At 38.3% G+C, this 60,948-nt stretch overlaps 1 protein-coding gene and 1 pseudogene across 1 annotated transcript; one reads left to right on the forward strand and one right to left on the reverse strand.

The window, feature by feature from the left end:
* Nucleotides 1-19,849: 19,849 nt before the first annotated feature.
* On the reverse strand, nt 19,850-36,561 carry KLF5 (KLF transcription factor 5). The gene is made up of 4 exons (XM_087813835.1): nt 35,992-36,561; nt 32,790-33,660; nt 31,708-31,767; nt 19,850-20,134 (listed from the first exon to the last, which is right to left on the reverse strand). Exons 1-4 carry the CDS (start codon nt 36,250-36,252, stop codon nt 19,956-19,958), a joined length of 1,371 nt encoding a protein of 456 aa, XP_087669961.1. The 5' UTR covers nt 36,253-36,561; the 3' UTR covers nt 19,850-19,955.
* A 5,877-nt stretch (nt 36,562-42,438) lies between these two features.
* Nucleotides 42,439-43,209, forward strand: LOC107539855 (small nuclear ribonucleoprotein-associated protein B' pseudogene; annotated as a pseudogene).
* The last annotated feature ends 17,739 nt before the right edge of the window (nt 43,210-60,948 follow it).

Raw genomic sequence — 60,948 nt, forward strand, 5'->3', positions numbered from 1 at the left:
GTGGATATAAAGGGAGAGATCAACAGTAATACAGTCATAGTGGGGGACTTTGACACCACACTGACATCAATGAATAGATCTCCCAGACAAAAAAGTCAACAAGGCAACACCAATTTTACACTACACACTAAACCCAATGAATTTAGTTGATATTTAGAGAACATTTCATCCCAAAGGAGCAGAATATACATTCTTTTCAAGTACACCTGGAATATTCTCTAGGATAGACCACATGTTAGGAAACAAAACAAGTCTTAGTAAATTGAAGAAGACTGAAATCATATCAAGCATCTTCTCTGACCAGAATGGTATGAAACTAGAAATCAATTACAATAAGAAACTGAGGAGAGAAAAAAACACTCAAACACATGGGGGCTAAACAGCATGTTATTAAACAATGAATGGGTCAACAATGGGATCAAGGAAAATTAAAAGTTACCTTGAAACAAATGAAAATAAACACGCAACAGCCCAAAATCTATGGGACACAATGAAAGCAGTCTTGAGAGGGAAGTTCATAGCATTACCAGCCTACCTCAAGAAGCAAGAACAATCTCAAATAAACAATCTGACTCACACCTAAACGAACTACAAAACTAACAACAAACAAAGCCCAGAGTAAGTAGAAGGAAAGAAATAATAAAGATTAGAGCAGAAGTAAATAACATAGATACAAAAAAAAGAAAAAAATACAAAAGAGCAATGAAACCAAGAGCTGGTTCTTTGAAAAGATAAACAAGATTGACGAATCTTTAACCAGACTCGTCAAGAATAAAAGAGGAAGGATCCAAATAAATAAAGTCAGAAATGTAAGAAGAAAAGAACTGACACAACAGAAATACAAAGAATGTAAGAAAATATTACAAACAACTATATGCAAACAAATTGGACAACCTGGATGACATGGATAAATTCCTAAAAACATGCAATCTTCCATAACTGAAGCAGGAAGAATCAAATATTATGAATAGACCAATTACAACTAATGAGTTCAAAGCAGTGGCCCTGGCCGGTGGGTCTTAGTTGGTTGGGTTACTGGTTTCATTCCTGGTCAGGATACATGTCCAGGTTGTGGGCTCAATCCCTGGTAGGGAGGCATGCAGGAGGCAGCCAATCAATGTTGACTCTCACATTAATGTTTCTTCTCCCTTCCTCTCTCTTTAAAAATCAATAAGCTATTAAGAAAGAAAAGAAAGAAAGAAAGAAAGAAAGAAAGAAAAAGAAAGAAAGAAAGAAAGAAAGAAAGAAAGAAAGAAAGAAAGAAAGAAAGAAAGAAAGAAAGAAGAGAGGAGGGAGGGAGGGAGGAGGGAGGGAGGGAGGGAGGGAGGGAGGGAGGGAGGGAGGGAGGAGGAAGGAAGGAAGGAAGGAAGGAAGGAAAGAAAGAAAGAAAGAAAGAAAGAAAGAAAGAAAGAAAGAAAGAAAGAAAGAAAGAAAGAAAGAAAGAAAGAAAGAAAGAAAGAAAGAAAGAAAGAAAGAAAGAAAGAAAGAAAGAAAGAAAGAAAGAAAGAAAGAAGAAGAAAGAAAGGAAGGAAGGAAGGAAGGAAGGAAGGAAGGAAGAAAGAAAGAAAGAAAGAAAGAAAGAAAGAAAGAAAGAAAGAAAGAAAGAAAGAAAGAAAGAAAGAAAGAAAGAAAGAAAGAAAGAAAGAAAGAAAGAAAGAAAGAAAGAAAGAAAGAAAGAAAGAAAGAAAGAAAGAAAGAGAAAGAAAGAAAGAAAGAAAGAAAGAAAGAAAGAAAGAAAGAAAGAAAGAAAGAAAGAGAAAGAAAGAAAGAAAGAAAGAGAAAGGAAGAAAGAAAGAAAGGAAAGAAAGAAAGAAAGAAAGAAAGAAAGAAAGAAAGAAAGAAAGAAAGAAAGAAAGAAAGAAAGAAAGAAAGAAAGAAAGAAAAGAAAGAAAGAAAGGAGAGAGAGAGAAAGGAAGGAGAGAGAGAGAGAGAGAGAGAAAGAAAGAAAGAAAGAAAGAAAAGAAAGAAAGAAAGAAAGAGAGAGAGAGAGTGAGAGAGAGAAAGGAAAGCTGTAATCAAAAAGCTCCCAGCAAACAAAAGTCCTGGACCAGATGGCTTCACAGCTGAATTTTACCAAACATTCAAAAAAGAACTAACACCTATCCTTCTTAAACTATTCCAAAAAGTTCAAGAGAAGGGAGACTCCCATTTTGTGAGGCCAGCATTATCCTAATTCCAAAACCAGATAAAGATACTACAAAGAAAGAAAACTATAAACCAATATCCCTGATGAACATAGATGCTAAAATCATCAATGAAATATTAGCAAACTCAATCCAGCAATACATTAAAAAGATCATACACCATGATGGACTGGAATTTATTCTGGGGACACAAGGTTGGTATAATATTCACAAATCAATAAATGTAGTACACCACATAAACAAAATAAAAGATAAAAACCACATGTTCATATCAATAGATGCAGAAAAGGAATTTGATAAAATACAGCACCCATTTGTGATAAAAACTCTCAGCAAAGTGGGAATATAGGAAGCATACCTCAACATAATAAAGGCTATATATGATAAACCTACAGCCAACATCATACTCAATAGGCAAAAACTAAAAGCATTTCCCTTAAGATGAGGAACAAGACAGGGATGTCCACTTTCACCACTCTTATTCAACATAATACTGGAAGTCCTAGCTGCAGCGATCAGACAAGAAGAAGAATAAATAAAAGGCATCCAAATTGGAAAGGAAGAAGTAAAACTGTCATTATTTGCAAATGACATGATACTGTATATAGAAAACCCTAAAGACTCCACCAAAAATCTACCAGAACTGATAAATGAATTCAGTCAAGTACCAGGATAGAAAATTAATATTTAAAAATCAGTGGCATTTTTATACACCAGTAATGAACTATCAGAAAGAGAAACTAAGAAAACAATCTCATTTGCAAATGCAACAAGAAAAATAAGGTACATAGGAATAAATTTAATCAAGGAGGTTAAGACCTGTACTTGGAAAATAGGATACTGAAGAAAGAAATTGCAGAAGATATAAATAAGTGGAAGCCTATACCATGTTAATGGATAGGAAGAATTAACATCATTAAAATGTCCACATTACCCAAAGCAATTTATAGATTCAATGCAATTCCTATTAAAATATCAATGGCATATCTCACAGAACTAGAACAAATATTCCAAAAATTTATATGTAACCACAAAAGACCCCAAATAGCCTCAGCAATCTGGAGAAAGAAAAACAAAGTTGAAGGTATTGTGGCACCTGATATCAAACTATACTGCAAGGCCATAGTAATCAAAACAGCATGGTACTGGCATAAAAACAGGCATATAGATCAATGGAACAGAATAAAGAGTTCAGAAATAAACCCACACCTTTATAATCAATTAATATTTGACAAAGGAGAGAAGAACATACAATGAGCTAAAGACAGCCTATTCAATAAATGGTTTTGGGAAAACTGGACAGATACAAGCAAAAAAATGAAACTAGACCACCTCCTTACACCATACACAATAATAAACTCAAAATGGATTAAAGACTTAAATGTTAGACTCAAAACCATAAAAATCCTAGAAAAAAACAGGCAGTAAAATGTCAGACATTTCTCACAGCTATATTTTTTCTGTTATATCTCCTCAGGCAAGAAAAACAAAAGAAAAAATAAATAAATGGAACTCCATCAAACTAAAAAGCTTTTGCACAGCAAAAAAAAAAAAAAAATCAACAAAATGAAAAAACAACCCACTGAATGGGAGAACATATTCACCAATGATACATCTGATAAGGGGTTAATAGCCAAAATTTATTAAGAACTTATAAAATTCAACACCAAAAAACAAATAATTCAATTTAAAAAATGAGCAAAGGACTTGAATAGACCCTTCTTCAAAGAGGACATACAGATAGCCAATAGACATATGAAAAGATGTTCAGTGTCACTAATCATCAGAGAAATGCAAATTAAAACCACAATAAGATATCAACCTTACACCTATCAGAGTAGCTATCATTAATACATTAACAAACAAGTGTTGGCAAGGATGTGGAGTAAAGGGAGCCCTCCTGCACTGTTGGTGGGAATGCAGATTGGTGCAGCCATTGTGGAAAACAGTATGGAGTTTTCTCAAAACATTAAAAGTGGAACTGCCTTATGACAGATCAATTCCACTTCTGAGGCTATATTTGAAGAAACCAGAAATACTAATTCGAAAGCATATATGCACTCCTATATTCATTGCAGTATTGTTTACAGTAGCCAAGATTTGGAAGCAGTCCAAGTGGCCATCAGTAGATGAGTGGATTAAAAAAAGCAAAGATATATTACACAATGAAATACTACTTGGCTGTAAAAAAGAAACCTTACCTTTTTTGACAAGATGGATAGACCTGGAGAATATTATGCTAAGTGAAAAGAGCCAATAGGAGAAAAACAGATACCATATGATTTCACTCATATGTGGAATCTAATGAACTAATAAGCAAAATAGAGACAGACTCTTAGATACAGAGAATCGACTGGTAGCTGTAAGAGGGGAGGTGGCTTGAGGGTCTGAGTGAAAAAGGTGAAGGGATTAGCAAAAAATAAAATAAAACAGACACATACAACATTATGGTGATTGCCAGAGGAAAAGGGAGGGGTGAGGAGGGGAAAAGAGCAAAGAGAGGATAACTGGTGATGGAAAGAGACTTGACTTTGGGTCGTGAGTGCACGATGCAGTACACAGATGAGGTGTTACTGAGTTGTACACTTGAAACCTGTATGGTTTTATTAGCCTATGTCACCCTAATAAATTCAATAAAAAAAGTGTGTAGTCCATGCAACTGTCACTGGCCTGTGATACTATCAATACAAATATTGAGATTAAACACTCAGAAATTTATATAACAATTTCACTGAGTAATTTTATATCTATCACATTTAATAGTAAAAAGTTTGGGCTAGTACTTGGTATACCTTTATTTCATTTTTCTATTAAATATTTAACATTTTCTTGAAAATAGATTTTTATTAATATTCCATTACTCTCATTTTTATCTTTTTTAAAAAATATCAGTCCACAATACAAGGTGGGGCAAAAGTAGGTTTACAGTTGCTCTTATAGAAAATAATACAATTATTAACAAATAATAATACAAGAATAAACTGTTTCACATACTTACAACTCTAAATCTACTTATTATTTATGAATATAAATATTAACTATTATTTATTAATATAATTATTTATTTTATTATTCATTAGTATAAATAATTATTTATATTAATTATTTATTGATATATAATTATATAATAAATTATTATATAATTACATTATTTATTATTATAAATAATAATACAAGAATAAACTGTTTCCCCAACTTACAGCTGTAAACCTACTTATTATTCTTTATTAATAATTGTATTATTTTCCATAAGAGCAACTGTAAACCTACTTTTGCCCCACCCTGTAGAAAGGAAAATTTTACAAGTGACCCATCATCCCAGATAAATCGAGAAGCTTTGGTCTCAAGTTGGTCTCCTCTTGCCTTCTCCTAAATATCCTCACACCCAAAATGTATGCTTGTGGGGAAAAGGTTAAAAATGCTGCTGTGAAGCTATTCTAATAAATTGTGGAAAATGGTTAATGACATGGAAAAATTATGACTTATGTAGAAAAAAGGCAGATTACAGAAGAGAATGTAAAGTATAACCCCTGAGTTTGCAAAATGGATTTTTGAATGGCAGGACAAAGTTTATCTCTGAGTGGTGCCAAGTTAATATCTGAAGAATAAATGTTGGAACTATGGGAATCTTTCTTTTCCTTCTTTCAGCTTAACTATATTTTCTACAATGAACATGTAATATTTTGAAATGTAAAAATGTAATGAATAGTATCACCTCTTTTTTCGGAAGGTGATAGACTGATCGCAAGGAGAAATTAAGACCATGTTTTGTTTTGTCCTTTGTCTTCATTGTTGCCTTCGGTTTAGATTGTAAGATAATCATTAACTTGTCCATAAAGGAAAGGAATAACACCTTCTAAAAATCAAGTTTAAGCTGTTTTCCTTCAACAGAACATTTTCCGATATTTTACAAACAAGACATCTGAAAAATTTGCAGCTGAACCTCCACTTCTGGATCCCAACTGGTGTTCACTGTACACAGGCAAATTCTAAATAATTAAGTAGCGTTGAACAATGAAAACAACAGAGAGAGCCTATACTTACGAGCGACAATGCTATCAGTCACATTTCCATAATAACTAACATCTTACTGCGGGCCTCGTGCAAATGATTCGAACATAACATTTATGTCTGAAATAAAACTCTTCAATTGTTTTTTACTGGAAAGGAAAAAAAAAAAGCTGGAGAAAGAAAATATCTCATTTTAACGTAACACTAAATCCAAAGGCAGTACAGCTGTTTGGTTGTGGTTGTTTAGCTCAGCTGTTTTATTCTGAGAAAAGCACAGCTGCCTTTTGATGTCTGTTATTCAAGACTGTGCTTCAGAGGAGTTCAATGGCTGGGCGCTCGGGCCGCTGCGGCTCAGCTTCCTCTTGCCTCAGTGCCACTGCTCCGTGCGGTTCTGTACGTTTCGACATCGGCTAATGCAAGTTCCTTCCCTTGTACCTTGCCTTTCCCTCCAGAATTCTACTCCCGAGAGCAGCACCGCTGGCGGAAGGGTAAATTTGTGGTGGTGTTTTTTTGCTCTGTTTTTTTTTTAAAGAACAATTTTCAAGAAGCTATTTTCAGATTTAAAATGATACCTGGGTAATATTAAGAAATCATTCATTTTGAGGTACAAGATGATGTTGTGCTTGGGCTTTTTAACTGTCTTTAAGTGCTGCATACTGAAATAGTTACAAAAGAAATGATGTGATGTCTCAGATTTACTTTAAAATAATCAAGGGGATTAGTCCCTCAAAGGGAGGAGGGCAGGGGAAAAGGCGGGCGCATAGGTAAATTAAGGCTGGTTGTGAGTTGATAACTGTGAAAACTAGAGGGTGAGGGAGTGTTCATTACCTAGTTCTCTCCACTTTTCTATTTGTTGGAAATCTTCCATAATAAAAAGATTTTCAACTTAATAAATTAGACAAAAATGTAAGGATTAAATTAAAATTAAATGACCCCTCAGTTCCACATCTACAGATCTGTCCTACAAGAAACACTCGTCCGCGTGCCCACATCACTCCGTTTCCTTTGACATTGTTCAGAGTAACAAATAATTGGAAACTGCATTCATGTTCAACAATGGGGAATGGTTAAAATTAACTGTAATTCATTCCACTGTCTATTTTTATGCCCTCTTCCCCCAAAGTAGAGTTAGTTAATATAGGGTTATGTTAAAAAAAAAAAAAAAACACTGCTTACAAGGAACCTTAAATGACATTCCAAGGATGAAATGCAGAACTGAATGAAGTCTCGCAGCTCCCTGAGTGAGAGCCTCTCAGCACAATGCTAAGCCCCTAAACGGAGAGTCAATTATCTACCTGGAAATCATATGGATAACTATGCCAACAATCTTGATGACTCAGATCAAGAGAGTGCTGACGAACACATGGTGATGTCACCACTTCCGGCCCCAGGAAGTCTCTTAAAGGACTAGGAGAGGACTGCAGCAGGTAGACAAGATCAAAGGCTGGGAACATCCCCCACCTTCCCGTTATTCTTGCCTCCTTTTAGATATAATCTCCAGGAATGTACTTGTCACTCTGTTCCTACAGTGACTCGTATTATTCGTCTTTCAAGTCAGTAGACAAAGCACTCCCTTAAGGCCCACCCAAGCTCTGGGGTCTGTCCCTCCCACTGTTTTTCCAAGGCACAGTCAGGATCCCTGCTTCTCTCTAAACAGATTAATCTGCTTTCCATCTCCTTATCAGGGCTCACTTGCTACTCTGAGCAGGCCCAGGCATGCTGCGCCCTGGAACAACTCCTGCCCCAAAGGGAGACTGAGAAGCCCCCTGGAAGAGCTGGAAGTTACCTCATGTCCAGTTTCCCTAACTCCCTGACTCTGATAGGCTACCCTATGCTTAGAGTGAGGCTCCTGACTTGAGACAAATATGCTATTGTGAAGTCAAGAAGCTGAAATCAGAGCACACGTCTCTGAGTCTTACTTGCCATGTTTCCATGAGGAAAAACAAGACAGTTAACCTTCCTGGGCATGATTTGCCTCATGTATAAAACTGGTATAACAATTAGCACACTATAGGATTATAGTGAGGCAGGTAATGTGTGTTGAAGAACCTAGGGCAGTGCCCTGGCACGTAATATATGTTGGCTACGTCTGACAAACCGCCTGGCCTTCAACACACTCCTTGGCTGTGACCACCAAACTTACAATATTGTGTCTAGTCACCTGACCCCAGATTCATCTTGGCCAACACTTTCCAAACACGGGCCCCTTCTTGTTTCAACAATTCTCAGTTCTCCCGGTCAGTTTACTGTGCTCTCTTTGATTCTCTACTGCCTAAAACCACAGCACTATGGCCTCACCTTACAAAGGACTTATCGAGATGGAGTTATGGGAAACAAACTTGAGATTTTCAAGGAAAAAAAAAACAGTACCATTTTCCTCTTTGTTAGTCCAATGTCCAGGGAGACCTTCATTTAGCTCTTGCTGGTCACCGATCCACATATATCTACACAGGGAATGAGCCCCCTGCCCAGGTCTAGTTGTCACCGGGCCAGGATTAGATTATTAATAATGGCCACATCTAAAATTTACCTCCAGCTCTGGCAGGTGTGGCGCGGTTGGTTGGAGGGTTGTCTCACACACCGAAGGGCTGCAGTTCCATGCCAGGGAGGCGACTGATGGATGTTTTTCTCATACATCGATGTTTCTGTTATTTTTTCTCTCTCTCTCTTTCTCTGTCTCTCTCTCTCCCTTCCTCTCTCTAAAATTAGTAAAACATATCCTCAGGTGAGGGTAAAAAAAAAAAGAAAAAAGAAAAAAAAAGGAAAATTTACCTCCAGAACAAGGGGCAGATCCTGGATTCCTTGATTTGCATCTATATCACGAAAGGGGCCATCCAGAGGGAGTTTTTCCAAAAATAAGAAACAATCAGCTCCAGAAATCAACTTAGGCCTTTAACTCTTAAAAGAAGAAAGTAGCTTGTTAGTCTGTTAACATTTGGTGTAAGAGTTGACATGGTAGGATTTAGATCCACCTTTTTACTATTTGTTTCTTGTTTGTCCCCACTGGTTTTTGTTTGTTTTGGTTTTTTGTTTGTTTTGTTGTTGTTGTGTCACTCTGTTTCTACTGTCCTGCCTTCTTTTTAATTACTTGAAAAAAATTTTTTAGAATTCTATTTTAATTTATCTGCTGTTTGTTTTTTAGCTATATCTCTATTTTCTTACTGGTCACTCTAAAGATTACAGTATATATCTTTAACTTTTCACAGTCTAGAGTTAATATTATACTACTTCATGTAAAATGCAGAAACCCTGCATTCATATAAGTTCATTTACCACCTCCTTGCTTTTTGCTATAATTGTCAAGTGTATTACATCTCTATTATAAGCCCCACAAGACGATGCCATCATTTTTGCTTTAAACACATGAAATGTAAAGAAATTAGCAGGGGGAAAACTACATTTTCAAAATACCTCTAATTTTCTTAAAGGAAAATCTTCTTAGTAAATTGCCTAGAAGATCTAAGCACTTTATACCTAACATATTATAATATTCAGTTGCTTCTTATTATCCCCAAGAAACTGGCTTTATTTATCATTTGGCTCATTTTTCATTTTTTAAACCTAGCTTATCTGAAGCCATTCCAGGATTATGAGCAGTTTTTAAAAACATAGCATTAAACAAAATCTCTCCACTTGTTTTACTTTGGGCCAAAATATTAGCATTGCCACCAATTTCATAAAAATCACATTTTCAAGGAAAGAAATTTATCACATCTTTCAACAAATAAATACCTCACATCCTGATAGGTAATGGAGACAATCTTTGAAGTTCTATTGGCCCTTTCAATTTTGTAATAATTTGTTCATTAGGTAGATATTTTTACAATGACCAAAACAGCATTTAAGATGTCCAGGTTGTATCTCCAAGGATGCTACAGTTATAAATGTAGATAATTAAAATTTCTATTTTATTTCTGTAAAATTTATGAAGTATTGTGGGGAATCAGGTTAGGGAGCTAGCAACCTTCCTGAGCCCCTGTTATAGTGATAACAGGTAATTTGGTCCAGCAATCCTGTGAAACCTCTGTCTCTCCACCACCTCCTGTAAGTCTTGTGAAAGGCGAAGCAAGACAAGCTGCTGAGACACTCCTTCTGCCTAATTTACCTGGAGAAGTGAGAAGTGCAAGTAAATTCAGAACCCAGATGCAATTAAAATTCAAAGAGGAATCACTGACATTTTCAACAAAACTCACATTTGCAAAGCCTTTTGTGTTTGACAGGAAATTATTATGGTTGTTTTAGTTTTTTATTTGTTGTTTTGTGTCATTTTTAAGGGAGATATGAGGAAAAACTTTATCGGAATAAAAAAAGAAATTTATCTTCTGGCATGTGGATCTTAGCTGTTGTCATCTTCAAACAAGTATTCTCAGGTTAAGTAAGACTAGATGGCCCTGCCCCCTTCACTCCCTACAAGCCTTAGAAAATAAAACAAAGACAGGTAAAATATACACCGCTCCCCCACTCCACCAGCCCAAGAATTTACAATATTAGTAATCATGCTATTATTTTTGTGAAAGTCACTTATTTTTTTTAAACCTTAAGGTTCAAATAGTGTTTTTAAATGAAAGGTAATTTTCTTTTTTGCAACACAATTGAGCATGCTTTTCTTTAAGAGCAAAGTTTCCTAGCCACATAGAAAATTAGCAGTACATATCGTGTTTTCATTTCAGTGTCTCCGCAGGTAGGCTTAGGACAAGATACTAATCTAATTCACAGTGGTGCAGTGATGATGAATTATTGATTATTTTCAAAGAGTTGTAACTTCTTAGATAAAATTTCCTATGTAAACACAGAATGTATTATTTTCTTTGCTCATTTTAGGGTCAAAAAGAAATAAATATCACTTGATATTTTTTTAAATTTGTATCTTTCAAGCACACAAGAAACTGATGTACTTAGCAAAGTAAGTTCATTTAGGCCCAAGAGATTTCAAAGGTGCCTTGAATTCTATTATGTAGATCCCAGTATATCCATTTTTTAGCAGAGCAATACTATCAAATATTGCAATTTATAATACTTAAACTTTAAAATGCTCTTATATTGATTTCAAGACATTTCCTACTGTAACACAGAACAACAGCTTTTTAATAATTTCTGGTAAGAACTCATGACCAGTGTCTTTATTTTTTAATTAGAGTTAGATCACTCTAACTTACTTAGTCTAACATACCTAAGAGTTCTTCTATCTTTATGAGGTATTTTTACATAGTTCTTTATTTAGTCAGCACATACTTATGGAGCATTTACTATGTGCCAAACCCAAAATTTAGAAACAGAGAAAAATGATTCTTCATCTGTGCCGTTTTTAAAGAGAACATGTTGTATATTTCCGTACTTTATAAACCATAGACCCCAATACAGCAGGCCCTCGAATAAAGTTGTTTTGTTTAATGTCGTTTCATTTTAACGTTGCTGGGGGGGAAATTGACCCCCGGGGCCAGGGCCATCGCCTATGTGGTTTGCTCATTCCCCTCCTGTCTATGTGGGTTTTATCCAGGTCCTTCAGTTTCCTCCCATATCCCAAAGATGTGCCCTGAGGTGAAACGGCACATCTAATTTCCCCCAGTCTGAGTGTGGGTGTGGGTGTGGGTGTGATGCACCCTGAGATGGAAGGGTATCCTGTCCATGGTGGGTGCCCACCTTTTGCCCTGAGTTGCTGGAATAGGCTTTGGCCACTCATGACACTGAACTGGAATAAGCAGGTTATAAAATAAGGATCTTACCTGTTCATAATCTTTCTTTAATGTCAACACATTTATGGAGCACTTAGTAGCTCACATTTATTTCAATGTCTCACATTAGAAGTGTTTGGGGTCCTTATTTAGAAGTTTGGTGATGTTCTTGTGACCAAAATACGCTGCAGGAACTTAACTCTTGTTTATATCAACTAGCCTAGGGTAAAAATTGGTTTCATTGTACCTCGTTTTGCTTAAAGTCTCAGTTTCAAAAAACCTATCCATGACATTGAGGACTTACTGAATTAGTGCCCAATGCAGATTGCTTTTATTTATTTTTTTGGGGGGGGGGTTGTTTTTTTTTAAATAAATATATCTTTATTGATTTCAGAGAAAGGAAAGGAGAGGGAGAGAGAGAGAGATGGAAACATCAATGATGAGAGAGTCATTGATCGGCTGCCTCCTGCACGCCCCCGACTGGGGATCGAGCCCGCAACCCGGGCCTGTGCCCTCACCAGGAATCGAACCCCGATCGCCTGGTTCCTAGGTCGACGCTCGACCACTGAGCCACGCCCAGCCGGGCCAGATTGCTTTTAACCAATTTGTATAAATAAAGAACCCTCAAATATTATTATACCTAACTCCTAAACCTACTTTTTCAGGTTTCTCTTGTATTGTTTGCTGATCTTCATGTTAGAAACAGAACCTGCTTTCACACAAATTACCTAAGGTGAGCAGATGCTGGGGGAGTAGAGTTGGCCATAGCAAACTATCCAGCAGTTTCCAAGAGAACTATGGGGTTTGCATTTAACTCTTTATGCACTTACTGTCCTCCTTCCCCTCCTCTTTCTCCTTCTGCTCTTGTTTATTTTTATCAAAATTATGCATGCATGTGGTTTAAAAGGGTAAATACCTCTACAAGGCTTTTTAATGTAAAATCAATAATCTCGCCTTCCTTCTGCTATTATCCTATCCCTAGAGACACCCACATTCAACTCTTTTAGCCGATCTTCAGTGTTTACCTCCATATTTCTACATAACACGTAACATCCTCCTCTCTTCAGTTGTCCTTTTTGTTTTACATGGAATGATTGTGCATTCGTGTGTGTGTGTGTGTGTGTGTGTGTCTGTGATTTTTTTGTTTGATTTCCTATGCATAAATCTCTAAAACCCCACATATTCACTAGTTGTCTAAATAGCGGTCAGAAACTTTTCTACAAAGAGAAAGATTGCTAACGTTTTAGGCTTTGTGGGTCACATACAGTTTCGGCTGCATATTTTTTCCAACCCTTTAAAAATGTAAAAAGCCCTCATAGCTCACAAGCAGGGAGATTTCAGGCCTGGGTTACTTCTGGGATACAGTTTGCCAACCCCAGTCTAAATCTTCTTGAAAAACATTCAGACGTATCAGGTATTCTATCAATTTCATAATCTTAAGGAGGATTCTTCTAGGGATTTTTAACTTGTCCTAACCTGATCGGATAGCCTGTGATGCCTAGTGCACGCTGGCTTCCTTTGCTCTGCTCTGACCATCATCCTGAAGATCCAGCTTCACCTCTCACCTGTCCAGGGTTCCAGCTCCATTATCCCATGTCTTTCTCCTTCCTTTCTTTTTTCTTTCTTTTCTTTCTTTCTTTCTTTCTTTCTTTCTTTCTTTCTTTCTTTCTTTCTTTCTTTCTTTCTTTCTTTCTTTCTTTCTTTTTCTTTCTTCTTTCCTTTCTTCCCTCTCTCTTCCCTCCCTCCCTCCCTCCCTCCCTCCCTCCCTCCCCCCCTCCCTCCCTCCCTCCCTCCCTCCCCCCCTCCCTCCCTCCCTCCCTCCCTCCCTCCCTCCCTCCCTCCCTCCCTCCCTCCCTCCCTCCCTCCCTCCCTTCCTTCCTTCCTTCCTTCCTTCCTTCCTTCCTTCCTTCCTTCCTTCCTTCCTTCCTTCCTTCCTTCCTTCTCTCCCTCATCCTGCTGAAGTGCAGACTTCAGACTTCAGTAGCTTTCCGAGAGGTAACAAAGTAAAAATTTTGACACCTTGCGTGTCAATAAAATGTCTTATTCTTTCCTCACACTTGGTTGATATACTGTGGCTGGGTACAATATTACAGATTAAAAATCATTTTTTCTTGAGAATCCTAAAGGCATTTCTCCACTGTCTTCTAGGTTTTGGTGTCACTGATGAAAAGCCTGAAGCAACTCAGCTTCCTTTATGAATGAGTATTTTTTCTCTCTGGGAATATTAGGAACTTTTCTTGGTCCCAGGGTTTGAAATTTCACACTGATGTGGATCTATTTACACTGGTTTGTTAGGGCATCCCAAAGTCTTTTACTTTTGAAAGTCATGTCCTTTGGTTTGAAGGAATTCTATAAATTATTTCCATAATTTCTCTTTATACCCTCATTTTTTCTATTCTCCTTTCTGAAACTCCTGTTTAAATAATGGACTTCTTTGACTAGAACTCTAATTAATTCTCTTCTCTTGCACTTCTCTGTTTACTTTTTATTCTTTCATTTCTGCTCTCATATTTTCTATTTTAATTTTTTTGTTTGCATGTTTAAAGCATCCTGTTTGTAATATCTTTCCTATATCTCTGAGCTATTAAACTTTTTAAAAAATATTTTATCCACCTTACATAGTCTTTTTCCCGCCAAGTTGCTCTTCTCAGTTTTCTCTGTTTCATTTTAGATGTTTCCTCAGATATCTGGTAATTCCTGATTATCTGTTACTATTTAATAGTAAGGAATCAAAGACTGGAAGCTCAGGACCTACGTGTGAGGCTAGTCATCTGTGGGTTTCTCTATGAGTATTCTGGCTGGGCCATATTATTGGAGAACTTGGGATTCCCAGTATATTCAGAGCTTTTCCTCTTGGAATGGTCCATTCTGAAGACTTTTCCAGCCTCCTGCCTAGAAGATAAAGGCTTGGTTCTATCATTCTGGGAACTAAATGGGGGAAATTAGAGGAATGGGTTCCAGCAATTAATATGCACATTCAATTTTCCTATTTCCTGTTTGCGTGCCAGCCCTCAATTGAACCTGTTATCTACTAAGTTAGAGACCCTCTGTCCCTACCCTTTCCAAAGAATAAGCATATCAATCTTTATTCTTGCGCCGAGGTGGGGACTTCTGATGATTCCCTATTCAGTGTGCACATACATGTTGGAGTGGGTTGGCGGGGCAGGGGCCGGGCAGGTGAAGAGGGGGGAAGAATAGGGAATTAAAAACTTCTTAGACAAACTGTTTTTAAAAATTGTAGTTTAGCTCTGTTTCTAGAAGTGCTTGATGCTACAAATTCCTGAGATCTTTGGGGATTTCTGTGGGAGTTGGAAATGTTAGTTCCTGGTTTTCTCCATTGCTTTTCTAGGATTCTGCTTTTTCAGTTCCACTGTTTGTTGCCCCTTCCATCTAGCTCTTTCCAGCTCCCACAAGTTGGTTGGTGTTTCTATTTTTCTGTTCTCACAGGTTTATGCCTTGGGGAGGTAAAACCCCTTCATTTCAGTTGGGTCTTAGGAGGCTACAGAATTAGATGCATGTAATCGACCATTTTTTACCTAGAAAATAGTTTTCCATTCAATTCCTTTCATATATATCCTAACTCAAATGTCTGTTATTTCCAAGTAGCATTAACCTTTTACATTTATATCCAAGAATATTACCATTTCTATAGCCCGAAGTGCTTTCATGAGGTGATATGCAGTGAGAGAAATATATAAAGGTAGCTGGTTTACAAAAAAAATTTTGAGTTTATATGTACAAACTCTTCCAATCACGCACAGCTCTCATAATATATATATATATATATATTAATAGTCGCTGGGAAAATAAGTATTAAATAATTGTCAGGTTTTGTCACCTGAACTCTGGTATGAGTTAAAAATTTTTTTTAAAGTCCCTATTGATTAGTTTAACAGTGCAGTGAAGAATCTAACCAAAGACAGAATTTGGTTGACTTCAAAGTAGAGACCAGATTTAGCAATGGAGAATAAAGCCCTTCTTTGTTATGTTATGGCCCACAAGTTAATCCAGAGAGCTCTGGTGGGCTTAGCTGCAGATAGGAAAAAGAATCTAACTAGATTTTGAGGAACATTTTTATGCAGGCAGGCCAGGTCATGCTTATCTAAGGATTCTCTAATTGAATGCCATGAAGAGATGCACTTACCACAAGCTGCAGCAGCAAGAATGAAAAAGAGAGAATGAAGCAAAACGAAAAACAAGGTAACTTGGGAGTGGGAATGAGAATGAAACAACTGAACAAAAACTCAGAGCATTGCTTGCGTGAAATCAGACCACGCGATTGCACTCTGGCCAACTGGAACCTGTTGTATTATCCATTTTTGTCTAATTGGAATAGCTTGTTTTCCACGAGACTGGTCAGAATACGTTTGAAACCAAATATTCATTTAATGGACGTGCTAATGATTAGCAATTAAGTTATTTACAGCTTTGAAGAGTATTAGTCAGAGTTGCCTAAAATAATTTTCCCTCAAAAACACCCTAATAATGTTTAAAAATTCACAAGACATTACCTGTTTGCTCACCTTATAACCAACCCGTTTCACAGTCGCACACCTTATCGACAATCCAACACCAACACTATACCAACAATGCAAGATAAAGAGGAAATTTGGCGATACTTAGATTGATTCAATTCCTGCAGGGCTTACGCCATTTCAGACAGCACCGTAAAGTTATTTTTTGACATCTGCTTTATCAGTAAGAGCAAGAAATACAAAGGCAATCTAAGAAGCGATGTTTCTCCTAAGGAGATGACAATCTGAGGAAGAAAAACACATACGGTAAAAGTCAGAAAATAATTCAAATGCTAAATTGTCGGGTCTCCAAATACAAAAGAAGTTCCAGTGAGTGTGATCAATTAAGACTAAGGGTCTGAAGTGAGCTTTAGCAGACAAGGATTTGAACAGGTAGCTGACAAGAGAGGAGAAAGGGCAGCCTTCAAAAGCGAGGGAAAGAGAACTGGAAGCATCTGTGCTCTGTCACCCGGGGTAAAATGGTATTTAAGTTTTAGGAAGCTGAATATAATTATGTTATGGGAGCCAAAGTAAGAGTGGAGGTTTCTAATCACAAGGAAATTCCTTAATTCATACAATTATCATATACAGCTGAATAATGATACATCCCTGATTTGTTACTGGAGAGATGGGAGTTGTTGCTTCTGAAAACCTATAGCCCCCCCATTTCAATTTCTAGAAAGTCATTTAAGCCAAAAAAAACTTTTCCCCCCGTGAGAAATTCTGGCTGGGTAATGATTTGTATTGTATTCGCGGCTAGATATAACTTGGATGGGAGAATGAAGACTCGGGTGAGAGGCTGGATAAACTTACGGCGCCGTATTATATAACTGAAATTTTCACTTTAGCTCCAACATCAGGTATTTTCCCATTTATCGAAAACATGTAATAGGGATACTGATTCTTTCCTTTGCTTTTCTAAAAACAAAGTTTTTATTCTAGAAGTTTTAGAGTTTACATTAGGACACACCTATCGTAATGAATAAACCAGTATTAACACATTAAACTCCACACTTCATTCAGGTTTCCTCAGTTCCTAAAGTACTTTTTCTGTTCCGGAACCCCCTTTAGGTTACATTACACTTAGTTGTCATGTTTCCTTAGGCTTCTCTTGGCTGGCTGCTTCTCAGATTTTCCTTGTGTTTCGTAACATTGACAGTTTTGAGTACTGAGTAGGTATGCTTTATTTTAGAGGAAGGGAGACAAACGATCGGCCACCTCCAGTATGTACCCCAACGGGATTGAACCCACAATCCGGGCACTTACCCTGACCAGGAATCAAACCCGTGACCTTTTGGTGCAAGGGACAGTGTTCCAACCAACTGAGCCACACGGGCCAGGACCTGGGTAGTTTTTTTTGTTTTGTTTTTAATATATCTTTATTGATTTCAGAGAGAGGAAAGGAGAGGGAGAGAGAGAGAAACATCAATGATGAGAGATTCATTGGTTGAGCCCGCAACCTGGGCATGTGCCCTGACCGGGAATCGAACCCTGATCGCCTAGATCCCAGGTCAATGCTCAATCGCTGAGCCTCGCCCAGCCGGGCCTGGGGAGGTATTTTGTAGACTATCCCTCAATTGAGATTTGTCTGATGTGTTTCTCATGATTTGTCTGGGATTAATGTTTTTAGGAGGAAGACAACAAAGCTCTGTGTTCATCACATCAAATTAAGGATACTAAATCAGACAAGAAAAAAAATCAGCATTCACGAATTATGCCTCCCTTTATACCTTTAATTATATTTTAAAAATGAATTCCTCTCTTTTGTCTTAAACCAAGGTAGGTATTGGTTCAATGTGGAAACTGGGTTGTTATTAACTGCCCTTATTAAACAGATCCTTTTAAATAGTTCTGGAAATGAATTTGCTACTATAGGTGAATAAAGAAGGCACAACATGAATCTTTTAGGCACTTTTTATTTTCCAAAAAAAAATTGTCAATATATAAACATCTCATTCTCTCAAAAAAATTCTACAACTATACAGCTGTTTGCTCCATTATTTGCATAGGAAATGACCACAATACAAAAATAAGAGGGGAAAAAGAAGCAAAACAGCAACCGATTTTAGCTTTTTATGTAGGTATGTTCCACGTATAAACATTTTGAAGCCTCTTACAAAATATTTACACCACTTGTCATCTATTTACACGTTTTAAGAGCAACTTTTCTAACAAACAAAACTATAATTTATCAAGATATGAAAATTTTCTAAAAAAACTTACTATATTACCACAAAATAAATAAAGATAAACAATATTTTAAAAACAAAATTAAAATTTCATTTCAATTAAGACCCCTTTTGGCATTTTGCTTATTTATTCTGCCCTTTGGTTAATAGCATCAGCATCACATTACTATTTTATATTGCATATATGTAGCACTTGCTTCCTTAAGTTTTCAACATGTCATCTGTAATTAAAGGTAGACACTGAGTCAGTATGAACAATAGATTAACTAAACTACACTGTAATTTAGGTAAAATTACTGTGTCACTGTATATTACATGCAAAATCCACACAAATTGGCATTTAACCAACAGTACTGCACGAGCAAATAATCTCAGTATATGAAAACTGCATCATAAATTCAACATTTTCATATATGAAAACTGCATCATAAATTCAACATTTTCATATATGAAAACTGCATCATAAATTCAACATTGCCGTGTGAAAACTACAGTAAGTCCTCCTTAAAAATGATACTGTTTAGCTTATTTTAAGAGGTTTAACTTTTGTATATTGTAACTATCTTTAAGCTCGAGTTCACAATTCATATAAAAATGTCTTTCATATTTAAAATAAACCACCCTATTTTAATCAGTGCATTAAATCTGCTTTTTACGTTCATTTGAATGATTATTTCTTTTCCCCTAAAGAAATGAATTTGGTAAGGTTTTTAGAGGTATCTTACCACAATTCTAACTGTAAATGTATTCATGGTTATTTTCAAATTACTTTTGATTTCTCCCCAAAAGAATCTTAAAAAACTTGTAATAAACCTATAGAGCTGATTTGCATATTTACAAAATTTTGAATAGCAAATATAGGCAACTCATATAAAAAACAAAACAAACACTTATTTGTTCAATGGCTATCTGTGAATTGCCAGGTATACTGCGCACCTCTAGGAATTATTCTGTTATCGAAAAACTACTTGATGTCAAGTAAAATCTTGACATACAATCCAGCCTTCTTCCTGTGCCTACCAACTGACTTGTTTACTAAACACAGTCACATTAAATGATGGTGCTTAGGTAAAAACACTGCAAACACACCTTTGACTCCCACCCCCCTCCCCAGGCTGAGATGCGGCTGCCTGTCATGAGATGAAATCTGCTTAAGTAAAGCCATACATTACAGCAAGCATTCCAGATTCTTAGAAGGACCAGACACTTTGGTATTGATACAATGTACTCCCTGTTTTCTCAAATATACAAAATATACATTTCCAGTTTTTCTTTCTTTCTTTCCTTTATATATATATATATATATATATATATATATATATATATATATATATATAGTTAAGTTTGTAGTTTAAAACTTTGCCAAGTGAACTGCAGACGGTCAATGTGAGCGGCACAGGCACGGCAGGCCCGTGGCAGCGGCTCTCAGTTCTGGTGCCTCTTCATGTGCAGGGCCAGGTGGTCGGAGCGGGAGAAGCTGCGGTTGCACACCCCGCACTGGAACGGCTTGGCCCCGGTGTGCTTCCTGTAGTGGCGCGTCAGCTCGTCCGAGCGGGCGAACCTCCAGTCGCAGCCTTCCCAGGTGCATTTGTACGGCTTCTCACCTGTGACAACAGACGAGGAGAAGAGATGAGGCTCGCAAGACAAACGTGGCAGGTACTTACTGCCTGAAAAGAAATTTAAAAAATAAGCATGGTCCAAGAGAAGGAAAGATCATGCATTTTGTTATGGACCCATTTCCCTCAAAGTCATCTAGTAAACAGTCACCGTCTCATAGAATGCTACTTCATTCACCTTTATTATACAAAGAAAATTATACAAAGAAAAAATATTCTGTGTACCACTGAAGAATGAAAAAACTGCAACTTGAAAAGTGCAAGTTGAATCAGTGCTCCTGTATATAAAAACCATAAAATGGCGAAATAGGTTGGGTGGCTTTATCATTACTGTGTGAATACAATGACTATACCAAGAAACCAAAATTAAACGAGTGTAGGACTAATGGCTATAAGATAGCCAAGAGAGGAAAAAATTAAGGGAGGTACATAAGAGGGAGCTTCTCAATCACCAATACAACGAATTTAAGGTCCCACAACTGCAATCCTTTACTTCAAACTGGTCCTAGACGTTTCCAAGTTAGCCAGACTAAAACTTACAGCACATCCAACAGTTCCCTTAACACACAGCCTCCAAAACGGAGTATCAGGGCACTTGCTCTTTGAAATTCACACTAGCACACACACATTCACACCCTTCCATTTTTCAGATGGAAGCAGAACAAAGGCAAGAAAATTTCAAGTTCAATGGTGTTAAAGCTTTATGCATTTGGATATTTAATAAATTCCTCAACCAGATCACAACATTTCATACAGATAAATTTCACTTTGGTAAAGAGTCATGAAACCATAATAATTCTAACATTTGCTGATTCGTGCATTCTTTTTTTCTTTGTAAAGCACTACCCATTTTTATAAATGATTTGCCAAGTTTCTACTATATGCTGGGCACTGAAGGTTTGTAATACAACAGTCAGCGAGACAAAAGTGCCTGGCCTCATGGAGCTTACATGTGTAACATATACTTTAAAAGTCCCCAATCATTCAATCTACCTATTTTTTCACAGCTTTCTTCACTCTAATAGTGAACTGATAACTGAGCTGCTGCCCCACTGCAATTTGCATTACTCCTAATGTTATCTCAAGTTTGCTAATCTCTTAAGACTACTTAATATTTATAATGCAGTCTTAACCCCCCAGTTTTAGAATTAATTAACTCCATTTGAGATCATGTAGTCCCCTAAATAAATCCCAAAACCTAAGAATCTCTCACTGAGCATTAACTAGTAGTTCCTATATGTATGCTTCATTGTTATAATTTTCTATGAATGTTAGTTTAAGATGAGAGTTTGTGAGATAAACTTGCGTATTAAAGTACTGTTTGCTTACGGCTGAGTTTCAAATGGATACCTTTTAAAACTCGGAATAGTCAAACTCTGAAATTCCTTTTAAAGTGTCTTCTTCTAAAAGAGAAGAACCTCAGAGTTGCCTTGAACACTGGTCTCCATGAAACTCGACCACCTTTCTGCCTGATTTAGCAGTGTCATATTCAGGAAGTTGTAAGATTACTCAACTGTGTCCAAATTTTAAGACACTGCCTACGTCAACTAAGATTTCTACAGCTTGTGCTTAATATAGTTTTGCTATATTGTCAATTAATATCCCATGAGACTTCTCTTTCAACTCCTTATGGTGTGCATCCTGAGCCACCTTTCCTCTGGCTCTGAACCAAGACACAATTATTTTTATTTTTTAAATTCCCTCTTTGGTTCCTACCACTCTGTTTGTAAAACAGACATCACAATTCCTGAATGGTTTTTTTCTTCTCATAGTAAATTCGAAGATTTTAAGCTAATACACTCAAACCTTTTAAGTAACCAAAGAAATAAAACACCTTCTTTCACTTTTATTCATTTAATCTGTTTAATATATAAATATGTCTTAACACTAGCAGTAAAGGTAGCTATCACTCTTGAAGATGTAAATCAAATAGAAAAAAATTAACTTTTTGCACGTGTGTTTTTGTTCCTCGTGAAAAATAAATTCACAAAAACAAACATGTTGTTTAAATACTTTACTGTCATTTAATGAAAAATTATTGCTGATGTCTGAGGCAAGGAAAAAAAATTCCTGAAGTGCCCCAATTTTAAAAACCATTCTAGTCTTTTGAACTTATTTAATAGCAAGAAAACTCAATTTCCAGATTTTAAGAAACAAGGGACACTAGACTCTTTTTGTTCACTATTTTTATTGGCTATAAAACAATAAACTGCACTAATATTTTTTAAAGTTTACTTTACTGATTGATTGGAAAACGGTAGCTATTAAACTTCCTAAAACATTTGGGGCTTTGCTCCCAATTTACGCACATCCCTATATAGGTTGTTCAGCCAAGAATACTAGCAGTGTCTGGGACATTAGTTATGAGGATCAAGTCTTTACTATAAAAGCAAGGACAACTGTTCCCCACTTGGGGCAGTTTCTATGGGATTTGTTCAAGTGTCAACACTGCTCAAGTAAAACACTGTAGAGGAAGCCGGTACCCAATTTCTGGCCCAATAGCCGATTCATGCCTTTATTCCTCAGCCAGAAACACTATGCACAGTACTTCTGGGAAACCAAACTGACTTCCTTTAAGTTATTTCAACAGGATAGAGCTTTCAAAAGTTTAATTGGATTTTTACAGAATCCTTTTCCAATACCACCAATTTAAAATATTTAGTTAAGCTCTTTCAACATCCACTGTATTTTTAAGTTCTCATGCTGTTAATGTGAAACTTTCCAAAGGCAAAAAAGAAAAAAGTGGTAAGTTTGTACAGCATAGAAAACAAGCTTCCACTTTATCTCTCAAATAAAGATGTATTTTCTCATTCTATTTTAAAATTACTAGGACTATTTTGCTAGGAATCCCTAGTCTTTAAAAAAAAAAATGTTCAAGTTAAACGTACACATTATCCATACTGATAAAGTCTATCAATATATTTTATAAAAATGTTAAGCAAAAACATTTCCAGTGAAAGGCAGGCACAGGCACAAACATCTGTCAAGCACATATTCCAGAGTCAGGCATTTCTCATTATTTCACTGAATCCTCACAGTAACTCCATGAGTTAGAAGCCAAATGATGAGCTCCACAGTAAGAATCCTACCCTGCCACTTATCCTTAATGTCCTACTTAAATCCTCCATTAGCAAACATAAATATGCTCTATATGAATGATTTAAGGAACACATAGATATTGTTCAAATTTAAAGATTCCAAAGCTACTTCTGAAGGTCAGTTAAGGAACAGCATAATGGACGCAGAACAGGCCTGGACCCAGACCATCTCCACAGGGTCCGCAGTGGACACCCACCCACCTTCCAGGGCCTGTGGGGTCCTGAAAACTGATCTGTGCTGGTGTTGAGAGCCCCCAAATATTATCTAATAATGGTTCCCGGGGCTAAGTGAATTTCAGTGAGTTAGCAGAACAATATATTTCTGAAGTATTCCAAAAATCTTTAGTGATGAACAAATTATCTTACTTTTCCTCCCTCTGATAAACAGAAAAAAAATGACTTCTGACCCTAGCACAATAGAATGGGAGGTTTCTCTGCTCTGCTGAACATATTCAATAGACTGATACACCAAGGCCTTTCCCTAGAATGTTCCACACAAATTCTTCTAACGAAAGAAAAGTATCATAGATGAAAACAGTTCTTAGTTATTTTATGTGACTTTTTAAGTTTATTACAGCATATTTACACATCTGGTTTCCTTTCTAAAGGCTAAAAGACGATCCAAATCAATGATCTGATAAAGGCTAAAAACAATCAGAATTAAAGCCAATATTTAGTTAACAACAGTGTAACCTGTACTAAATGACTTGCAAAATACAAGTAAGACTTGGTCTCTGGCTTCAAAGAACTTAAAATCCATATCCTATTCTGAGACCCAAAACAATGCAAACTGTTAAAGTGGAATAAAAACCATTTCAATAACTAGTACTTACTCTTAATTCTTAAAATGTAAGTCCTGAAACTCAAAATGAGCTCTTATTTCAGGAGGAAAATATTTTCATACAATTCAGTAATAATTTTTTCTATCATTAGAGACACAGAATTTAGAGTCTGAAACAGTCTCTATATATTTTAAATGGTAAAGAAATAAACATTAATCCCCAAATAAAAGAAACTCATGAATATTAGATATCTAAAAAAAGATTAAGTAGGATGATTTATTTGGGCTCATTAATTCATATTTTTATATATCATGCCAGTAATTTTCCATTTAAAAAGCCTTTTTACTAAAGCTTGCTGCAATACATCTACAGTTGGAACAGAAGGGTAGGCAGTTCATTTCAAAGATTAGTATTATTAATATTTATAAAACGCATCTAGTATTTACTAGATATATAATATCCCTGTCAATAATGTACCCATTTAAGCAAAAGGGTTACTTTAAAGGATATATTAAGAAAACCTTTTCTTCCTCCCTGGTTGGTCAATTTGTATTTATCTCTTTAAAATCTGATTGACCTTTTACCACTTCAGAACCTCTGAATAGTCCGGGGGAGATCACTTCTCTGTGGTGTCACCAGCATCACTTAAATTCCTTCTGAATGACTGATTTGCACTTGCATATATATTGTTGTATGAAGGCTTCAAATAGCTCTATTTTGCCTCCTTAATTGGCTTTCAAAGTTCCGCAAGGGAAGAGACTGTCTTCTATTCCAGCTGTAAATGCCACACTTCTCTAATACTTCTTTAGAACAATCACATATTTGGCCTAAATCTGACCAATTTGGTTATTTTCATTCATGAAAAGAAGGGAAAGTATGAGAGACAGGAAAGCATCTAGTGTGAGTCTATGGACTGTCCCTTTTTTATGGCCCCACCTGCAACAGGGCTTTGCCCGCTTCTATTCTGCCCAAGACCACTGAGGATATCTGACTAAATGTGCGTTTACATGAGAATCATGCTTTTTGCCCCTTCAGGAGGCCATGTTCAGAATCAGTTACTATTCATACTATAGTTGTACAGTGATAAACTCTATATAAACAAGTTTTCTTTTATAGTATCGGGCTGCATTTGATGAAAACGAAGAAGTTATGGAGGCCCTACTGCTGATCAGAGGCAGTGAGGTAACCTCTCCTAGGAACATCTGCCAGATCTAAAGGGGGATGGAGCCCGGCCCACGTGACTCAGCAGCTGAGTGTCAACCAAGGATCCAGGAGATCCCAGTTCAATTCCCGGGCACATGCTTGGGTTGTAGGCTCAATCCCCAGTCAGGGATGTGCAGGGGAAAGGCGATCAAAGACGATCAATGACAACTCTCTCATCATTGATGTTTCCATCTCTCTCTGAAATCAGTAAAGACATACTTTAAATAAATGGGGATGGATAGGTGGGGATACTCTGTCAAGGTTCACAGTCTATATTCCAGCAGAACGAACCTCTAGGCTCCTAAGCTACTGCTACTTCTCCTGAGGGTTCTCAACAAAAAAAATGGAAAACATCCTCTATCATTAACAGTGTTAATGAAATGAAATACCAATTGTTGAGTCTAAAGACAACACTCGGATTCACTTTCTCATAATAAGAGCCCAAACCAATTTTTTTAAAAAAGTATTGAAATATTTTACCTTTTCTTTAACAAAACAGAATTCCATTTTATCAGTTTTCCACTACTGAATGAGTACGAAATATCCTTTCTTTTTTCCATCACCATTTATCCCCATAACCCTCTTCCATTTTCCACCTACCCCTATCCCCATGGCAATTAGCAATCACCACACTGCTGTCCGTATCCACAAATTCTTTCTTTTTTGCTCAATCCCCCTCACCAGAGCTGTGTGCCTGCTCTCTGAGTCTGTCTCTATTTTGCTTGCTAGTTCAGTTTGTTCATTAAATTCCACAGATGAGTGAAATCATATGGTACTTGTCTTTCTTTGGCTGGCTTATTACTTTCTTTTAATTTGCATTTAATGTGGAAACCTTGACCAGGAGGATTCCTCCCAACTCAAAGGTTTGCATTCATAAAGTTAGTCAAAAAGAAATGTATTCTTGCCCGGCTGGGCGTGGCTCAGCGGTTGAGCGTCAACCCAGGATTCAGGTGATCAGGGTTTGATTCCCGGTCAGGGCACATGCCCGGGTTGCAGGCTCGATCCCCAGTCAGGATCGTGCAGGAGGCAGCCGATCAATGACTCTCTCATCACTGATGTTTCTATCTCTCTCCTTTCCTCTCTCTGAAATCAATAAAGATATATTTTTTTAAAAAAAGAAATGTATTCTTCTACCTAGATGTTTTCTAATGGAAGTTATCCACAGTGTACTTCTAAAACAGTAAGCTACCCTTAATTAGAATTGTTGGAGATCCTTGGAAATAAATAATACAGGCTGACAGAATAAGAATGCTGCTACAGAGATACTTTTACTAAAGTAGGACATTACTTTGTTCCTAATCTTTCACCAGAAAAGATGTAGGTCATCAAGTAAACAGCTACTACATTCTATAGAACTAAAAATATCTGCCAAAGTAAAAATCTTGGGTGATTAAATTGTTGCTCTAAAAAATTGTATTTTCTCTACCATTACAGCTGATTGTCTCTATTCTCAACTTCAGCAATTCTATTTCATCTACTTAGGAATTATCTTCTTCTCCCACTAGTTTATAAGAAAAGGGACGATATTATTCTCTTTGGATTCTCTACAAGATGAGTCAAAAAAAATGTTTGCTTAATCAAATTAAACTTCTTAACCTTTGACAAGCTTTATCATCGCAGAACAAAAATTTCCTATCTAAATGTTTTTTGGATGAAAGAACAAGTCACAAAGCAAAGTTTAATCTTCCCAATGAGAGTCATTAGAAAGAAATTGTATCTAAGCTTTCAAACTCATAAATACCTTTCCAGAGGTCTGAAATCAGCAAGTCTCTTAAACCACTACTTTTTTCACATAAGCTTGAAATTGTGAATACATAAAATAAAGCTATAAATGAAAGTAAGTTAAGAAGGTTTAACTAGTAACATCTAACACTACAGGCTAAATATGGTACTTTCTCCTGCATAGTTTTGAAATACAGTCTCAAAAAATCATTGGGCACTAAATTCCATCCTACAAAACTTTTAACCTCTACCAGTAACACACAGGTTACACATTTAGCCAACACTGATCCCTAGATCCAAATTGTATCATTCATCTCCATTAAGCCCATATGTAATTTTATGTGTGTGTGGGTGTGTGTGTGGGTGTGGGTGTGGGTGTGGGTGTGTGTATTCTCATGCTGGTTTTAGCTCTAAATAATTTTCTAATGAAGTTAAATCCTTTATATTTTTAAGTCTTTCCCTCTTTCCACAGTTCCATAAGAAAAAGAAATAACTCATTTTCAGAACATTTTCAATATTTCTTTTAGTGGGGAAGTGCAAGGAATAAAAACCTTTATTGTCAATACTGTCAATATTTTTAAATAAAAAGTTATACCTAGTATATTTAACACATAATAATGCAGAGCAAAGAATTATACAGAAAGTTATACCTAAGGATTTTTTAATACCCAAACTGAAACAAATCAATACTTACCAACAAATCTCGAGCAGAGATTATGTATTATAAAGCATACATAGTAATATCTTACTATAAATGTCATTAGGAAGTAGTGTCCTACATAACCGGGTAAGGCAGAACATGGGAATACACCCCCTTACCAATCAGGCTTGGGCTAAAAATCTTTCTAAGACTCACTGTAGAATCCAGAACACAACTCACTGTGAAATGCAAAACTAACTGTATAGTGCTTTCCTCAAAGAGTCCATTTTGTGTTCCCATCCTATTTGTAGATTTCCATTTTCTTTTGTGGGGTTGTTTCCAAATGTCCTTTTTGTGTCAACCCTTGGCAGGCCATTTTGGGATCATTTAGTGCACCCTTAACACAGCTCATGCAGAGTCTGGGTCTAAAGGATACTTGAGCCAAGTGTATGTACTGCTCAAAGACTTCTCTGTACAACTCAACTACTCATTTTCTGCCCCGTTCCAGAGAGCTGAGACTGATAAATGATCTAAAAATGTTACTATACCCCAATTTCCCAACTGCTTTAGCATATTCTCTAGGGTTAAGTGCACATTCACATATGTGACTACAACCACTAGATTTCAAACAGCTGTAGTGAGTTCACTATTTACTTTTTCAGAACTTTTTCTTTGGAAAGTACTTTTTACTAACATGTAAACACAAGTTTCAAAGAAATTTCCACATTCAATGTAAAAGAAATATTTTAACTTATGGTACTCATAGGAATACCCAAAAACCAGTACCAGCAGAAGAAAAATTTTCAATTTCTTGCAAATTTTTCTTTGTGTATAGTCTGGGTTATTTTAAATCTTCATTATGAAATTAAAGGTAGTCAGGTATATGAACAGAAATGACTATAATGCTGGTTGCAGTAGATTTTTCTGTTTTATTCATATATCGGTTTAACAGGTATGTTGATTTGTAAGGGCAAAATGGTATGTGAGGTTTTTTTAAAGGGTGCTTGGGAGCAACTTTTAAATAGTGGCAATCAGTATACATCACGAGGCACACACAAGTTTCAGTAATATTCACATTTAAGTGCTGTTAAAAGTACAAATATTTAGATTTGGAAATTTACCACTTCTTGACACTGCTGCCTAAAAGCAGCCACAATTATGTCTAACCAGAGGCATGGCATGACATTACAAGTAACACACACACACCCCAATAAGGGGTACCTTTATAAGCACTATATCATGTATATAAAGATACAACACATTTTTAAATGAAATACAATTATTTCCTAGAATGGAATCAGACATTTTGTCTAACCATACAAAGATAGAACTTTGTATTATTTGTACACTTTCTGAATAAAAAAAAAAAGGATATGAACTTAGAAAAACCTGAATGCTATGAGACTTCTGGTTCAGGAAAGTATCTTCTACTCTTTCATCCAAAATTGTTTTTAAAAGGTCTTGTTTTGAAAAGACTATTTCCTTATGTTCAATTTGCAAGTCAAGTTAAGAAGCATCTACAGTCTAAAAATTCAGAATAAGCAATTAAATAGAACTCAGATGTAGGTTGTTTTAATTGCTTAAGTCATTTTTAAAGCATACGGTAACCTGACATTTTAAAGTATTTACAATTACATTCCAAAGAAATGCTAAAGTGCTTCACATTCTGCCTGCAAAATGGCAATCATTTAAAAAATAACTTTTATATCATCAAATAGAAGATCAACATTCCCATATAAATTGTTTTTTAAATTCCCTAAGTTGGGCAGGGGAAACAGAAAGAAAACGAAAAAAGATATTAAATGAGAGAAGTACTTTAGAAATGCCTGGGCCTTAAAAGGAAGAAGGAAAAATAAAAAAAACCCAAGCCTTTCCTGGCTTCAGATACTTTCATTAGAAAAACAACAGGCAGGGTGGGGAGGGCGCAATGAGAGAGGAAATTTTAAAAGGCATTGTCTAGAAACTAGAAATGAGGAGAAAACAACCTCAATGCTCTATGATTACCCAAGAACGGGTTTAGCCAGATGAACAAGTCTGTTACAAACCCTCCCCAAGGCATCTGAAAGACTATCAAACAAAACTTTATTAAACTGGATTAAATGGTCTCACTCATTAGATGTTGATGACCACACGTTTATGGTCAGGTGAAAAAAGTTGATGCATGGGACCCAAACTAGGCCTAGGTCCTCTTTTTAGTTTGTTTTTATTAGTACAAGCATTGTTAAGACAACCTACTATTAAATTTCTTTGCCAGCAGGTCAAGTTCCAGAATTGCAGGTATAAGCATTCAGAGCACTAAACCCTGACTTGCAGGGGTTGCAAAGGCCATTTAGATATGCTCTGACTACATCCCTGCAATAGCCCTTGATTACATCTCTATATGCAATTGCACCCCTCTTTTATTAGGAGACTTTAACCTCATGAAAAACATGTTCCCTCCTATCTCTCCTTTCAAGGACTTTCAAAGAAGAAAAACAATAGTCTGAACATTTCAAAGTTACTTTACTTCCCCTTAATCAAAAGTCAGGTAAAAAGCTGTTTCCAATGTTTTCTTCCTTAACATATATTCTACAAAAGGATATTTTAGCATTTCTACATGTAATGTGTTCTTGGCCTTGTCATTTGTATTTTGAAAACTTTAGACTGAGTTTATTCTACTCTTAGTAGGTGTTTGTTGAACTATATGAACTATAAATATAATTTCTACTTTGGGCTTCTTGCATAGGATCTTTCACTTGTTATAATCAACTTGTCTACATCTAAAAACAGCAGGCAAAAACAACCCATTTCATTGATAAATACAGGCGATGTTTTTTCTTTAAAAGCAGTTTTTCAGAAAGCCCTGGAATCGACCATGTTGTTGCCAACACTATTTAGGTTTTAATAAGTAGTGTTGATCACTGGGATAGCAAGCAACACTGCACAGGCATACAAAATGTCTGCAGCCTTATTTCTCTTAGTGCTGTGTCTCAGCACTGACCTTGGTTCAAAGCCTTTTGCTTTTTAATGCAGCAGTTAGAGATAACTACTTCATTTATCAAAACTCAATTTCCATAGTAACATCTAGCCTGGGGAGATTTAAGTCCTCACACTAATCCAACAACCCATTCAAAGGAACTGTTGAATACTCTGGTTTCCATAGTAATGATGGAATAAAACATTTTGCTAGGTCATTGCTTTTATTAGCAAACTTATTCTTTGAACTTTAGGTAAGGCTGTGTTTAATGAGAGAAAATAAAACATAATCACTTCGTATAAGTTCTTTCCTTTAAAGCTGCCTTTTAACCAAAATCATAAATAGTAACCATCTATATGTTTGAAAATGTTCTGGGTATTTGGAGGTTTCGAAAGTACACCACCTAGTTTCATCCTAAAATGGGTTCTGATACAAAGTTTTCAAATTAAAAAGCGTTTAAAGGTGATTATATACATGACATAATAAATACTTTATAACATTTTTATTTTATTTTATTTTATAAAATTAAAGGGGCTACATTTAAAAGCACACTTTGAAAAAGAATGAAATATAAGCTAGAATAAAGTCTCTCAAACGCATCAAATGTGGGCTGGGGCAGGGTGTAGAAAAACTTTTAAACCATGACCCCTCATCTGTCTGATTTTAATACTGTGCAATTTCAGCTCTTTCATCACGCACAGAAAACATGCTAAACATTGATATTTTAGGTAAAGGTAACGTATTAAGCAGTTATGCTTTACATGCTAAATGGAAAAGTTTTTAGTGTTTAATATAGCTTTACAGAAGCCAACTGATTTGTTAAAGAAAAAATGAGTTACATTTTTTCCCTTCATGATAAGAAATAGCAGTGCCATTACAAGTTTTAAAATCCATTAGTAAACATCGTTGTTTACATTTTTGGGTAATTAATTCTATGTAAGGTGACAGGGCAAGGCCTTAGTGAGGGAACATAAGCCATCCTGGAACCAGACTTTTTCACTGAACTGAATTTTGAGCCAAGCCAGGGCTGAAAAGGTAGGCCATTAAAAAATAAAAGTTGACAGAAGAAAGAAGAGATCAAACAAGTGTTGGCTTTTAAAAGGATGAATACCACTTACGCTATTTACACAACTCGCAGAATTAACAAGAAAATTACATACCAGTATGAGTCCTCAGGTGAGCTTTTAAATGAGAAGACTTCGTATAAACTTTTGTGCAGCCTAAAAATAAAGCAGGAGAGAAACAGCTTGTCATTTTGGAGATCCTTTGAAACCTTTACATTTGATGATTCAGAGTTTAAAATCTGGCTTTAAAGAAGAAATCTCTCATGCTAGGTATCTGAAGCTTCAGTTTCAAAAAAGCACTCCCCTATTACCTTATTAAGGGTATTAAAGTGATTTGCTTTATGTATGTTATCACTTTAGCAGAAAGAGGATAATTAAGCCAAGCTACAAATGGGAAATGTGTTTATATTCCAGTAGGTGCTTTATAGCAGTAACACATACTTCAGCAATATAAAATTTTTAATGGCTCCAGAGCTGACAATGTTAACCATTATCCAAGATGACTGCCATTTTCTGTTCTCCATTTCTTGTTTTTTGTTTTTTTTTTTTTTCATTTAGTATGTCATGTCATATCATGTACCATAGTCAATAAATTATACCCTGTATTATTCATAAACTAGCTTATGCCAGCAACTTGCAGATATATTCATTACCGTCATCAGTTAATATTTTGGGCCACATATCTCATTCAAGAATGAGCACATGGCTCATATGCTATCAGAACTACCCTTAAATCTATTCTGTAGACAGTTTCATCTTATAGCAGCCCACTAAATCCCCACTTCATTACCACACCATATTTTCTCCTACCTTACTTAAGTAATCTCTTTTCAGGGTACTTAATTTAGAATTAAAAGCTCCAATTTATGATTAGAGATTGTTATGGGAAACAAAATAACTCAAAATTCTAATTTTTATTTACTATTAAAGAGAAAATATCTAAGTAACTTTTTCCCAGAATATTCTAGCCTTTTTCTTTTTTAACATCAAACAAGCACCAGACAAACGGTACATACTGTTTACGGCACTGAGACTGGGATATGAAAAGAACAAAGGTGATTTTTATTGTCAAGCACTACTTTCCTATGTAAACTTTGTAAATTTAAAACTTGAGTTTGGAAAAAGGCACACACACAAACATGAAATGCATGATGCTTCAACCAGGTAGGATCACATACCAGGGTAATCGCAGTAGTGGATGCGTCGTTTCTCCAAATCGGGGTTACTCCTTCTGTTGTATCTGACAGGTTGGATGTTTTGCGAATTAACTGGCAGGGTAGCAGGTAAATTTGGATTGTGAATTGCCAGTTTAGAAGCAATTGTAGCAGCATAGGATGGAGGTGGTGTTAAATTCTGGAGCATCTCTGCTTGTCTATCTGGACTTCCAGGCTCTGAGCTTGGTGGTGACGGGGGAAAGTAAGTGGCCTGTTGTGGAAGGAACTGACTTGGCATTGTGTATGTGCAAGGGGGCATGCCCTGGAATTGTTTCATCGTAGTCTGCGGAACAGCAGAGGTGTGTGTGTTAAGGCCTGCCATGGCGGCTGACATAGAAACATTGAGAGTGTCCATTACTGCTGTCTGGTTTGTAGAACTGGGCATATCTAGATCCGGTGTATTCAGTAGCTGGTACAGATGGCCCTGGGGGGGGACAGAAAGATGAAGATCTGGTGTAGGAAGTTCTTGTTTGATGAAAATATTGTTCACCTCTGGAGCTGCGGTCTGGTGTGAGCTGAATATACTGGTGAACTCAGGGAGGGCCTGGGTTGGGGCCGGAGGAGGGGCAGTCGTTTCACTCTGGTGGCTGAAAATGGTAACAGGTTCTGTCTTGATGTGTGTTACACACGGTCTCTGGGATTTGTAGAGGCCAGTTCTCAGGTGAGTGATGTCAGGGAGGAAGACGTTCATGTTGATACTGTAAGGTAACCCTTCACTGTCAGTGAAGAACTGGTCTACGACTGAGGCACTGTCTCGTCTATACTTTTTATGCTCTGGAATTATAGAAACTGGAGGAAGCTGAGGTGTCAGATACTTCTCCATTTCACATCTTGTCTAAAAAAAAAAAGAGAGAGAGACAAACATGCATAATCCACCTAATTCATCATTTCAAGGACAAACAAAAGGTGCTTACTAAAAATTCCCCAGTGATCCCTGTGAAAAGTACTTGGGCAAACTCGTAAGTGTTGCTTATAAACACGTATCAGGTTTGTCAATTGTGTAATAACTGGTTCACCAAAACCTTACGAAACTCTGTAAAACATGTACTTGGTAAAATCGCTCCCACAATCAACCGGACAAAAAGTGAATGAGGCAAATCAAGAAAAAAGGAAGCAAACAGAAAACACACTCCTTTCTGACTCAAGAATATAGCACACCTTCTTGTCACTCATATACAAGCAGGATTCCCTGCCCCATGGCACAGTTAAGTTTGCACCTGAAGTCCAGTATTATAATATTGCCAAGCTACCTCAATTCTGTTCATGTCATACAGGTTTTTAGTGTGCGTGTGTTTTAACTAAGGAAACCTTAAATATGATATTGCAAAGTTGTGAGGTGGTGTTTTTTTTTCTTGGATAGATATTGCTGAAATATCTAATATAAAACATATTCCTTGGCTATTTCCGTGTCTTTTTCCGTTTGCAGTTCAATGGAAACCTACATACAATGTTTTGATCAAAACATAGTATCTACTGAAAGAACAAGCTCACGCTCAACATTTGATCTAAACGTTGATTTTAATCAGCAGATTCTGTAATTGGTTAATATGATAATGAAACGTTCCTATTCATATCCCTATCTAAAACAGATCTTTAATTACCTAGGGGAAAATCACTCCCTTGGTAGAGTGGTGCTAAGGAGCCTGTGGGTGGGGAGAAGCTGCCCTATGGCTAGCACAGTCATCAGCAAAACATTTATCATGTACTCCTCAGTGGGACAGTGCTACATTCCCCCTTACTCTGTAAAAAGCTCAGTCATACCTTATACTCTTGGTGTCTCCGAAGCAAAAAATTGATAAACTGAAATAACCAAATAGTTTCCAAGTGGTGATTTTTTTAAAGAACATAATCCAGCTTATAGCAAGTCTTAGTCTTTTTACAACTATCTTCTCTCCCAGTATAACAGAAACTTAACTCCTCTTTTAGCACCGAAAAGGAAAATTATAAAGAAAAAAAAAAAAAAAATACACCCTAACTAGATGGCTCATTGAACGATTAACCGTGACATCTTAATCGGTGAATAATACAGTCATTTTTTGCTACTACTTAATTCCAGAAGTATTTCAAATCGGACCTCGTATCATTCTGTGAGGATGCAGACGCGGTTTACCGGATAAACACGATTTAAAAATAAAAATTAACACTCTGATCATGTGAGTCATCTCTCTGACAAATGCCACTGTGTCCTTTCCTAACACGGCGACACTCGCAGACCCCCCGGCGTAGGAGCAGAGTAGCAAATATTCCGTATACCGAGGGGCTATTAAATGAAGCGTCTTGAAATAAACCGAACTAAACCCTCTCGTGCACTTCGCTCCCGTGATGGTTAGTGGTTTCTGATTTTAGCTCTTCCAGCTGTTTGTGTGTGGGTATGTTTCCAATTTTTTTTTCTCCTTGGGACAGGCTAAAAGTCCCGGGAAGTTTTTTCTGGGCTATATGACTCCCCTGCGTGGGCGAAAGAAACAGGCGGTTGCTCTAATTCGGCTGCCGGGCAAGTGTAAAAGCCAACTGCCAGCTTTCAACGCGGCTCCCCGAGGAAATTTACGCGCACATGAAGAAAACAACACCCGGCTTTCTTTTTAAGTAAAAAAAACAAGCACTCCAATACAACCTCTGCTTTTCAGGCCTCCCAAAGGCAGCCCCACGATCGCGCCTAAAGCAGGGTGAGCCAACAGGTAAGAAAATAGGACTCCGGGGGGGGGGGGGGCAGACCCCTCCCGGCACCCCGATTTGCCTTTCCACTTAGCGCCAGACGACGTGGGACCGGGAGGGGGGACCACCAAAGCCGCTGCGCTCAGAAGCGTGGGGAATTAAGGCGAAAGGCAGAATTTAAGTTGGGCGTGAGGTACGAGGTCTGATCCTCCAAACGTAAGAAAAAAAAAACAAAGGTGCGGGGGAGCACCCAGTTTTCTCTTTAACCTTTCCCGGACGGACCCGCCAGGGTCCCCTAGGACCCCTACCCCCCCTCCACATCGGCCCACTTTCTCCCTGCGAAATGCGGGCGCCCGGCTAAGAGCCCAGGAGGGCAGGGTGGGGCTGCTCACCCCAGCTCGGGCTCCGGGTGAGCCCCGACGCGCGCCCCAGCCTGGAGCGGCCCCTGTCGCCCGCGCGTCGCAGCGGCGGGACACGCCCGAGCCCCGGGACGGAGGGAAGCGGCTCTTCCTACCTGGACCAGCTCCTCGGGAGGCAGCCGAGGGCCCGCGGCGGGCGGCGGCGCTGGCTGCGGAGGCTGCGGGGGCGCGGGCTGCGCCTGCGGGTGGTGGTGCGGGTGCTTCAGCTCCTCGCCAGAGAAGAGCGCCGCATCGCGGGCCGGGTTCGCGGGGCCCAGCACGGGCTTGAGCTGCGCGAACACCGGCTCGTCCTGCGGGGCCGGCGGCTGGGGCACGGGTCCCAGGCGGGCGCTCATGGATAACACCCGCGTAGCCATGGGCACTCGGGGGGCGGCTCCGGTCGCTGGGCGCGAGTCGAGCGCGCTTCCCACTTCGCGCACGCTGGCTCAGGCCGGCGAGCTCCACGCGGGGCCGCGGGCGGAGGAGGGGAGGCTCCGGGCGAAGGAGGGGAGGCTCCGGACGGACCCCTCAGCGGACGGTAGGCGCGGTTTTCGAAGGCGCGCACGAAAAGCCAAACTCTTCCGCTCCGCCACGCGTAAACGCCGACGTCCTCCGGGCGGCCACTTTCTCCCGCCCCGCCCCGCCTCGCTCTCGCACTTGCCGGAGCCCGCTCCCGCCACCGCCGGTCTGCGCGAGCGAGCTGCGAACGCGCGTACCTGCCCCGCGACTGCTGACACTTGACGCCCGCGTCTATTTTACCCAACTCCGGGTGGGCGTGGCCCGCCAGCCTGACTGGCAGCGCCGCGGCGAATCCTGACGCCCAGAGGCCGACCTGCCCGGAGCAGCTAGCCTATGAGAAGGAAGAAGCTCTCCCAGAGCGCCGCCTCCGCCGCGCTGACCGCGCCCCTCTCGGGCCACGAGCTTCGCGCTCAGGGCGGCCTCGCAGTTTGTACACAACTCCTCCGACCGAGGGGGCCGGCGGAGCCCGGGAGGAGGGACGGAGAGGAGCCCGCGGAGTCTGCGGAGAGGGAATTAGGGTGGAGACGCGGGGAGAGATCCCTTCGGACTGTTCTCTGCCAGGAATAGGAAGGAGAATTTTGCACGTCTTAGGTGTTGTGAAAGGACCTGAAACTCAAAAGTTGAAACCCAGAAGGCAGCTGGGAGGGGACGCTGAGGTTTTGAAAGACTTGTTTAAGGAGTGTATATTTTTAAATATACAAAATTTTCTTTAGCGGAAAACTAGGGACGGTATGGTAAATTAAAAAGCAGATCTTGTCCCTCTGTTTCTTTATCAGTGAATTATGTCCATTTAGCAAAGCAAATTCTGAATGCCCTGAATAAAAGGTTTAACGACAGGTATTTTTTTAAAAGCCCATGCATAAAAGCTTGTTTTATCCCACAGTTTTAAGCAGAAGTTTTCACGCACATTCCTACCTCGTATCCGTACATGGAGGGGAAGATGGATCATATGAATTTTGAAGTTTTTAATACACAGTTGATTCAAACTGAAGCATGGAATCTAATTTAAGCACTAACCAGATCAAATGTGTTTAAATAGACATTACATCTTTGACTTATTTTTGCTAGCACTGTATGTTCAAAAATGGAGTTTAATATTTACAAAGAAACGTAGTACATTTACCCAACCACCGTGGCACCTTTTCCTACGAAAAGACAACCAAAGAAGCCACAAACATTAGACACGCAGCAGCTCTGAAAACTGGGAATCCAAATTTGTAGGAAAGTAATAGCCAAATATATTACTGGCCATTTACTGTTATAATAGGAAGGTGAATTTTTGCCATCAATCACCTAAGGAAACCACTTCCCTTAATCCTTAATGTTCTTGTACATGATTTTATCTGGTTTATTTGGAAGCCAGAACAATAAACTGCAATAAAAATGCCTGGAATATTACTACCTATGCGTATATGTTGACAACACAGTGTACCAACAGACAGATTTACATATACCAACAGCCTACTCATCACTTCACAGCAAAAGAGCTTAAAAAAAGCAAGTTGTAGAAGAACGTTCACTTCAAAGAGTAGATCTATCAAAGGTATGGATCTCATTTCAGTGTGTAGATTTTAAAAATTAATATCCACATTATTAGAGGTATTTATTATTAGAAAACAAAATTATGCTGCGAAATTTTTTTCTTTTCATTCCCTTTTGTTATAGCTGTGATCACTGCTTTCAGAGAATGCTTGACGACTACGTTCATGTTACCAAAGTATTTAAGTGTTTTTGCCAAATCTTTTCTAAGAAGGCAATCCCATATTATTCACCTTCACCTCTGATTTTCTCTAATGTTGATTCCAATTATGTAATTAAATAACTCAGAAACAGTTTGTTTAATTGGTATGGGATTTAATAAAACTTTTTAAAAAATTGATCTTTGAAAGGTTTTCAGTTATCTAATGGTGGTGACATGATCAAACCTGAGTGTAATATAGGTAACTCTTAATAGAACTTCTGTATTCTTCTTAACTTTAAATCAAACTTACAATTAATACACTTTGGTACCCATTTATATTTTAATTTGCATGTAAGCCTATCTAGACCTATCCATTTGTCTTTCTTTTTACCAATGTCAGTGGCCTGTTATTTCAACCCAAGTTTTCACTGCAATAAAATCCAGTTATTTTACTGGAAATGTTTCTATATTTTACACCATTTTAAAACATGCTTTTATTTACAAGAGCTTTCCCAATGCAAACAAAAACAAAAAAAAAAACCAGCTATTTGATAAATATTTAATAAGATATTTTTATAGTCCTGTTTATTTTTTTCACATTTCCACTTTTATTAATGAATAGATATGAGCCTAGCTATGGTTGGGCTTGTAGCACATTTACAATAGAAAAGCTAACTACGATTCTTTTTCTTAAATACAGTAGCATTTATTGAAATTTCATTTCTGACATAAGGATTCATGAAATAGGGCTGCCACTTTTAAGTAATGGTTTCTCTGAAATGCCCAGCTCTGCAATCTCACAGAAAATAACTAGCTTACACTGTACAATAGTACGGAAATTGGAAAGTAATCCTATTTTGAGACATTTGCCATGTGATTCTGAACATACAAAGAACATGTTCAACCAAGCTGACTTGCTGTTGCTGTTCACACAAATGCTACAGCTGCAAACCTGCCTCATAGACTTAGCAAAAAGGGTTAAAACTTGATAAATATTTTTCAAATGTTCAGGTTCTGCACTGGCCTTACGCCAGACAGTGTGAATGGACAGATCCTCAATTACTTTGAACTTTCTAGTTCTTTGCATTCCTTCCTGCTTAGTAGTGCTGTACCATTAGGGAAGATAGGAGAACACAAAAAACAAATGTCAGGTTTCAGAAATCAATTAGTGGTCTGGCTGTGGTGTGTTAACTGTGCCAAAACAGAGAATTCTGAGGGAAAGAAAGAAAAAAGTGGAGTCGTGAAGTTAGGTAGGAGGGTAAGCGTAGAAGCAGTGCGCATACTTAAGCCCTTAGTCACTGGGCAACGCAGATTTAGGCTTAGAATAACCGTAAGTGTCACTATCTTTACGGGAATAAATACGCCTGAATGTGTGGGGGCTGACCAGGCATTCGCGGTGGGGGAGGGGGGTCGAAGGAGGCAGTGGGGGGAAAATGGGTAAATAGCTTCTGAATGATGAGATGAGAGAAATCTGGAGCTAGCACTAGGGCAGTGCTCGCAGGACAACTGCACAAGAAATAGCTGTGTTCAGTTGTTTGGCCAAAACGTCAGGGAGAACTTGAAATTAAGGAATCTCGCGCGTTCTAGATAACATGTTATTCACTTGGGTTGGAAACTGTTGATGGGATATCCCATTTCTGTATTGTCACAGGCAACTTACTGAGTGATATTAGGCCACAGGAAAAGCACAAGAATGAATAAAAAAAAAAAATTAGAAGGGGGGACACTCTTCTCTAGGGTGAGATAATTAAATTTAAAGTGACTTTTATGCTGTTTATTGCTTGTCCACCCAGTGTTAGAACCCGTATCAGTAGAAACAGAAAATATAATTATTGTCCTCTAAAACATTCCACGTTTTTAAGCTTTTTGTATTTTTATTCATGGGAACTGCTTTATGTCACATATCCAAAAAAAAGTCACTGAGGAAAGAACATAATAGAAGCTTCAATGAGATCCGTCAAAATTCAAACCACTTTGACTCAAAAGATTGAGGCATGAGAAAAGATGCTCTGTTTATTGCTTTTGTGATGGAAAAGAAAGTAATTTAAATAGGATTATACACTTTTTTTGTATACATTAAGATGATGTCTTAAAAAAAAAATCAGTTTTTCTACTATCACCTACTCCAGTTCTTACATTAAATTTTATATTTAAGTTTGGACTTAAATGTGTTAATGAACTATCTCATAAAACTCCCAATGTGCACTTATTCTTACATGTACTGTTATTTATCTTACTTATTTTTAAAACTCTAGTAATATACAAAAAAAAAAGTATAATTTTACCTTTCAGGAGAACTGGGATTACTTTTTTCCCACCTTGTTGGTATAATAAGCAGACAAAAATGGTATGAATATAAATGCCTTGACCAAGTTATAGGTCAGGCATACTGTAGCTTAAACTGTACAGCATTTGAATTCTGACTCTAAACATTATAGGAGAGGTTAAGAGAAGAATCTTGAACTGAAGCAATTACACCAAACAGTCTTTTAGAACATTAAGGGGCCCACATCACCAGCATCACAATGAGTAGTGTCATCATATGAGTAATTTGCTGTTCATATGATCACAAAAGCACTAATGGTACTAAGCTGTGGCGCAAGCACAGTGAGTGCTCAAATGAACAAGGGAATACCCTTTTGGAGGTTGATTTGTAAATGACATGTGTAAAAATAGTGCTAATACCAGTGCTGGCTCTTCATGCATTAACGTCTATCCCACTGGCGAGGGTTGTGTAAACCTGTATAACATTTGAGGACAATTTGACAATAAGTATAAAGAAGACTGAAAATGTAAATAACCTTTAAAGCATTAGATAATTTCCCCCCTAGGAAATATGTATTTATAAATTGGAAATTACCCAGGTGTCCAACAATAGAAAAATAGTTAAATAATACATCTATGCAATGGCTACTGTTTCTCCACCAAAAATCATATTATTAAAGAAATATTTAGTCACATGGGAAAATACTCATGGTATATTAAGTAAAAAAAGTTTATAAACACAAATGATATATTAAGTAAAAAAAAGGTTTTATAAACACATACAAATAAAGAAAATACAAAACGTATATATTTTGGTGGCTATCACTGGATGGACATATAATAGGTAGTTTTATATTGCTTTATACTTTTCAATATTTTCTCAATTTTCCACAATTGCCTTTTGCAATCAGAATACAGTTGTCCCTCAGCGGGGGATTGGTTCCAGGAACCTCTGTGGATACCCAAATCTGAGGATGCTTAAGTCCCTTCTATAAAATGGCACAGTGTTTGCATATAGGCTACAAGAGGATACGCCTACTTCATTCTCATGGAGCATGGATTCAGCACAGTGCTCAGCGTGTGGCAAATTCAAGTTTTGCTTTTTGGAACTTTCAGAGGTTTTTTTTCCTGATATTTTTGATCTTTGGTTGGTTGAATACACAAGTGAGAAACCCACAGATTCAGAGGGCCAATCATAAATGTTTTCAATAAAAACAAATTAATGTTACCTGTACAGTTGAAGGTTCATTGGAACTGTAGGTGATGATCAGATGGTTTTCCATTTGAAACCAGCCAATATAGCCACTATTTGTCAACACCCTGTGCTGGTTAAATTTGTAAACTTTCTTTTATTTATTTATTTTAATTTTTATTTACTGATTTTTAGAGAGAGAAGAAGGGAGAGAGAGAGAAGCATTAATTTGTTGTTCCACTTGTTTATGCATCCAGTTGGTTGATTCTTGTATGTGCCCTAACTGGGGATCGAACCCACAACCGTAGCATACCGGGAAAATGCTCCATCCCTCTAAGCTATCCAGCCAAGATTTGTAGACTTTCTTAATCTAGCTGCTAGATTTTCAGGATTCACTGCAGAGTAAATGAGCTGAAGAGAGATTACAAAATTTGAAGTTGGAAAGGGACAATCTGGGGAATGTTTTAAATATAAACATAAATATGCTTAATTCAATTCCTAAGTAACCAGTGAGACTTCTTCTACAATGATTTTTTTTCTTAAAGTTATTTTGGGTATCTCACTTTACTTTGTTACTTTGTTTTCCTCTATTAAGCGAATTAGGTTATTTACAGTGTTTTTACAAAATGGGTAGACTCTTAAAGCCAGATAAAGTTTACATGCATCTATAAAGAGCAGTTTGCATTGTTTGTTTGTTCTAAATTCTAAAATATTCACCGAGAAGATATAGGTTGAAACAGTTTCTAATGGGATGTCTACATTATCTTCTCCCTAAGAGCCTTGTTCTTCTTGGTGCCCAAAGTTGTTCTGAAGTAACTCCCCAGGGCGGCGGGGAGCGGCTCCTGGAGGGCGGCTAGGCCTTGGTGCAGGCGAATCCGGCGGGAGTCAGCCATCGGAGCCGCCACCATGGCTGTGGGCAAGAGCAGCGAGATGCTGCAGTCCACCGACGACAGGATGAGGTGCATCCTGCAGGACGGACCTGTCTTCATTGGCACCTTCAAGGCCTTCGCCAAGCATATGAATTTGGTCCGATGTGGTTGTGATGAATTCAGGAAGATCAAGCCAAAGAACTCCAAACAAGCAGAAAGAGAAGAGAAGAGAGTTCTTGGCCTGGTGCTGCTTTGAGGGGCGAACCTGGCCTCCATGACAGTAGAGGGATCTCCTCCCAAAGATACTGGCATTGCCCGAGTGCTGCCCCGGTGCCACTTGCTGGCGCTGCTGGGGGCCCAGGGATCGGCAGGGCTGCTGGCAGAGGAATCCCAGCTGGTGTCCCCAGGCCCCAGCCCCTGCAGGACTTGCTGGGCCAGTTCGTGGGGTTGGTGGACCATCACAACAGGTGGGGACCCCGCAAGCAAGAGGCACTGTTGCAGCTGCTGTCACAGCCAGTATTGCAGGGGCCCCAACTCAGTACCCACCCGGCCATGGGGGTCCTCCCCCACCTATGGGCCGAGGGGCAACCACTCCAGGCATGATGGGCCCACCTCCTGGTATGAGGCCACCCACGGGTCCCCCAGTAGGGATCCTCCCTGGATTAGGAACTCCAATGGGCATGCCCCCTCCAGGGATGCGACCCCCTCCATCAGGAATGCGAGGGCTCCCTCCCCCAGGAATGCACCCACCAAGGCCCTAGACTCATGTTGGCCCTCCTCAGCTCCCTGCCTGTTTCCTGAAAGCCTGTACATACTCCTTTTATTTCCTTGTGGCCTGTGAAACAAATTTATAATAAACTCTTACTAGGATATTATATTTTTAAAAAAAAGTAATTCCCAAACTTGTTTACTGGGTATTGAAAATAAAGTTGGGGTTTCGGGGGAGGTGATCTAGGAACTTGATACTTAAAATGTTTTTTATAAACAATTCAATACAGAACTGCATTCTGAGTTAAGGGCCTCCTGCCTCCCTACCAACCCCCACCCCATCATGTCCAACACGTGCACACACACACACACACACACACACACACACACACACACCAGTCACTATTCTAAGTCACTGGGTACATTGGTGCCTAGGAACATGTATGCGCTGAGCACTGTTACAGGCCTTGGAAATAGAAAAATAATTAAGATACAGTCCCTGCCCTAAGCATTATCCGATAGGTAACCCACTCCTCAAATATGTTTCATTGCTTCTCTCAGTAAGTAGCTTGGAGTCCACACTCTTCAACCTGGAACTTTGTCTGACTCCAGCCAGTCTTTCCAACCTGAAATCTCACTGTGCCTGCCACTTCCCGCAGGAACCTTAGCCTCTATCCATAGGGATTATTTGTTATTTCCGAATTGCCCCTGCTGTTCCCTCCAACCATGATGCCTTTCTTTGACCACACATACCATATATCACAAGCCCAACTAAAATCCCACCTCTCTCCCAGGTCACTCCATATCTCCCAGTAAGAATTACCCTCTTGGTTTTTTCTCCTTCCCACTAGCTTTGGATCCCCAGGAAAGAAAGCCCAAAGGGTTACCATCTGTTTTAAGTCTGTCTCTCCCAACAAAGCCTGTGTCTCTGCAGGACACTAAGGGTCTTCTCATCCTTGATGGCACAGTGTCCCACACAAAATAGGCAATAGATATTTTGTAAACTCAATTTTATTCATTATAGACATAAAAGGTAAAATTAAGAATAAAAGTTTAATAGAATGCCATCTAAAAGTGTAGAAGAAAAACGAGTTAGAAAAATCATAGTTTTATAACCATCATGGTATTAATTGATTCAGGCAAGAATCAATGGAAGCTAAAATATATGAGTAAAATTCAAATGGGGAACAGGATATTTACATAGTCTTAAAGTATTTCCCTACAGGTGAGGTATTAATTACAATGGGAAAATGGTAACTTACCAATGGAAAAACTTGGCAGATACTGCCTTATGCAAATGATCAAAGTTAGCATCATCATAAATGGGACAAAATGACATTGAGTCCTTCCTGATGTGAGGAACTGAGGATACATTATTATGTATCCCTACAGAAAATGCATAACCTAAATCCAACCATGAAGAAAGATCAGACAAACTCAAATTGAAGAAGTTTCTACAAACAACTGGCCTGCACTCTTCAAAAATATAAATGTCATGAAAGACAAAGAAAGGCTCATCAATTGTTTCTTTTTCAAGAAACAAATAATCTTGGCTTGATCCAGGTGGGGGGAGGGGGAGGATTGCCACAATGAACATTTTTGGGGTAATCAACAAAATTTAAGTATGAGCTGTAAATTAGCAAAATCTGAGTATGGACTGTAAATAAAATTTTCATACACTTTAAAATTTCACTTTTAGTAATTTATTCCTCAAAATCACTTAAGTGTGTACAAAGATAGACAGCCATGCCAAAATATTTATGGCAGCATTGTTTGTAATGAACATTATTGGGATAATTAGCAAAATTTGAGTATGGACAATGCTACATTTTTGAATCCATGCACCAAGAGGTCACTGGTTCGATTCCCTGTCAGGGCACATGCCCGGGCTGTGGGCTTGGTCCTTACAGGGGACATGCAGGAGGCAGCCTGTTGATGTTGATATTTCTCTCTCATCGATGTTTTTATCTCTCTCCCTCTCCCTTCCTCTCTCTCTAAAATTAATAAAAACATATATTTTTTAAAAAGGGTAACAATGTTTGCAACTAATTCTAGAATTAATCAAGGCAAAAAAAGTGTGTGTGTGTGTGTGTGTGTGTAGAGAGAGAGAGAGACAGAAACAGAGAGAGACAGAGACAGAGACAGAGAAAGCAGACATGGCAAAATGTTAGTGATTGGTGAATCTGGGTAAAAAGTGTATAGAGAAAGTTGTTGATTCAAGCTGGGACAGGACAAGGAGACAGAAGATGTCCCCAAAATGGAGAACCGAGGGAGCCCTTAGGGGTGTGTAATATTCAGCCAACCATGCTTCCCCCACCTCAATATGCAAAAAGATCCAATATGAAAGAGGTAGATTCGCCCATCCCAGACCCAGCAATTCTTCTAGACCTCTAGCCTATGGAAATTCGCACACAAGGTTTCAATATTTGCTTCTGGGGGAACTCAAAACTCAAGCACAGGACTACCAGAACAAATGATCTGTGAAATGGGGCAGAAAACAATAAATAATGTTTTTAAAACTCTAAGAAGATTGAGAGGGTTCCCTGAGGACATAACAATAGATGAAAATGACCCACACTTGAGGAGTTAATTATTTTTTCCCTGGATATCTCCCATGTATGCATGAAAAATACATGTTAATAAACTGTGTGTTTTTATTTATTTTTAAAATTTTTCTAATCCTCCCCCTATGATATTTTTTTCCATTGCTTTTCAGAGAGAATGGAAGGCGGGGAGAGAGAGAGAGAGAGACATCTGTGTGAGAGAGACACATCGAGTGGTTGCCTCCCACATGCACCCCGACCAGGGCTGATGATCGAGCCTGCAACCAAAGTACATGCCCCTGGTCAAAATCGAACCCAGGACACGTCAGTCCACAGGCTGACACTCTAACCACTGAGCCAAACATGGTAGGGCAAACTGTGTTTTTAAAAAGTGTGTGGAAATTCTTTGTTTCTTCTTGCTACTTTTTGTGTAAGTTTGAAAATATTTTGAAATAAAGAGAGAAAAAAGAATAAAAGCCAAAGTTTGGAAACTATTTGATTTACTTCAAAAGGTGAGATCCTAGCCCTGGCTGGGTAGCTCAGTTGATTAGAGTGTAGTCCCAATAATCCAAGGTTGCAGGTTCAATCTCCGGTCACGGTACTTACAAGAATCAACCAGTGAATGCATAAGTAAGTGGAACAACAAATCGATGTGTGTGTCTCTCCTTCCCTTCTCTCTAAAAAATCAATTTAAAAAAGGTATTTGTAGAAAACAAGAAGAACCCATCACAAACCCACAAAAGCCATTCCATCTTAGCTAAAATACATCCCTTTCTTGAGCCTCATGAATCTGTCATTTCTCTGTCATGACGGCCCCTGATGCCCTGGGTATAGCCACCATGGCTGCCCTTATGAAATTAATTTTTATTATATTCCATGATGCATTCATCTTTGTTTTCCCAGCTAGTCTCTGCCATGCAGAGTACTAAATGAAAATGTATGTTTACATGAAGAGCATACACACGCACACCAAGGACCTCTAGACTCCAGAGCTTTGAACTAAATCTCAGAAAGGACATTATTTCAGCGACGTCTTTCAAAGGTGTTAGGGAAAAGTTTGAGTATAAAACGATGTATTGTTTTGAGATTTGCACTGAGTGAGCACTGGGTGAAGGTGTGCATGCAATCAGATTGCCCTGATTTAATAGTGGCGGAAGCTGGGTAATGACTACCTGAGGGTTCATTCTGACTATTTTTATATCTTTTTGTAATATTCTAGAATTTAAAAAAATGGTTTTGAGGAAAGTACAGTAGAAGCAGACGTAATAATCAGCACAACTTGAACAATCAATGAAATATCAATTTTATTTTACTGTAGTTTAGATAAGGTTTTGACTTTCAACTTTGAAAAACAAACAAATAATCCAAAAACTGCAGTAAAGCCCTGGCCCCTCTTCGGGAGGCCCAAGTTACATCACATCACCAAGCACTGTGCTTACGTCTGAGAAGAGAGAGCTCAGGGAGCATGAAATTAAGACCTGTACCAGGGAACAAGTTGAACTTTAGAGACATGTCTTTCAAATACGAAAAATGCTAGATTCTTCTTTGAGCCACCAGAGAATTTTGAGAACTCAGATCCTTTACGCTGTTCACAACTTTATTGTTCAGGTTTAGAAACCCAGACATTATCAGCAGGTGTGACCTAATGACAAATGAAAAGACAAGTTACACAAAAAAGATGATTGGAGAAAGACACAGGCAAATTGCCCATGTGGGTGTGTATGGGGAGAGGGGGAAGATTAAATATTTCCCTATCAAAAAGAATTTTTAAAAAACCAACAAATATTTACTAGATTCCTATTTTGTGTAAAACACTGGGAAGTGTGGCAATAGCAAGGTCTTTCGGTGGAGTAGCTTCCCATCTGGTTGAAGTTACAATATACGCACACATAAAATACAAGCTGACTTGATCATATGCAAATGATAGAGCACAAGGAACAGAGATCGCTGTGGACTTTGATTCTTAAATTGACCCTTAAGAAAACACTAGATTCTGCAGAAACAGTAGATAGCAAGAAAGAGGAGGGAATTCTAGGCAAGAATTGGCGTGCTGCTTAGTGATTTATTCAAATTACTAATGGATAAATTGGTGAGAGCAGTTGGCCCATGGATTGATCAAATCTGATTTTTATGTGCTGTATAAAGAATTTATATAACGCAGTCCAGGGGAATGTCTAACACAATGGAGAGTCTCATAAATCAGTGTGACCATAAAGTTAAAAGACAAGTGACCCCTCACCCCTGACCCACCAAACAGGTAAGTGATTATCTGGGAGAAATATTTGCAACAAAGGATTAATATCCACATCACATAATCACAATCATAAAAGAGATCTTTTAAAAAGCCTGTAAGACAAAGAGAACCCAACAGGAAATTAGGCCATGGTGGTACATAGGCAATTCACAAAAGAAGATATACAAGTGGCTGATAAAAACAGGAAAAGATTCTCAACATCACTGCTATCAGGGAAGTGCAAATCAAAACAGCAATGGAATACCATTTTTGCTCAACTGATGTACAAAAATGAAAAGATTCAGTGAAGCTGTGGGGAAACTGGAAGTCTCATAGCGTTAGTAACAATATAACTTTGTAAAATATATATTTGTACAGAGGGCAATCTGGAGCATCTATGAAAAGGTAAATTTTTCATACACTTTGAAATTCCACTTTTAGGAATTCATTCCTCAAAATCACTTAAACATGCCCAAATATAAATAGATGTGCCAAAATGTTTATTGCTGTGCTATTTGTAATAATGAAAAACTGGGAACTATCTAAATATCAACAATAAGTAATGTAATGATCAAGTAAATAAGTAAATTCTAGCATATCCACATCATGGAGTACTATTCAGCAACTGTAACAGAATAAAGCAGCTCTGTCTGTACTAACATAAAATGATCTGTAAAGGCAGGATAAGTGAAAAAAAATGTCATTGGTTAATGTATAAATGTTACTGGTGCTGTTTATGTAAATAACTTATATGAAATATACATTGTCTAAAACTGTTAATAGTTTACCTCTGCGGAGGGAAGAGAAATGGGAGGAGTATGGATGGCAGGCACAAAGCGAGGTTGCTATTTAATCCAAAGAGTAATTAAGATATCAGCATTACTATATTTTTAAAAATATTTCTTTATTGATCTCAGAGGGAGGAAGGGAGGGGGAGAGAGAGAGAAAGATCAATGATGAGAGTCACTGATGGCCTCCTGCACGCCCCTCACTGGGGATCGAGCCGGCAACCCGGGCATGGGCCCTGACCGGGAATCGAACTGCCATCTCCTGGATCCTAGGTTGATGCTCAACCGCTGAGCGACGCCGGCCGAGCCTTTTTTTTCTTATTCTCACCTGAGGATATATTTTTATTGAATTTAGAGAGAGAGAGAGAAAGGGAGAAACATCGATATAAGAGAGAAACATCTATTGGTTGCCTCTCATATGTGCCCTGACCAGGGATTGAACCCACAAATTTTGGGGGTATGGGACAACGCTCCAACCAACTGAGCCACCCAACCAGGGCATCAGCATAACTATTCTGAAACTGGATGTTCAAGTGGTATTCAGAAAAGGAAAAGGGACTCGAGGTCTAATTGTGAACATTCATTGGGTACTGGAGAGTTCCAAAGAATTCCAGAAAAAAATTAGTCTATGTTTTATGTAATTTAGTAAAGCCTTTCACTGTGTGGATCATGAAAAACTGGCTGCTCGGAATGAAATGGGCGTGCCTCAGCACTTGATTGTCTCGAGGTGTTACCTGTACTGAGACAGGAAGCCACTGTCAGGACAGAATTGAGAGAGACAATGGTTTCTTATAGGCAAATTGATGGAAGAAATATCAATAACAACATATGCAGATGATACATCTTACTAGTGGAAAGTAGAAATGATTTGAAATTATTTCTGATGAAAGTGAAAGAAGAAAGTGTCAAAGCAGGAGTGTATTTGAACATCAAGAGGACAAGAATGGCTACAGAAATGCGCAACTTTAACACAGTGGATACTATGTTAACTACTTACCTCGGTTCAGTCATCAGTTCAAATTGAGACACAGCCAAGAAGCCAAGAGAAGGCTGAGACTCAGAAGGGCAGCGACTGGAGAATTAGGAAAGATCATCAAGAGCAAAGATGTGTCATTAGAGACCAAGGTTAAGATCACCCACACCCTTGTGTTCCCAACGACTAAGTGCAGATGAGAGCGCTGAACCGTGAAGAAGGCTGATAGGGAAAAAAATGATCCATTTGAAAAATGGAGTTGGGGGAGAGTTCCGTGGATACCCTGGACCACCAGAAGGATGAACCAGTGGGTCCTAGAGCAAACTAAGCCTGGAACATTGCTGAAGGCAAAAGCGACAAGATCAAGAAAAAACAACAACAAAAAAACCCCAACAAGACTGAAGCTGTTATACCCTGGGTACTTCATGAGAGGGCAGGGTTCTTTGGGAAACACAATGATGGGAAAAATAGAAGGCAGCAGGAAAGGAGGAAGACCAAATATGAGATGAATTGACTCCAATACAGAAGCCATAGACGTGGGTACAAGAGCTGGGCTGCGCTGTTGAGGACGGGACACTGTGGACATCCTCATAGAGTTGCCAGGAGCTGGAGCTGACTAACGGCAGGTAACGCACATATCCTTAAGCACTGGTAGTTCTATGCACAAAGTATCCTACGCTCACAAATGTTTACTACCAGGGAGAGAAGCTGGCACTCATGGAATTTACTCGTCTGATAAGAACCAAAGAATTCATCTATTCTAGTAGGTTCCTTTCAGTTTTAGAAGAAATGAAAACCCATTATTCAATAAGCATTTACCAAGAGCCTACTCAGTGACATGAACAATGCTGTGAGGATTCAAAGGCGACTAAGAGTATTGTTAAAGGTTAAGCATAAAATACTACGAAAACCCAGAATATACAGCGTTATCTGTGCCAGTTTAGTCAAGGAAAGCTTCCTGGGAGGAAGATCCCTGAGAAAGGCCCTGAAGAATTTGAACTCAGTTTTTTGACTCAAGTTTAGTAATTTTTTTTTTTTAATATATCTTTATTGATTTCAGAGAGAGGAAGAGGGAGAGAGAGATAGAAACATCAGTGATGAGAGAGTCATTGATTGGCTGCCTCCTGCACACACACACCCCACCCCCCCACCACCCCCCACCCCCGACTGGGGATGAGCCCTCAACCCAGCATGTGCCCTGACCGGGGAATCTAACTGCGATCTCCTGGATCCTAGGCTGACGCTCAACCGCTGAACCACGCCCGGCCGGGCAAAGTCTAGTAATCTTCTACTACGGGGCCCTCAGGTTTCTATGACAGAAACATAGAAAATAAGAGATAATTAAAAATAATCTCATATTTCTGGAGGGAAGTCATTCACAGAAAGAAAGGCCTTGTGTATACCCATTTTAAAAAATATTGGAAAATTGCAATGACTGAGTTTAGTTTCTCAGTGAGCTGTAAGATATAATGCTACTGGTGGCAGCTCCTGGAAATCAGCAGAATCATCAGTATAGTGCTTGCTCTACAGCCTTTTACTAAGTCAGTTTAGGGGAGCTGATCTTTCAATGTTCCTGCCCAATTTATATCCCTGGAAAATCTCTATTTCCTCTTATTACGGACATTTGATTATGTACAATCTCCCCCCCCTTTTTTTCCTGTAAAGCATTCTGTTTCACACATTTCCTTGTTTATTTGGTGAATTGGTTTAAAGTATTTAATTGTATGCCTCTGGTAATACGTCATCATTGGAGTTATACTGTGTTAATTTTTAAGGAATTTACAAATTTACAGAGGGAATAATTAATGGCAGTGCCACCTCAACCTTGTGACATGCAACGTACAAACACACTGGCCATCCTGGCATGTAGCAGCACGTTATGTCCTACTGTATGGGATTTTTAGCTCAAGTTCAGTATGTTTAAGGAGGCAGGTCACTTCTTAGGGCTCATGTTTTGCAAAGATACAGCCATTTTTATGATAGCCTGGTAAATCTCTTAAAGAAAAGGGAGAGGTTTATGACAGAAATGGTGATAAAGCTTTAACTACATGTGTGTGGTTAACTCTGTTGTAGCCACTCAAGTTAACTTCTACTTATATTTATGGGCCTGATTGCATAATATATGAAATTTGCAGGAAGTGCCCGAAAGATAAGGTTACATAGACAAGTTATTTAAGTTTGAAAGTAAACCACAGCTCATGCCGAGAACTAGTTTATAACCAATTTTGTAACACAAGTGAATACGTCATTCATTTTCTTTTTAATTTTTTTCTTATCTTATGGTTAACATTAGGCAATTAATCATTGTCTGAATGTGCAGCACAGAAAGTTCACAAAAGAATGCAGCTTCGGGTATCGATTAGCTGAAAAGTCAGTAAATCACATTATAAAAGTGAAGATAAACATTTGATGATATTCAAACCACCCTAAGCAAACGGATGATTTGCACGTATCCCACCAGACAATGGTTTCCTTCACCAGCTTCATTCAGTAATGAGACTCATTTCTACTGACAAATATTACTTGATCAATAGACCTGGCATTTGCCTCAAGAAATGGCCTCTGATGGTTAATTTGCAACTGATTCTTGTTCTTCCTCTGTAGCAGCCCACATTTTACACTGTGCACGCTAGTCACCCTAAAACACTAAAACATGCCCAATGCTGGCAGTAGACCCTTGTAGTAGTATTACATCTGGCATTGTACGCTGGTTATGACACGCTTGCATCCAGCTCACCCACCGCTTCAGTTCCTGCTGAACGCAATAAAATGTTTGTCACAATATTTAGATACTTAGAAAAATCAAGGACATTCTTCTTGTAAGAAAAAGGGGGGGAAATCCCTCTAATGGTGACAACAGACTTGCTGAATGATAATGTATGTAGAAGAGAAACTATTCCATCCTAATGAAGGCAAATTACCCTAAAATCTTTGTTGTGGAAAATTAAAACTAATGACATGTTCACGTTGTAAAGTCGAATCGCCTGTAAGCTCATTTCCCAGTGTGAGATGCAGTTTATTTTCAAACGTAAACAACTTGTCCGTTTAACAATTTGCTTTTCCCGTGACGGCAAAGGAACACTTTCCAGCAGCCACTTCTCTACTCCATTAGTTGTCATGAACAATCTAGAGGAGTTCCATTATTTTCCTTGTGATGATTTAACAGGTTAAACAATTTAAAAGGTATTCCTATATCTTTCTTTGAAATAAATGTAAACAAAATGTGCCACTGTGTTAAGTTTGAAATGGCCTGTTACCTGCTTTTCCTTGACCTTGTAGAGATTTTCAGCGACAACCGAGTTAACCAGTGAGGGAGGTTCTTTGAGGGGGTCCAGTCACACTCTATTGTGTGGGATAGCACCTAGCAAAGCATTTCGATTAGGCTGTGGAGGGAACAAAGCTAGGTACACTCTCTCCAGCTCTGGGTAAACAAGATTACTGTTCTCCATCCCTGCTGCTTGGAATGAGTGCAATGCTGCAAAGTTAATTGACGCCATAATTAGGAAGGAAAAAAACAACAACACACCACGAAAGGACTAGGAATGTGCTAATTCATTTCGGTTTAAACCTCAGAGATATTTCCCCCGTATACAGGTGTGATGGGCTCTATTCATAGCTTTTAAGCCATACGTTTAAATGTTAACATAACATTGAAAAACATCCTTACCAGGTGAAAGGTAGCAGCTAGAGCCAGGTGTGGTCGTTAGCGTTCCTGCTGGGGGGGGGGGGGAGAAAATCCCACTTGGAGATTTAATGCAATGTAAAACAGCAAATGCAATCAATTGAAAGGTTCCCCTTCTCACGGCTGGCCTGCTTGGCACACAAGCTTTGCCCCACTCCATTTCATAAATTAAGCGACTTCAAAACCACCTCCACAAAAGGAGATTTCACTCTGCTGTTGAGAAACTCTTCCTTGTATCTAACTAAAATCACCCGATCTGCAGTTTAGCAATCCCATTTCCGCACGTTTTCGGCAACATCTAACATCTATATTAACATATCTTTTCTTACCACCTCAGCCTGATACCACAAAAGTCAAACAGGAGGACTTTGGAAAAAAAGCATTTCCTTCTTTCCTTACTGTACTCATACACTCTAAGTGGGCTATGTAGTTGGTTTCAATTTTAAAAACAAGCTTTAGGACTCAACTATTGTTTACGTTGTGGATTCCCAGTGGTGCTTCTAAAAGTCAAGTGAGGGGAAAACAGATTTCTGAGCTGCTAGCAGAACGCTGGTTAACAGATTAGCAAACACATCTCAGTTAAGGCTTTACCTTTTGTCCTGTGCTTTAGAGGGAAAATATGACATTTAAAAATTTTAAATCTCATTCTTCAGTAAGATAGCTATTTTGACCCATGTGAACATTAACGAAAACACAGGTAATTACAGCTTTTTGCTGCGTGCCTAAAGTAATCTTTCTACTGTAATTAGATTAGAAGAGGAACTAGAAAAGACCTCCAATGAAATGCTGTCAAGAAGTCCCTCCAGAACTGCCTGCCTGTAATTAAGGTGCATTTACAGATCTGATATTCCTTAAAAGAAGCATTAACATTACAAAGACCAATTTTGCATGGTCAAACAAGGGAGGTCCAGGTTCTCTGATCAAAGCAATAATCTCTTTCACGATTGTTATTTTTGAAGAATCTTCAAACAGAACAAACACACATTGACTATGTAAACAGGTATAGCTCTGGGCTAATTTGCTGTTTCCAGGATCCCACCATTTTCCCACAGGGCTCAAACTTAGTATGGCCTACTGTTTCCCATTCCAAACCCCAACCTGCTGATGCTCAGGAATAACAACTTCTTATTTATTTTTATTGATTCTAGAGATGTAGGGGGAGGGAGAGAAACACCCATATGAGAGAGAAACGTGGATCGGTTGCCTCCTGGACACACCCAGGCTGGGGATCGCACCCGAAACCTGAGTATGTGCCCTGACCGGGAATCGAACCCGCAAACTTTCAGTGTACAGGACCATGCTCAACCAACTGGGCCACACTAGCCAGGGGGGGAATAATAACTTTTTAAAGGGGAAAAATTCCAAATATTACCTTTAGTCTTAAAACTGTTACATTTTAAATATAATCCTACTCATTTACCAAAGTTGCTTGTTTTTGAAAATGTAAACAAGCTTTTTAAATGATCAAAGAGAGAAAACAAAGATATTAGCTGCGTGAAAGAGTCCTGAATTGGGTTTAAGAAAATCTGAATTTGAGAAAGAACTCATGGACCCGGACAAGAGTGATGATTCCTGGGGGGAGAGGGGAGGGGAGGTGGAGGAGGGCATAGGGGGAATAAATGGTGATGGAAAAAAATAAAATGAAAATATATATTAAAAAAATAAATAAAAGCTTTAAAAAAAATCTGAATTTGAGTTTGGCCTTTCTCTTGCTGGAAGGTGTTGAGCAAATTCCTTAAACACTCTAGATTTTCTCTGCATATATAAGATAATGATAACAGCATATCCCCAAGGTAGGTGGTTGTGGAGGTCAAATTCACTGGAGGACAAGAGAAAGCAATCTTGAAGTATGTTCATTTAAATAAGAATATGTGTCTTGAAACCTCATTGTGTCTCTGGAAAAACCTCCTGGAGTCCCAAGGAGGAAAAAACCCCACAACCTTACAGTAACACCTAAAACAGCTTAAGCCGAATGTGCTGCAGGAAACTAGCTGTGGCTGGAGAAAGTTAAATGAGTTTCTTTCTAAAGGGCTCCTCAGAGCCCTTTGAATCTCCGAGAAGCACCGCAGTATGACACCTATGTCAAACATTTGCCCGCAGAACTGCCTTCTCCTGAGGCTGTTGGAGGACTAGTGTTCTGAAAACACGCTGGAAATTGTTGCCTTCTGATGTCTTAATGATTTGGTTGGGTAGAGAGCATCTAGATGCTCAAGCACATATACTTTTTAGTCTATATCACTTGGTACAAATGAACAGTTCCTGGCAGGGGTGCTCGAAAATAAATTACAGCATAAGGAGTTCGCAAAATTGGCCACTTTGAGACAATATACCCACCAGCTTTATCACTTATAACCTGAGTGACATTAGGTAAGTTTTTGAATCCTCCAATCTCAGTATTCTCATCTGTAAAACAGACAGTATTTACAGCATAGGTCGTGGCCAAAATAAAATAAATGTTGGTTAGTTAGCACAGTGAGCTTAATGAATAGTGGATTCAGTCTTCTCATTCTCTCTCTTTTTTTTTTTTTGCAAATGTCTGGGTTAAAAGAGTAACATTCTCTAGGTCCCATAGCAACTCCATGACATTGTTAGAATGGAACTAGAATCTTGGGAACTACTTTTGTTTGAATTCACATCTATCAAAATTCTAGAATAGATTATTAAAGAGAGGATTCGTAAGAAGAAAAGTAATAATTACTATGAACCAATACTTCAAATGAATAAATTTGGCTAAACTGAAACAAGCATTCTTACCCCCCCCATTGGTGCTATTAGATTTGGGGGGGTGGGAGGATGGCAGAGGCATGAGAAAAAGATATCTTTAGTTGTTCTTGTGGATAAGATGGTTCTAGGCTAATTAGGCCACAATCCAGCAGGATTTATTTATAGCTATTTGAAAAAAACTGTATATAGAGAGTGATTGATTTCAACCTCCAAGGAAACGTTTAGCATTTATCGCAGGGTTCTCTCTTGAACATTTTAATCAATGACTTGAGGAAGATATGAGAGTCATAAAATATCCAAGTTGGGAGAAAAGGCTAATGGCAAAGTTAGGAATCCAACGGGCTATAATGATGAACAGAAATTTAAAATGACACTTGGGAAAAAAAAGACTTTTACTTATGTTCTGAAATATCAATTTAGGACTAAATTCCAGTTCTTTCACTTATATATAACTCCTGCTTTGAATGTTTCCTCATCTCGAAATGCAAATAGTAACCATCTCATGAAGTTGGGAAAATTACATAATATAAAGGGCCCATTTAAGGAGGTGCTCAATGCACAGCGTGATACCTAGAGTTGGTCAGGTCAATAGGTTCTAGGACTAGTAAAAATGGTACTACTACTACTAAAAACGGTTATGCAGAAAAAGCTTTAGAGGTTTTAAATGACTATAGGTTCAAAGTAGTGAACTGTCTGATACAGCTGACAATTATTTAGGTGAACTGTAAGTAGTTCTGGAACCCCATTTCTATTTTTATTGATTGATTTTATTTATTTTTTTATTATTATTATTTTAATCCTCACCTGAGGATATTTTTTCCTTTGCTTTTCAGAGAGAGTGGAAGGGGGAGAGAGAGAGAAAGAAACATCGATGTGAAAGAGACACATCGATTGGTTGCATCCCACGACTCACCCCAACTTGGGCTGGGGATTGAGCCCGCAACCGAGGCATGTGCCCTTCTCCAGAATTGAACCTGAGACCCTTCAGTCCTCCGGCCAATGTTCTAAGTACTGAGACAAACCAGCTAGGGATATTTATTGATTTTAGAGAGAGAGAAGGAGGGGGAGAGAGAGAGAAAGAGGAAGGGAGAAAAAGAAACATCGATTTGTTGTTCCACTTGCTTATGCATTCATTGGTTGATTCTTTTATTTATTTTTTTAAATATATCTTTATTGATTTCAGAGAGAGGAAAAGAGAGGGAGAGAGAGATAAAAACATCAATGATGAGAGAGTCATTGATCAAGCCCACAACCTGGGCATGTGCCCTGACCGGGAATCTAGCCCTGATCGCCTGGATCCTAGGTCGACGCTCAACCGCTGAGCCACGCCCAGCCGGGAGGTTGATTCTTTTTTTAAAAAAAATGTTTTTATTGATTTCAGAGAGAAGAAAGGAAAGGGAGAGAGAGATAAAAACATCAATGATGAGAGAAAATCATTGACTGGCAGCCTCCTTCATGCCTCCTACTGGGGATGGAGCCCCCAAGCCAGGCATGCCCTGACCAGGAACTGAACTGGAATCTCTTGGTTCATGGGTCAGCACTCAGCCACTGAGCGAGCCACACCAGGGGGCCACTGGTTGATTCTTGTATGTGCCCTGACCGGGGATCAAACAGCAACCTTGGTGTGTTGGACAATGCTCCAACCGACTGAACTACCTGAGCAGGGCTGAAACCCCATTTTTAGAGACACATAGAATGCATTTATGTAAGGGTGGTCAGATGGTGAAGAGTGGAGAAACTAAATCACTTAAAATGCAAGTGACTGTGACATGCATTGGGTAATGCCTTTTTTTCCACTAAAAACAAAAACAAAACCACTGCACTGAGATATGATTGACACACAAAACACTGTGTCTATTTAATGTACGCAACTTGATAAATTTGGAGGACAAGTCCCTTTAAAATATATTACTTCCTTTAACCCTCTCTATAACTTCTTAGGTAGATAAAATCATCCTAGTTTTAAGGATGAGGAACTAAGGCTCAGAGAGTTTAAGTGAGCACACATCTAGTAAGAGGGCGGTGCTGGAACATGAAACTGGAATACAGACATAGAATGAAAATGGATTACTTTTCTTCTTCATTGCTCCGAGGGACAAATTAATGCAAATGGAATATTTAACTGAAGTCTACAAAATAACTGAAAGGTACTCTTCAAAAATATCAATGTCATAAAAGACAAGGAATGATTGAGGAGCTGCTGCAGATTAAAAGAGAGTTAAGAGATTCATTCCAACCGAAAGGAATGAAGAATCTGGACGTTTTCTTGGCATTAAGGGAATTATCGGGACAATTGGTGAAATCTGAAAAGGAATTTTAGATTAGATAGTAGTATTGTATCAGTGTTAATTTCCTGATTTTAATCATTGTATTGTGCTTAAGAGAATGTCCTTGTTCTTAGGAAGTGCTCGTTAGACTTCGGAGGAAAATCCTATCCTTAAAGTACTCTCAGAAGGGTCAGAACAAGAAAAAAAAAGAGAGGCAGGGAAAAGATTAAAGCAAATGTGATAAAATGTGAACACTCAGAGAATCTGGGTAAAGGATAAATGAGAATTTTTTGCATTACTCTTGCAACTTGTCTGTAAGCCTGCAGCCTGTCAAAGTAAAAAGTTTCAAAGAGTTTAAAAATATGTAGGGCAATTAAAAATAAAATTTAAGAAAGAATATTCTGAAAACAGTGGGCAATATGGGATTGGACGTAGAAAAGACTAGAGATTATAAGGGCTACGAAGGAAGGTTTGAAAGTCCTACGTGAAAATGGATGAGAGTAATTGGTTAGCCCATTCCTTTCATTCATTTACTCAGAAAACTACTTCTCATCACTTAGGACTTTAGAAAAATACAGTTGTATTAACTATTAGATCTTACTCACACTTTTTCTCCCCAAAGAGATGAGAACTTTTTGGTCAAATAAATTAGTCTTCACTGACTCTTTTGGGTGGAACATGTTCTGTTCGTTTGAAAGGTATCTCAGGGAGAGAAAGGGTAAAAAGGCATTTTACACTCTATCATGATATAAGGCATTTTGCACTCTATCATGATATAAGGCATTTTACACTCTGATATACAGATCTCTTTTAAAAAAAGATTCTTACTGTTGTGGTGATGTGAGGGGCTCAATTAATAGCATCTTTCTTTCCAGGCAGGTTCTGAACAAATAGATCAGGAAGGCAAAAGTGGTGGATAGAGATTGTTAAAACCCTTTCTTATTAATAAATGCAATATTTGAAGACTTAGTTTAATATAAAGGCCCAGCGGACCTTAATCCTGCTCCTCTCCTCACACTGTCTTAGACTTACCCTTCCAGTCACAAGGTGAGGACCATGACTTAGAATAAAAGGAGCAGGTTGCTGTCCCAGAAATAGAATAAGCTGGTTCTTTTGGGGGGGGGGGGCGCAGAGGAAAGGAAGAACAAACACTATACAAGCACAGTTCCTTAAACAAAACATACCAACCAGATAGTCAGGAGGTAGAAAGAGGCAGAAGAATTAGGGAAAATTCTTCCTTGTGGAAAACATGGAGGGGGCCTGGGGGGGAGCCGAAGGGGACCCATTTATTTCCTTCTAATACTTTCTATGCTCGAAGAAAAATAGAGAAAATCAAAACCAAACATGGGGCTTACATGAGTGAACATTGAGGAATGACTTTATGCAACGGGCTAGAGAGAGAAGGGTATTTAGACAGGAAGTAGTGAGAGATGAAGGCACAAATGTTCAATAAGAGAAGGCCTTTTGGGACAAGACCTTTAGTTTGGTGGTTTCAGGCAGAAGCCAGGTTGCAAGGGGTAACAGAGTGAAGGAGGTTCTCCTGTTTGTTTTTCTTTCTTCCTTTGTCCTTTCTTCAAATGTTGGTACTTAGGATTTTGTCCCTTGTCCCCTAAATTTCTCATTCTCCACTCTCCCTGGATTGTTGATTGTCGCCATGGATCTCAATGTGAAGGTAAGGAGTACAATTTTAATGGAGTTAACCTTGGAAGTGAGAAACACCTCTTCTTTTGAGATGGGGGGAAAAACGATGTTAAGATGCAGAGATGAAAAATGACCTTGTTTTTAATATCTAATTAGTTATTAAAATGTTTTCTTTTATAGAGTGAATGTTTCTCCCAAAATTTGATTTTAAAAAATTGATTTTAGAGAGACAGAGAGAGGAAGGGAAAGAGAGAAGCATCGATTTGTTGTTCCACTTACTTATGCATTCATGGATTGATTTTTGTATGTGCCCTGACCAGGGGTAGAACTAGCAACCTTGGAATATTGGGGTGATGTGCTAATCAACTGAGCTACCTGTCCAGGGCAAAATACAAGTATTTAATAAATAGATTTAAGACTATATGAGGCCAAAGAAAATCATATTAAAATCTGTATAAATCCTGTTATTTAAAGACGTTATTTATAAAGTAATTAAAATAAGTTTTACATTTCAATTGCATTTAAATGGCTTGCTTAGGTAAAATAAAAGGTACAATCTCCTTTTTTAAAAGAGGGATGTTAAAACATTAGAAGTCTGCTACATTATAAGCAACATTAGAAACAAATGAGATATAATTTATTTAGGTGGTAGGAATTAGGGTATTGTAACATGAAAGAATGAAGTAGTCCTCTTCCCGTGAAATTAATCTCACCATTTACTATATTAGAGCATAGATATGCAAAATCACCTAAAAGGCAGGTTCACAGGTTTTTGGAACAGGACTAGAGTGTAACCCCATAGAAAAGAATTATAGAGTTTAATTGACATTTTCAGAGCATTTCACCCCAAAGCAGCAGAATATACATTCTTTTCACGTGTACATGGAATATTTTCTAGGATACACCACATGTTAGGACACAAAGCAAGTCTCAATACGTTTGCGAAGACTGAAATTGTATCAAGCATCTTCTCTGACCACAATGGTAT

Source organism: Miniopterus natalensis, chromosome 2, assembly GCF_054644295.1.
Source record: "Miniopterus natalensis isolate mMinNat1 chromosome 2, mMinNat1.hap1, whole genome shotgun sequence".
Lineage (NCBI taxonomy): Eukaryota > Metazoa > Chordata > Mammalia > Chiroptera > Miniopteridae > Miniopterus > Miniopterus natalensis.

What these genes read in the sequence shown, in the direction of transcription:
- KLF5 (XM_087813835.1), bottom strand. Translation starts at nt 36,252, where the DNA reads ATGGCTACGCGGGTGTTATCCATGAGCGCCCGCCTGGGACCCGTGCCC. An exon ending in CTCCCGAGGAGCTGGTCCAG is followed by an intron (nt 33,661 to 35,991) that starts GTAGGAAGAGCC and finishes TTTTTTTTTTAG; the next exon opens with ACAAGATGTGAAATGGAGAA. An exon ending in TCACCTGAGGACTCATACTG is followed by an intron (nt 20,135 to 31,707) that starts GTATGTAATTTT and finishes CTGTTGTCACAG; the next exon opens with GTGAGAAGCCGTACAAATGC.